This window comes from Labrus mixtus, chromosome 22 (assembly GCF_963584025.1).
Source record: "Labrus mixtus chromosome 22, fLabMix1.1, whole genome shotgun sequence".
In the NCBI taxonomy this organism is placed as follows: Eukaryota; Metazoa; Chordata; class Actinopteri; order Labriformes; family Labridae; genus Labrus; species Labrus mixtus.
The window spans coordinates 12,943,966-12,999,601 of NC_083633.1; the positions used below are offsets into that span (position 1 = coordinate 12,943,966).

General features: G+C 41.3%; 1 protein-coding gene across 1 annotated transcript; it reads left to right on the forward strand.

Moving 5' to 3' along the window:
* Nucleotides 1–316: 316 nt before the first annotated feature.
* On the forward strand, nucleotides 317–52,712 carry tmtc2a (transmembrane O-mannosyltransferase targeting cadherins 2a). Its single transcript, XM_061029710.1, has 12 exons — nucleotides 317–458; nucleotides 21,576–22,191; nucleotides 32,397–33,231; nucleotides 34,376–34,490; nucleotides 35,199–35,284; nucleotides 35,883–36,067; nucleotides 36,253–36,331; nucleotides 38,164–38,285; nucleotides 41,657–41,738; nucleotides 44,364–44,478; nucleotides 46,718–46,781; nucleotides 50,826–52,712. The coding sequence occupies exons 1-12, from the start codon at nucleotides 376–378 to the stop codon at nucleotides 51,021–51,023; spliced, it is 2,580 nt and encodes an 859-aa protein (XP_060885693.1). The 5' UTR covers nucleotides 317–375; the 3' UTR covers nucleotides 51,024–52,712.
* The last annotated feature ends 2,924 nt before the right edge of the window (nucleotides 52,713–55,636 follow it).

The following is a 55,636-nucleotide window of genomic DNA, read 5'->3' on the forward strand; positions in this document are numbered from 1 at the left end:
CCGCTCTGCACTCTCCGGTGCCGAGGCGGAGAGATGGTGCACACTGACTGAGGACACCGCCTGGACTGAAATGCGAACATCTCCGAGCCAGACCCCGGCGATAGCTTCACTTCCCAACACCCCTGACCCGTCTGTTCACACAATGGGTTAGAGGGAACATGGCTAACTTTCACACACTTCGCATGTCACGGGGGAAAGCCCTGCGTTGACTGGAGAAATGTGCTGCCGAGCGGCCGAATTGATAGCACAATAACACCGAGACTTGACAAGAGAGAGGGGAGAGGGGGAAGGCGGGGGAGGGTTGGGGGGGTGGGGGGGGGACCTGATTCCAGTCTTTTCTATCTCAGCTCTTCTCCCATTTCGGGGTTTTGAGAGATGATCACGGAGCTGGTGTGCACCGCCGTGGCTGTGGGTCTCTATCTGAACACTCTGGACGCAGAGTTCTGCTACGATGACAGGTAGGTTTTTACACACTGAGAGCAACATCACCACCACCACCACCATCCGCTCCTCCACTTGTCATCTCTTCACAGAAGCGGAGGGGGGGACGGGTCGCCTGCACGTTTGCATGCTTTTGTTGTCAGTATCCTGTAATAAATCACTGCTTATGTGACTAATGTAGTAAAATGCACAAAGACCGAGAGGAGAAAGAAACCTGACTGTGAAATTGTAGTTACATCACTAAAACATGCATGCAATGGCATAGTCTTACATCTTGAGCTGCATTTATGAAGCTTGCACATTCAGATGTCTTCATTGCTTCACTGTAGACCTTAAAGTTATTCCTTGTAAGAGCTAAAATTGTGTAAAGCTTCCAAAAAACTCTTTCTCCTTTTTTTCTTTCTTTTAAAAAGTATGGCAAGTGTCCACAGTAAATGAGCGTAAAAAGTGAGGTGAAGTTCAACATGTGAATTTAAAAGCGGTCCTGTTCCAACTGCCCGCTGCTCACATGAAGTGCTTCTCTTTGTGTTGATGAAGCGCATGTGCTTGTTGTAACAATGCCCCCCCCCCCCCCCCCCCCCCCCCCCCCCCCGCGCCCATGGGGAATCGAAGCTAATTTGAACAGGGAGTTTTAACAGCTGAGCAAACATGTCAACACGACCATGCTGTGGAGAAGCGTTCGGCGAAACCCCTGTGCTGAACTGATGGACAGAGATGCGCTGTAGAAGGGAGAGAAATGTTGGGACAAATCATGGCTTGACTACAGGAGCATCAGAAACAAAAGGGTTTGTTAAGATTGTGAAGACAAACAAGAAGGCTATAGTGAGATAGATATGAGATACTAAGCTGCAACTAACTCTGTACGTTTCTCTTTCTTATTAACTTTTTTTTTTTTTACCGTGTGAATGTGTCAGTCAGTCTAAAAAAAATTGCCAGAAAGCGAAAGTATGATGTAAAATTCTTTGGGGAATACTTGCCATATATCTGTGCTGTGCTTGTGAGAATAATCGCCCTTCATGTAAATGTTGCTCAACAGCTGGTTCCCTTTTTGAAAAGAGGAGCTGGACAGTTACTCATAGACTTTGTAATACTCTTTATGGGCATAAGTGGTTTTTGCTCCTTCAACCGCTCTGTTAAAACGGATGTTGATATATCTTCCTTTATCAAGTATTAAGTCGCAGGTATGCAAGATATGCGGTGGATTTCTCAAGGTATTAGAAAAGAGACCAGACAGTGAACAGGTCGCCTCCCTTTTTTGTCCACAGTGGTTGTCGTCTGGAATGCATCTCCAGACACCCCTTAAAGGTCAAAGATCCCCCCCCCCCCACTTTACTTTTCAGCACCGTCGCTGACCCCTCTGTGTGAGTAAGACGGAGTGTTTGTGAAGGTTAATAAGAAGAAGGAGGTGGTGGTGGAGAAACATGGAGTGGTGGTAGAAATGAGCTCCGTCTGCCGTATCCAGTTCCATCGCACCTTGCCAAGTATCCCAGTAAAGCGCCCCAACGGCTGTTCATCCATCAGACGTGTCCGAACATGCGACGGTGACTCTGCGAGGTTGTCAAGAAAGCCCCTTTGGTGACATATTACCCGCAGAGCTTTCCTACCTGTTTCAGCCTACGCTCGCACTCCATCCCCTCTGTGAAAGTCCAGTGTCTGCCAATGCTTCGTATCCATCAACGTCAAGATGGTAATTTACGCCCTAGGGGGACAGGCACCAGCGTTCTGGTTCAGCACTCTCAGATGGAGGAGGTTGAATACCAATCAGAGGTCTGACCTTCTCTGGTCGTTCATCAAACGGTGTCTTCTCTTGGGGTTAAGAGTCGTGTGCCTCCCGTTCTCTTCCCTCGGGGGATGAGAAAAAAAAAAGAGTTATGAGCAAAAGGTCAAAGCAAGACAAAGACTGAAGTGGAGGAGCGTTACACTGATCTCTTGGTTTTGAGTTGTCCGATCTTGGAGCAGCATTGGGTCTACACACTAATAGCCTCTGGGAGCGACTGCCAATTTTACTGGGCCAGCGTTTATCCAAAAAAGTGATTACTGACTTTTGGCCCATATCTTTGTTTTCAGTGTGTTGGTCATTGTCAACAGTTCGAATGGCAACTTCAGATGCAGAATGGAAAGGGAGTTTAGAGGTGATGACTATAAAGAGATTGTAATCTTCACATATACACTGTATTACACAAAGTCTTTTTAAACAGATCAGTAAAAAGCCAAATCGTAAATGATAGCTAATATGGTTCCTGCTGATTGGTTACCAGCCCTTGCCTCCTTGGTCTCCTTGTCTTGGACAGATGTCTTGCATAGAGATTATACCCTCAGAAATTCCAGTGGACGATACTACTCGGACTATAAAACAGAAACCAGAAAGCTTTAGACACTAATGGTCCTGTCCATTGTGTGCAGTCTAAATTCATAGAATTATCTATTTATAGAGCTTAAGAGATTTCTGAGAAAGATCAGCTTGTTTGTAGACAAATTCGTTTTCAATGTGAGCTGAGACGATAGTATCTGAGCCCTCACATCATAATCAAATTCTTGTTGCTTGTCACATGCAGTTCTTGATGTCAAAGATGAGATGGCGAGGCTCTTCTATGTGCAGACACTTCAACTGACTTGGATATCCCAGCTTGTTTCTGCTTTCTCAATCACGTCAAGTGTTTTTCCTGGGCACAGCTCTGAGCCCAGCCAAGCGCTCTTTTGGCCAATGGTTTCTCCCAATGAAAAGACTCTGCGTGTGAAATGACTAAGTTTAATGGGGAGCAGGGAGAGGACTTGAGCCTGGCCATATTTGATTCGAAAGGAAAAATATTGAGGCGTGATCTACTGTCTTTGGAGGCTTTTCTCTGGTTCAGCCAAGGGTATTCACTGCGCTGATGTGTTCACGTCTGTACTGACAGTTGGATTGATTGCTTGAGATTTCGCAGTCATCGTTTTGAAAATACATTGACCATCACCTCTGAGATCTACTTTGAATACCCATCATCAAGGCTTTTGGCAGTTTAAAAAAAATGAGGCTCTGCATGATGCAGGCATTTAAAGGAAATTGTTTTCAACATCACAGACAAATTGACTATTAATGGATGCATTTACAAGGAAGACTGGAGATGTAATTCAATAGACACCAGGCACTGCAAATGAAATGCATCCTAAGTGGATTCTAGCATTTTCAGCCCTGCCTTCCAAAACATCTGTGACACCAATCAAGTCAGACACCCTATACGCAAATGAGAAATGCATTATGGTCCCTCTGGGGATTTCAGTAGAAATATCTTCCAACTTGTTTCGGTGGAGCTGAAGTGTTGATCTCCTGCACCCCTAAGGTATCTTGTCATTCTGTGGGAAACACTGTGATTGAATGGCAGAATTGACCTTGTACTTCATTTACGACTTTGGACAAATGGACAAAACCTAAGTCTATAGCTTGTTTCAACATTAATATCGTTGGGTGAACATCGGTTGGCACATTAGAAACACATATCTAATTGTGTTCCAACAAAAGCATGTCATCGCTGAATCATCTCTGTTTTTCATAAAAGCTCTTAATTGCTATCTCATATGGGGTTGCCCCCCCCCCCCCCCCCCCAAGGCTCACTGTTTGGTTGTGGCCCACCATGTTGGCAGGAATCCCTGTGCCTCCTCTTGAATAATTATTCAAAACATGTGCCCTAGTTGTGTTGGGGCTATTTAAGTAACAGTATGTGCTTGGAGCAGATAAATATTGGGGGGGAAGAAGTAGGCCAATGAGATGAGTAAGCGACCCCTCTGTGACTGAGTTGTGTGTTGAATATGTGATAGAAGTGAGGGGAAAAGCTGTTGTCCGTCAGGAGAAATTAACACTGTTAAGTGCTAAGGAAATGTCACCGCCTTAGGTAGAGAGTTAAGTGAACAATGTGCTGAGTAAAACTAGTGTTTATGGATAGTCACTTCGGCTGGTTTAGTGGCAAAAGGCATTAAATCACGATTTTGCTCAAAAAGGATAACTATTTTACTCATTGGCCACAGAAAGAGTTATGCGTTTGATGTCTTGTTTTTGCAGCCAGTAGTCTCCTCAGTTTTGGTGGTGGAGGGCTGGGACTATCAGTCAAACAATAGGAAGGCGGGAGCAAAGAGTCTCATCTTGATTACTTGCAGACTTTATTCCTGAAAGCACTTAGTGGTCAACTCTGCAGATGTCGCGGCTTTTAAACTGCTTTAAAGCCACAAATTAAGTCATGATCCCAGTATGGTGAATTGAATTGAATTTCTCTTAGGGTTTATAATGGTTTCTGACTCCGCGTTTAAGCAAAGAAATGGCAGAAGATGTGCTGAAAAACCGAGGATGAAATGTTAAAGCCTATCTTCTTGTGCTGGGATGAGCTCCAGTTTTTAAACAATCCTTACTGGGGCAGGAAAAAAAAACCGTCTCCTGGCAAACAGAGAGCTGGCATGGCTTCTTCCTCGTTATGAAAGGTTACTGAAGCACGCACAAAGCTGCTTCATTTAAAAAAAAGAAAAAAAAAAGAACATTTTATGAAATGGATTGTTAAAATAAACACAATATCCTTTCTGCAAGTTCCAAGGTTTTCCATCTCCACTTCAGTAATGCAGAAGGTTGGGTTGGGTCTTCATTTGATTTCAGGCCTTATATTGTGTATCCTCTAGTGAAGTAAAAGGCAAAGTTTGGAGTAGGCTAGTATATTTTTCGCATTTGCCCCCTTGTCCCATGAAGCCCTAGTGATGTACTATAGGTTGCTGCTAACCCTTGGCTGGCCCTAATGCTTCGCAGGCCGCAGTCAACCCGTCCTATCTGCCAAGACGAGATGGCCAAACCTCAGTCCCATGACCCTCCCTGCACACACCCCATATGTGGATCCCAAAACACTGTGTATCCATGGACGACTAGGGCCTACATGTTTATCAAGATAGACATGCTAAGGCCGAAGATTAGTCATGTTATACCAACGCAAGATTCGGAAGGATGATAACCTCAAACCACCGACAAAACATAGAGAGAAAACCGCTTTCTTATCCGGCTAACATGAGCATCGTCAACACGCTCTCTGCTAACTGAAACCCTTCACAATTGTGCAAGCAGCATGGGGTTGAATTTCATCCTTATTGCACTAAACTCACTTTGTAAGCAAAGCTCTTTTATCGTGGCGTTGCATTACTCTTGGATGCTGGCATCTACTTCCTTCCTTCAAACCACCAGAAGGACTTCTGACACTACAGATCGCAGTTGGGGTGAAATTCAAAACCAAACCAAAGCTTTGGAATCGCACATATTGCAAGCAGTTACCCTTTCTTCCCTTTGTAATCAATAGCCATTTAGTATCGTGTTTCAGGGACTGTGGATTTTTTTTTTTTTCTACCCCCGGCCAAGAACAGCTGTCAGAACAGAAAATCAAACGTGTTTTTCTGCTGCACATGACAAAGAGCTCGTATTTCACTACAGCTTGTAACAGTTCCGACTTTGAAAACACTCCGAAGTTAGAGCTGACTTTCATCGGGTCGCTCTTCAGAAGCTGAAGGGCTTGTTTGTTTCTATTTTCAGGGTGTTTGTGTTTTTCACATGCATCGACAGATGTCAGTATAGCTAAAAGAGGATGGAGCCAGTGTTGCAAGATCCGTGGTTTTCCAACTAACTTGGACATTTGGGGATAATTTTGTGCCTTTTTGGTTATCTCGAAAAGAAAGTGAGGCTATATTTATTTAATTAATAATTAATTAATACTCTTGGTACTGTGGTTACGATTAACATGGAATTGAGGCAACCATCAAAACCGAATGTAATTTCAGGTTATTACAGTAATAAACTTCTGCTATCCAACCTAGCTGTGTCTGCTGTTAAAATCACAACAGCATGTCACTTTTTCCTCCAGCCATGTGCCTCAAGCGAAGTTGGAAAAAAAAAAAAGAGCCCTTGAAGATGAAGAAAAACTGTAAAATGATGTTGTTGTTTGACCTTGAACATGAAGGGGTAAATCGCTCTACGCCATGTTTTGAAGCTCCTGTTCATCTCAGCATGGCACACCGAGACTCTGCTGTGCCCTGATTATAACATTAAGTGCCTGGCACCTCACAAAATCAATACGAGATTCATTAGCAGGGCAACCTTGGCGCTGAACCCTAAAGCTGAGCATCACACACACACACACACACTCTGCCCATTTTTAACGCCTGGCTGCTCCAGCTAACTCTCGTAAAATATACTAATATGCATACAACTCTCTGGGTCAGAACAGGGCCTAATATAGAGCCCCCGATCTGTGTGTGTCTTTGTGTGTGTGTGTGGGAGAGAAATCCATTTGTGCTTCTCACCTCATAAAAACCTGAGATGAGGAGATTGAGGGAGTCGGTGTGAGGGTTTGAAGGATTTACAGTTCAGCAGAGATCAGATGACACAGGCTGCTACTTTTAACTCGGTTACAGTGTTTGATATTAAGATGAAGAAGAAGTGAAGTTATTGTACTGTAAGTTTTATCACTAGAGAGTGTTAGAGCTGGTATTTTAAATGTCTTTGCAGTAGGACCATTAGCAGGTTTTTAAAGGAAAAAAAATCCCAAAATAGAACTTCACATGAAAGCAATGTGAGGGATTTTAGATTCCACTGCTGTAATTTATGATCCTTTCGATATTAGTGCAGTGATTAAATATGTTTTTAATTCCTGTATAGAATACATTTTTGTCATCTGTCCAAGTTGGTTTCACACTTTCTTTATTTATAAATGTTACCATTTCATTCCCATCCACATGATTTACTCTGCAGAGAGAGATAGCCTTTCTCCTTTTCCTGTTTCCTCCCGATAAGCGCTTAAAAGTGGAAACCACACTCCACAACACAGATAGAGGAAGTGTGGAGGTCTCAGTAGAGCTGTGCTGTTTGGCAGCACTTTACTGTGACACAATGGGGGGCTATTTGGAGGAGTGATGACATAAGTAGATGGTTAGAAATAGACGGTATTGGTGACAGTGTGTTTTGTTTTTTTAAAGAGCAGGTTTCAAAAGAAGGGCAGTTTGACTTTTTCATTTCCTGTTTTATGGTATATAGCCGCCGTTTTGAGTTTTGTGGTGCGCCAGTTCCTGCCCAATCGAAACACCAATTCATTCAGGATTGGCTCGGCTGGAGGGTAATTATTCTGTGTTTAGAGCCGTAAAGCACATCATCCTTCAAGTTAACTATCCTGCTTAATTTCCCAGGCAGGGTCAGGAAACATTTAAGTCAATTTTCCCATGTTGATGAATGCCCGTGTAAGTATTGCTCAATAGTCCGCTCACCCATCTCAAGAAGGGGACAACTGAGCCCCCTCTCTATTTCTGCACTGGGATCAGGAGCTGGTTTTCAGGTACTCTGAGCTAACTGGAGATAAGGGGAATCACTGCGAAAGTAAACATGGCAGCTCTGTCCACAAGCGAGTCGACCTTGATAAATGGGAGAAATCTGCATTTAATAATGGCTGTTTTCCCGCTCCAGTCAGCTTGAGATAAACCAGCCACTGTATTTATCTTTCTACTGAATAAAATGTGTTTCTCAGAGTCATTTTGATACTCATGGATCAGCGGCTGCATGCATACATATAGTGCTTTCATGATGAGATATGGCAACACTGTAATTTATTTTTGATGCATTTTCGGGGGAGGACCACACTTTTTTTCTCCTTCATACTTTACCCTTTCAATTTGTGATTTCAGTCTTTTAATCTGGTGGACTGGACTGAAGGTCACTGAATTATTCATGTTTTGCTTTTTGATAAGAACATGGCCAGTTTGTATGAGCCCTCTGATGTATTTTTTCTTTCATTTTGAGTCGAAAAACCCAGCAGGCGGCTTCAATTCTGTCAATACTTTGATTTGTCGGCTTCTGCCTGAAAGATATTCAGCTTCCAGGGCAATCAGTCATTCTTTTTAATGTGAGCTTGAGTTAAGGAAAATAACCAAAGGCTACCCTGTTAAAGATTTGTGTCTCTGCTCTATGGAAACAGATAGCAGACAGATTGGAGGTCACCATTGAGTGTAGCGGTAGCATCTCATTCACTGAGCTACCTGCATTTCATTGAAAAATCCAGAGTTCTTTCTCCCCCCCCCAAGGCTTGTTCATTACAGTGATACCACATCCAGTCAATTCATTATAGAAGTGGCAAACAACAGCAATTTCATCTGAACTCCATTTGTTTTTCCCAGGTATGACCGGCAGCATTTATCTGATAGTATAAACACAAGTTACAAGTGTTTCTTTCACTCAGTGTTTAACACAGATATGGAGAGACCTGACCTGACCTTATATTTTCTTACTTTGTATAACCGTTTGGGCAGCTTTAGAAATGTTATAGTACTAGTTTGATATTTTTGGGGAAAATGTTATGGTTGTAGATTGTTCATTGAAAGGAGAGATACAACTATCATTCTTGTGGAGCAAATCTGAAGCTAACAGCATTTAGCCAATTTAGCTCAATGCAAAGATTGGAAACGGGCTAACAGCTAGCATGGCTGTTTCTGAAGATGAAGAAATGTACCTACCACCACCCCGAAATCTTACCTAGTACTATTTTGTACCTAAACAAAAACAGAAATATCTAGAAATCAACCAATAGTTCAGTTTCTTCAAACAAAGGGTATCACTTGCTATTTTTAGTTTGAGATGTTATTTTAAATGGATTTTGCTACCTCCAGAACAAGCTTGGCTAACTGTTTCCTTTCTGTGCTAAGCTAGGCTAATTTGCAAACTTTAAAGTCAAAGCCAAACCTTGTGTGAGTCCTGGTTAACTGTAAAAATTACGAGGGTGTGTTCAGATTCCCTACTCGATACTTCTATAAAAATGCTGGATAACAAAATGAAACTTGGCTGGACTCACTTGTAAACCAGTCCTACACTTAAATTTCAAGAAATTATAGCATGACATCATGTCTGCTGGTCCCTCCAGTCCCGTTTAGAGGAGAATATGGTACTTTTATTATGTTATATGATGCGTTTGATGGTTTCATAATGGTGTTTCCTGCAGCATTTTAAAATGAGCCATATATTTTGGAACTCCTGCTGAAAGTTTGTCAAACTTGGATAACATTCAACCTCAACATTTTATCATAATACTGGATTCTGTTGGTCTTAAGTTAAATCAATCAGTCTTTATTTGTATAGTTACAATTCATAACAAATGTTATCTGAAGGACCTTTACAAAGAGAGCAAAGCTAGACCGTACTCTTTGTTATATTATTATTTAGTTCAAAAGCTTTAAAGATTTGCTCTTATTGGATCCATTGGTAAAATTAGCTGTGATAAGATGTTTCAGAATTGGTCGAAAACACGACTTGTGCGTCTTAGAATGACTTTATTTAAGTTAAGCGTTGTCCCAAGTTAAGGGTCAAATGGTTGGGGTTTGCACTTTAGCGATGACTCTATTTGTTCCAATGTGAGAGTCGAGTTCAGGCAAATGGTTTCAATGTACCAGCCGTGTTCAACAGATCACAGATCAGAATTTGAAAAGATCTTAGATAATTAGCACCGATCCTTGAAAAGAAGACAGATTTGGTTTGGGTAGGCCTCTCTGGTACCCCTCTATGGCTGCCGTTTCTCTCGAGCTAATGCTGGAATGTGACAATCGGTCACGGCAGAAGAAAGGAAGGCCCCTTCTGGATTGGATACAGTTCTGTACGGTCTGTTAGCGCAGCATACTTGGCTGTTACAAATGCTGCATGTGAATCTGACCACTGAAAGCTGTCAAAGCAGAAAGTGGGCCTCGCTTCTCCAGCACTGCAGTTTTTTAAAAATTTCTACAACTCATACCAATTCTCTCCCTACATGAAAGCAGAAATCCTCTACATTCTCTAAATAGCGGCATTTTTTAATTTGCGATCGGATTACAAACCAATTCTGGTGGAGCATTAAAGTGTTTTTTTGTCTAATCAGAGACAGAAGGCTTTTGAGCAGAAACAGAATGCTGCTTTGTTTCTCCAGCTGCTCCCTTGGCAGCGCCGCAACGCTCAGATCCTCCTCTGGCTCCACGATTTGTCATCGGCAATTAAAGTCGTCTTCATTACAATCTCGGCAGCAGATCGTAAATGATGCGGTTTCTCAAAGGAGCTCTGAAGTTTGAACAAAAGTTTGGTCTTCATGGATCATGCCCGTACCACAAAATATGGAATCTTAATCCATGTTGGAGCAAACGTACTCTTTACTTTATCCCTGTCTTCTAGTTAAAATCTGTCGATGCAAATTACACAGCTGGACAAAGGGGACGAGTGAGCCCAGAACATCACGCCCAATCAACTTTCATCTATTCCCATAGGGAGGTATCAATGCCAGATAATGTATTTGTCTTCAGTGTTCTAATGTAGAAGGGGGATTTCCATAATGATGAGTTAAGGTGGCTCTCGGTTCACGTTTTTGTAGGTCACTGTGCTAACACCTGCAGCTCTTTTTGGAAGTAGGCCAGCGGAATTGATTGAAGAGGCAGGGAGAGCAGTGAATTAAGGGGGGGGGAAAGGGAAAAAGGAAAAATGAGTTGTACCTGGTGCTCAAAATAACACCAGGTCACGTGCTTGTGATAGTGAAATAGGCATGCCACTGGGGTTGTCATAATACCCTTGGCAGACTATTCTGTATTACAGGAACACGACTGCTTTTCAAGGAAGTGTATCAAATATTCAGTTTGAAGATATTAACCGACAGCACAAGAAGCATAACATGAAACTATGTCTGAAATCACTCATTTTCAACTACATGCCACTCGTTGTACTGTTAACCATTTTAGTATTTTAATTCTGATTGTGTAAATTTGTATAGCAAAATTGTCGTCATTCTTATATTTATATTGAGTAACATTCAATGGAAGATGAACTGGCTACACTAACAACACATTTTGAATTCAAACAGATAAAACAGAATATATCACGTTTGTCTCTTCTCTTCAACTGGTAGCTCTAATTTTGAATGGAAAAATACCAGTTCTTCTATGTAAGGATTACGTACAGCAGTGAAACAGCAATGTCTGTCTAGCATTGTGGATGATTACCCCAGCCTGCAAACGCTAGTGTAGTGTGTTTTGTTTGGAAAAATCCTGGAAAAGCACTTACATTTATAATCAAGCACCACATTTATCACTGTGTATGCAGGCGACTCAGTGAGGGCCACCCTAATTACCCGTCCACGGGTCAGACACCCTAATCAACTGTCAACACCAAACTGGATGCAGGATTTTGGACGGACTGATTGGCTGCTCGTTTGTTTTCGTGTAACATGCCAGAGGTGATTTTTCGCTTGGCCACCATTGGCGCAATGGATGGATAAATGGATGGCTAGAGGGTGTTAAAGTTGGCAACCATTTCACTGATAAGAGCTGAGTTTGTACGGCAGCCAAGGATTTTAGAAACCCCATAAAACTCTCAGCATGCATTGCTTCTGGACATTGGCTCATATAAATGTGTTTTTCCCTGTGAATGCTCAGACACAGAACCATGCTGTAGGCATATTTATTGGCTTTGACTTTTTACAATACCTATGAATATCAAATTAAGAGCTCCTGACTTAATGTATAACAGAGAAACGAAACTAAATGTAAGAGTCTTTTTTTTTTTCCCAGACAGGTCCTGGTGGTCTGTTGGGTTTTTATTGAGGTGTGAAATTTTAATTTGCTGTTGAACTGAACTGTACACTCGCTAAACCTCTTTCTCAAGTGTTTAACTGTTTGATTGCATTCGCACATTTTGCTTTTATTAAAGTAGAACTGCGCTATGCGGCAGGTCTGCTTGGAAACTTGTCAGCCAAAAATGTTTCTACAAGCTGCTGCTCTGCAAACTGTGGGAGTTACAATACATCGTGTGTGTCTGTAGTTAAAGCTGTTTTGTCATGTTACTGTATAAAATCTCCAATCACACAGCTTTTTTTTTTCAGTGTAAGTTTTGATCCACTTGATCCCAACCCTGTCTTTCACTTCACAGTGTCTGCCCAGAGGGAAAGTAAAGCATTAGTTTTATTAGCTATCGATTTCCAATAGCCTTCCCTCCTGGTGAAGCAGAGGATTCATCACAGCAGTTTATTGACATCATCACTCAGGGGAACGCTGCGGTGGGCTTGGATTTCTTTTTAGCTGAGGCGGCAGTGGTGGCATTGTTGTCAGATCACCTCTGTTTTGTGCGACCAGCTAATGGGAAGTGATCAATCAGTCACTTAGATGGAGATAAATGCTCGGCAATCAATCGGCTGAAAAATAGAGGAAGGGTTCAATAATTAGGTTGATCTCTTTTTCTTTTTTTTTACAAATAGAAGTATAATAAAATTGGATCAATTGTAATTACTCTTGTGAAGTGCAAATTCATGTTTATCCGAGTTAAAATTAGGACAGCTACCACTCTCATGTCTTTTGATATTGTATAAAGTAAGGAAGGAACACAATTAGCTTAGCTTCGCCTACAGACGGGTATGTTGTTGAAAGAGTCAATTTAATCTTGCACTTGATGAAATTTGGGATTTACACCCAAAGTATTAGAAATAATCTTTGCACTGCCTCAGTCCTGAGAAAACTGAAAAAGATAAAATTGCTGAACTCGGTTTTTGCTTTTTATTTGATGACTGGCAAATGTGGTGGCTATTCTGGCAATCCGCAGAAGTTGAGTTATGTTGTATTTCTCGGCCTGTGTAAGAAGCATTCATGATTTCTACATCTTTTGAGTTGAATCAGCCATTTAATTTTTTTTTTTTTTTTTCAAAATAATCATTTCAGATCGCAGCTTTGTGAGTGTTTAAAATGCTCTCCATTTACCAATTGGTTTGCTTTCAGGCTGCCAAACTCGACGGGCTTTCAGTTGATTCTTTTCAGATGTAATACCTTGAAGTCATCAATAAGTTGCACAGACTACATTCACCTTAATAATAAGAATGAGTCGACCATGGGTTCTTTTGGACTAAACTGTGCTGCTAATCAGGAAACCGGCTTCATGGGGGACATGAAAGAGAGTCCTTGGCCTGACAAAAGAGGGACGGCCAACTTCCTGTTGCGTAGCTCAGACTGTTTCAGCCTCTTTGAAGCCCACAGCCCCCGGAAGAAATCTGTTTCTCCTGATTGGTTGCTTGGACAGGGTGAGGATGTAGGGGAGACTTTATCTTAATCAGGTATGAGTTGAACATTGGGGCAGCCTTATGACGAAACTGAAACAGCTGGACTTCAGTGATGGCTAGTAATTACGTTTCCAATAAATACTTATATTTCATTGTCCTGCTTAATAACAGCACAGATAGCAGCTATGCCCTTAACCCCAGTGTGTGTTCATGCAAGAGGGAATACTGCATGTGTGTGTAGATGTCCATGTTAAGGACTTTTTGTAGAATAAGCAATGTAAATGGATGGGGTCACTTCAGGTCATTTTGTTAGTTTATTCATTAGAATTTGGACATCCCAGTTTTTTTTGTTTTTTTTTAAATGGTGCAATTATGTTGTTTGGCATTGTAGGAAGGTCAGCCCTCACAATCATACCCTCAAAGTAAACCAGCAAGTTCTAACCCTAACAACACATTGGTCAGTGGCCTAACTGAGGGGGAAAAAAAATGCCATTGTTGGTTCTTGTCTATCATCTTTCCTGGATGGTGTCCTTTAACGTTTTTGTTTGGATGCAGTGTTGAATTCAGGTGATGAAGTACTATAAAGAGCCTTAACATCAACTGAGATGGTGGTTGGGGGCAACAAGAAGTCAAATCATTTTCAGCCAGCTGGCCTGCCTTTTCCAGTGCTAAACAGATTTCATGCTTAAAACTTAGACTAAAACTTTAAACTCCATCCTCTGCTGTGTTTGTGAAAGCACAGCAAACTTCTTTAAAAAGTTGATTGTGTTCTCTTGTAAAGTTTAAAATAGTAATTTCTCAGAAAACAATCCTTTAAAAAAAATAAGTCTTTTGTCTGTTCTTTTCTTTGAGCCAAACGTCTGGCTGGTTGTTCTGCACCCTTGGGAACATTGCAGTGAGCTGCAGGATGGGCTATTTTTAATCAATGAAAAGATAGATGCAGTGAAGTGAGCAGGAGAGAACAGCAATGTAGGTTAGTGCCTTGAATACAAAGTGAGCCAGTGGGTAATTTCAGTAACAGACAAATAAAAAAAAAATAAAAAAAAGATGAAATGTTAAGATTTTTTCGGTGCACTTTTATCACCGTTCACACGTTTAGAACGACGGAAAAGAAACATCTTAAAATCTGCCAATGAGCGTCAGATTTCTCACTAGGAAAAGCGAAGAGCCTCTTCATGCCCACTCGTAAATCATTTCACAACTCAGCCACTGGCAGTATGTCAGAATTTTTATGAATGCTATCTGGACTTTTCTTTCTCTTTTTTTGCATTTTCCCCTGTGCCAGCTTGGCGTGGGACGGAGTGTGGGAAAGTAGCGGTGCCACTTCTGGTCTGGGGTATTGTTCTACCAGCGGTGTCACTGACGTAGGATGTTTGGACACACCCTCGAGGCTTACTTCCTGACCTTTCAACCTACAGATACAGAAACTAAACAGATAGGAGTTGATAAAAAAAAAGGGAACTATTGTATTAAATAACGTCTTTAAACGCAGCCGTCTAATGATTTAAGCAGGGAAAGTATTTTTGAGAGATTTCTAGAGTTTTCCTTCACCTTTATTGTACGGCCTCCTCTTTCATCATCATCATCCCCTCCCTGAATTTGCCTTGCCTCGTGCTGTGGCCACATACTGACAGGATTATAACAAGCTGATAATCAGCCAAATGAATGAATCACTTGGGCCCAGCCAGCCAGCCAGCGAGCGTAATGGCTTCACGCATGATCGTTCAACCTTGCACTGTGATGGATGGGTCGGGTACCTTGCAGATTAAAGAAAAAAAAAAAAAAAAAGATCATCTCCACGTGTTCTCCCGCCTCATGTGGTTCAGCACAATATGCCCGCCCGGCTGGAGTGACCATTGAGGTGAAATTTATGGGATTTTAATCGTCAACCAGCTGCGGTGTTAGCCATAAAAAAAGTGCTTTCCTGCCAACTTCACACACTGCTTCATGAAGGTTACATACGGTGGCGTCGGACATTTGCAGTCCCGAGTGTGGAGCCACGATCGCACACACACGTTTTAATGAGATTACCTCTTAACCCCCGACCTCCATGCATGTCTCAGAAACTCACTTTCTAATCCTGTTAGTGTTGGATTAACACAAAGGTGATCTGGACCCCGATACACACACATACACACTCTCTCTCTCTCTCTCTCTCTCCGCCTCTCTTTAATGAACTGACACAGTATTCCACTAATAATGCAGGTGTGACACACTCTTAATGATTGTGAGATCAATAATTGGCCGTCGATGCAATGAGAGGCTTGATTCCGTATGCTAAAGCTTAAGAGGCGGGATTACTATTATGGTGAAATCAATACATTTGATTTTTGTTAGTAAATTATTTAGCATTTCTTCGTGTATAAATCAGGAGAAGCCATTCAGAGAATAATTTATGTTACATGTTTAGAGATTGGAATGAATAATCAAGGAAGAACACTGAAAAATGACTTTATGTCAGTCTATAGTATCTTGAATTTTTGAATTAATTAAAAAAAGAAAGAATCAGAAGTCAAAGAAAATGTGCAGAGTTGACAAAGACAACGTCTTATTTTGCAGAAACTAGAATAAAAGAGAAACAGAGGGGATGACATGTATCTTTGTCTTTGATTATATCTGTTGTAAGAATGGGAAACACGTTGATCCAAGCCTCATTTGACTTGTTTATAAAGGTGTAAGCTCTGTAATCAAGACATGCTCCACCTGAGCCTCTGGGCTGCGGTGATATGGATTTGTATTGTCCCTTCAGAATGGATGTCCCCCCCCCCCCCCTTTCTATAGTCTTAATCATCCGTGTTCCTGGTTTTCCCCGCACAAAGCCGGCAGCATCAGCGGCGTGTTTACTTCAGCGGTGCACCAGCTCAAGATTAGCTTTGTGTGAATAGGCCTGTCTGCCGCATTGCTCTGTCTTTGTGCTTAATTAGTACTCGGATTGCTCAGTCAGGAGATGGAAATGTAATAGATTTGGTCCAGACGAGGGGTATTAAAAACGGCTTGGTGCTAAAGCAGACCATTGGAGATGAGTTATTGCGGGAAAGTAGACGGATAAAAAAAGGATAAAGGGAAAGAAATGAAGAAAAGTTGCCATGACAAAGTTCAGCGAGGAAGATGGAAGGAGGATACTGAGAGAATCATGATGTTCCATTAAAAATAAAATAAGAGAAAACGACTCATGAGCAATTTGAAAGTTGTAAAAAATATACAGAATCAGACAAATAATTATCACTTTGCTGCTTCACCATTGATCAGCAGCTGGATAAAAATGGATAGTGAACATGTGGAGGAACATGGGGCCATATTTAAATGGAAAACAAGCAACACATTGGTTATTCCATTAGCTACCATCAGATGACCGCTAACGTTAGCATTTAACTACTTCTTAGCCATTGCCCCCCTGATAGTGATACACAATTCAGAGGAAAGGCATTCAATCCTGGCTGCAACTGCAAGGTTAACTGAAGAATTAGCTAGCCAAGTATGTAGGATATTTCTCAAATGTATCTATGGCTAAAAGCCTGCTAACAGAGAAAAACTGTCACTTCTAAAAGCATCATATTGTTCTCTGTGTAGAAGCATGAATCACTTCCTTTAGGTGATGTAAGCTAAGAAACTAGCTGACTTTTCTCACATATTTGTGTTACACGTTCTAATTTGAGCAAGGAAGTAGTTGAATGCTAATCTGTGCAGTGGAAGCTAATCAGTTAACAATATGGGTTTTATCTTGACATTGCGTTACATCGTTCTGGTTTTAGACATCCAGGCTTGTTTCAGTTACTGAGAAATTACAAAGCAGTGTTTTTTTAAGGTTTATTTTTGGGCTCGTGTGTCTTTATTTTTTTTTAGAGACAGGACATTGGATAGAGTCTGAAATAGGGGAGAGATGATTGGCAAATGACAAGCAGGCCGAAATCTGAACCCAGGTCGTCAGCTTGGAGGACCACAGTCTTTGTTCATGGGGCATGACTAGCTGTGCACTAACCACTGGGCTACCAGCGCCTCAAAGCAGAGTTTCTAATTGGTCAGATTTGCGAGGTTAAAAAGCTTTGCAAAGCTCAGCAGCAGTGTGACTTGAAAACAGCATCTGAGCCTCCATTTCTAAATGTGACATCAGTGGAAAAGGTCACCGTCTTATTATGGTCCAAACAAAACAGGGAATGATCTTCATGACATTTTGACCAGTCGAGTATACATGAGCAGTTTTGTTTTCAAAACCTTCGGCTAATTCATCTCATTAAAGCCGTCAGGGAGCAGGAGGATACACTCTGCTCGAAAAGGTTGTAATTGAGCCGCTCCTGATTATGTTAAGTGATGGTAGTTTATACTGTAGAGTGGAGCATGCTGGAGGAGAGCCCAAATATTTAAAAACAGACTTGAGTGCATCGCAGCTAATATCGATGCTCACGTAATAGTACACACACAAACATTTCAAGTCAGTTTATTCAACGAGTCTGCAGAGCGGGGGAGGGGTTTATGTTACGGAGTGAAGTGTGTGGTGTGTTTGTGCAGAAAGTTGTCAACTGAAATCTGTAAACTGAACTTTGAAAGGACGCATTGAAGGAAAACGACTCTTTTAAGAGGGGGCAGAGGGTGTATCTGAGAGGAAACGTTAGAGTCTCTTAGTGGCCCCTCTTCCTCCTGAGAGATATTAGGGGACAACAATCAGGTCAGGGGGGGATTGAAAGGGAAACTGCAGCTGGAGTATTTAGTAAATAACTATTTTCTGGGCCTTTATCTATATTAGATAGTACAGGAAATGTGGGGATGAGAGAAAGGGGGGGGGGGTACAGTTTATTTCACTTGTCCTGAAAATAGAAAAGTGAAAATAAATAATGAAGAGATGTCCTGACAGAATTGGGTGGGCAAACAATGGATACACATCTGCCTGTCAGTTCTGCTCCACCTTTGAAGTGTTGTGAGGATGCAACATTTTCTATTTCTGCTTCCATTCACTCCTCTCTCCTCCTCTTCTTCTTCTTCTTCTTCTTCTTATTCTTCGTCGACCAGCTCTCCTTCCTTTGTGTCTAATATACTAACACATAATGGCTTAAAAGTCACATTTACATATTAATCAGTGCGCAGGAATTGTTTGGTAAGTCCCTCATATTTTTGCCGCCCCTGAAAGAGGCCCACAATATGCATTTTTAAGCAGGCGCAGCCCATGAAGCACATCAGCGGTGGTGAGATCACTGTTTGGGAGGTGGTGGAGTGCCGCATTTGCATATTGAAAAGACACAAACCCAAACACAGACAGACAGCCAATTCTCTGTCCTCTTAACAGCAGTGGACAGGTGAAAGAAGACCTCACCCTTTTTTTTTTTTACAAAGAAAAACCACCCTTCCTAATGTCTCTTTTCAAACCCCCTGATTGAAATACCTCTGATTTCACCTCCCCTCCCCACAAAATACGAAAACTGAAAAGAACCAAACCCCCCCCATCCCCCCCCCCCCCGCCCGCCTGCCTGCCCACCCGCCCGCCTGCCCCACATACGGCGGCTGAATACAAAAGACCCCCTTCTGTAAGAGCAATCACTACAGGAGAGCACTCTATCTGCACGGTTGCAGCGACAGGTCTCAATGAAGCCATCACATGTGCACACACTCACAAACACAAAGACGGACACCTTAACATGCTTTTGGCTCTTCCAGGCACAAACACACACACACACACACACACACACACACACACACACACACACACACACACACACACACACACACACCAGTTTTATATTCAGACCCTCATCCCAAATGCATTCTTTTCATCCTCTGGTGCCGGGCATGGAGCACGGGAGGGAGATGAGTGGTTGGCGCTGATTTGAATATTTCAATTATTTATCACCAGAGAGAGTTGCGATCCGAGGCATGCTGAGGGACACGAGGGAGCCGGGTGAGGGTGAGGGTGAGGGTGAGGGTGAGGGTGAGGGTGAATCCAGCCATGTTTAGATTTCATAGAGAGCTGTTGTTGCCTGAAGGGATGGGGAAAGTGGAGAAAACATGGCTGCCTTTGTAGTTTTTTTTTTGGTGGATGTTTTTGAGTCTTTTATGTGTGTTTTGGCAGAATCAGTGTTGTAATGTGAGAAAGCTGAATCCTCTTTACGACTCATTTAAAGCTGCTGTAAAACTTTCAGCGTTGATCATCATTCCATTTAAATACTGGTTCTGTGAAGTGTTTTATAAATATCAGCTCACTGTGGAGCTACAGGGAATAAAGTGTGTGTGTGTGTGTGTGTGTGTGTGTGTGTGTGTGTGTGTGTGTGTGTGTGTGTGTGTGTGTGTGTGTGTGTGTGTGTGTGTGTGTGTGTGTGTGTGTGTGTGTGTGTGTGTGTGTGTGTGTGTGTGTGTGTGTGTGTGTGTGTGTGTGTGTGTGTGTGTGTGGGGGGGGGGGGGTGTAAACTGAATGATGTAATGCACTGGCTCCTCTGAAATATCGGACAGGAGAGAATTCCGCTTTGGCTTGCCGGACTCGCAGCCTGAGAATCACACACTTGCCTTTCCCTGATGGAGAACAATCCTGGGAAATGAAGGCATTTACTATAGCTCACGCGATGACAGGGCTGTAGGCTCGGAGGAAAAAACAATTAAAGTGGGATTAAGGCATTAAACAATTCTCGCCCCGACACCAGATTGAATGCACTTTCAGTTTGTGCTTTTTTTTTTTTTTTTTTTCTTTCCTCATTTTCCGTCTTTCCCTGCCTGCTCGCCGCCTACAGTACAGACTGGCAACTCCATCTTCCTCTTTCCTTCTGCCTCTCCCTCCCGCCCTCTTCTTTATGCACTGAGCACTAAGTTACAATCTCCAGACAAAGGAAGTCCCCGGCCGGCCCCCTGTCGCTGTCCTTTTCCCTCTCTGGTGCTCCATGCACACGCATGGAAACACCTCTTGTTGTAAACGAGCCGGGAGAAGAAAGATGGCCATGAAGGTGGTGTGATTCAATATTTGAAAAGAAAAGTTAATGTTGCTAATATAAGAAAATATTTTTAGATAACATGAAAGGTAATATTTGTTGAAGTTGTGGTAGTGCTTAAAATAAAGATAAGGTGTTATAAATCTATAAGTCTGGATGTCTTATAGCTTTTGTCTACCAAACTCATCTAGGTTCAAACTGAACTCCAGATCCAGATCCAATCTTCTCTGTCATCTTTCTCCCTCTTATACCTGAGCCAGCACCCCATCTCGACAACGTTTGTTAAGTTATTCCTATCCATGCCAGCTTTGTCATTGATCAAAACTCAGATTGTTTTTTTTAAATAATCTTTCGTCTTGTTGGGGGGGGAGATTCTCCCTCTCTGCTCTGAGTTGTCGGAGCAGTCAGCCGTTCATCACTCTTAATCCCTGTGGCGAGCCTCATTTGTTGCAGTCGGTGAGCGAACATGAATGCAGCTCGTGTCCTCTGTAATGATCGGCTAATTATGAGAATCCACAGCAGCCTCGGGGGCTGTGAAACCACACCTGTGTGTGTGTGTGTGTGTGTGCAGGTACCTGCCATATGTGCATGTCGTGTGTGTGAGTGAAAGAGAAACAATATCCACCTGGCTGCATATTTTTAATGAGTCCCTCTGTGGCGTGTGTACTTACAGATGCTTTCTTTCATGATATAGAATATATTTTGATTTACATATCTTATGATACATACCGTATCACTTTGGTATTAAAGGGCTTACTCTTTGCTTGCTACACAAGCTTTATTATACAACTTCTAGTTTATTGATTTGGCCCCCAACTTTTGTGTTCAGTTCCAGTACACTCACACGGCTTTCATCTGCATTATTTTCATCCAACTGGAAAAGGAATACCTCTTCAAATAAACACTAATGCTTTTCCTTCCACCCATGTACCTCAATATGTTTCAGTCCTTTTGCTGACTCGACATAAAATGTGCACTTTTCATGTTGATACCTTTGTCTTGATTTCTCCCTGGCTTTCTTCTACACATCTATGCAAGTCGACTTCCTGGTCAAAGCCCAGCACAGGAACTTCGGTGCATGCTCAAAACACATAGCCCAGTGTTGGTCCCATTGAGGTGTCTACGACATAGAAGATACAAAATAAAATGTGTGCCAGCATCATGATTAATAACAATTTCTTTCTTCTGCCCCTTGTAGTCGAGCCATCAAGACCAACCAGGACCTCCTTCCCGAGACTCCGTGGACCAACATCCTTTATGACGACTTCTGGGGCACCCTGCTCACCCACAGCGGCAGCCACAAGTCCTTTCGCCCGCTCTGCACCCTCTCCTTCCGCCTCAACTACGCCCTGCATGGCCTGCGTCCCTGGGGCTACCACCTCCTGAACATCGTCCTGCACGCCCTCGTCACCCTCCTCTTCACGGCCTTCAGTCGCCCTCTACTGGGCGGAGGACTTTGGAGCCTTTTTGCCGGGCTCCTCTTCGCGTCCCACCCGGTTCACACTGAAGCGGTCGCCGGCGTGGTCGGAAGGGCAGACGTCGGCGCAGCTTTGTTTTTCTTGCTGTCTCTCCTCTGCTACATGAGACATTGCGGACTCCGTGGGGATTCACGTGGGCCCTTTCAGAGCCAAAAATGCGGCGGCTGCTCGGCCACCCTCTGCTGGGGCTGGATGCTGAGCAGCCTTTGGTGTGCAGCTGCCAGCATGCTGTGGAAGGAGCAGGGGGTGACGGTGCTGGCTGTGTCGGCCGTGTACGACCTCTTCGTGTTCCAGAGGCTGCGGTTTCGCCAGGTGCTTCTCCTGCTCCTTGGAAAGGTAAATGAATGCAGGGAGGGAGTTCCCCCTGGCTCTTAAATCAGCACCTCTACATTTCCAGTTTTCTCTTCCTTCCCTCCTGCCAGCTGTTACCGTTTTCCTGTGTGGTGGATTTAGTTTTTTTTCTTTCTGTGTGCAAAGTGTGTGTTTGCGTTTCATTAAGAGTGTAATTAGGAAAGCTGTTTTGCCGTGTGGTGCATGAAAACAAAGCCATTCTCATTTGTCTTCCGCTATACAGGAAGAAGCAATATGCAGAGGGGAAGTTTTCCATTTCCTCACGCCTGCAACTTCTTTGCTGCCGTAAATAGATGCACATTAATGCAAGGAAATTTAGATCAGGAACTCAGGCCTCATTATGCGTCAAGCGGCCGCGCAGGAAAAGCTATTTTTGGGATGGGTTGGTTCTTTTTTTAATGATTTGAAGTGACGAAAGGTATGTGGGAAGTAACAATAACACACCCTGGTTAATGATTTCATCCATTGATGGGTTAGACTGTCGGACACACACACGCTATGCTTCCTCTGACGATCCTCATTTCCCCTACAAACTCGACCTTGACGCTGTGACTCACCAGCGATTGACTTGAAAGACCTCCTCTCGCAGGCACTCCACATTCGATTAAAGAATACGGCTCCTTAGCCAACGTGACGGTTCCTCGTAAAGAGCATAACCAGCGTGATAAAAAGTCCCCTTGGGTTTAGCGAGCAAGGGCAGCCCGGCTCTCGATGATTCATGTGTGCCTTTTTTTTTTTTTTAAAGTGTTTTCATTCTCGAGGAAACATTTATAAACACTTCAGTTTTTGTTGCAGTGTAACCTTGTGTACCACATCCTATGGAACTCTCTGTTGTATGCATCCTTTTACAAGCTCGTGTGCGTGACTGTCCTATTTACACAGCCACTCTCCGGATGAAAAACATGCTGTACCGTCGAGTTAGTGAGGCTTTAGCGTTCCTGTGGGGCTGCTTCTGCCGTACTCATTTCTGGCAGGATGATAACCCCACGACTGTTATTAGAGGGCCTGCGGTGAGCGGCCCACAGAGATCAGAGAGGGCAGGAGCAGGGAGTTATGATGTTTTTCCTTCCCTCTGCCTAGCAGGAGTGACTCAACTGAGCAGCTTTAACCTACTACTAAACATTTAAAGGACGCAAAACCTAACCGATTACTGTTTGAAAGCTGAGGAAATCATGTCAGAGAAGCTTCACAACAGGGAAAAGGATGCAACTCGTTTTGAGATGATTAGTTAAAAAAGAAAGAGAGAATAATGACATCATATTTCAAACAGCTACTCACTCAGTCTTTTAAAATACATGTTTTTCTCTCATATTTTACCATTATTGCTTCAGGATGAAAAGATATATTTTGAACATCCTGTCTGAGAATAATACATCCTGCCTCTTCAAGGTAGATGAAACTGCATTAGGTTTAAATGTTTCTCTCTGTGCTCTCATTGGACTCCATGTTTGATATGGTTGTCGCCAATCAGCCAATGTGGACGTCAACGTTTTAGTCATATTTACCACATTATTAAATGCATCACCTTTCAGAAGCCGTAGTAACAAATATTTGATGGGAAGTCAGTGTTATTAAATCATCATAGGATGTAGAACTACAAAAAAGAAAACGGGACTCTTTTTCCTCTCTTTAGTGAATCTGTTTTCCAACCGAATATTTTAGAACCATCCAGCTATGACGACAAGAGCGTTGTGATGAGAGATCTTTGGCGAGCAGATACAGGAGCAATGAAATGGTTATTAGGGCTTAAGAGGTCTATCGTAAATGTGTATGACTTTGGAATTTTTTTATTATTAGCTAAAAATGTTAATGGTTTGACAATCCAATCGTACAAGACCAACCAATAAGAAGGTCTGTAGGCGTCGCCTTTCCGTTAAAACCTCCCGCTGTTCAAACAAAGATAAAATTGAAAGAACCTTAGGAATTAAACCAAAACCTAAAAGACACTAAGCCCTGCTTGTTCCATTCTGTTGCATTGCGGTGAGAAAGATTTCATCACCCTCAGAGACTGTCATTATGAAAAATCACACTTCACTGTGTATTTATCACAGCGGAGAGCAGCAGGGATCTCACCAGCAGCCTCCACCTCTCTGCCCAGACACAATAGTCCCGTGCCAGTCCATCAGATCCTGGTGCCAGCCCCCCCCCCCCCCTCCCTTGCTGCCACCGGCACATCTGGCTCATTTATCACTCTGCCTCTGCCCTCCTCTGCTGCCACAGTCACGGTTATCTTGGCAGGGAGCTCGTTACGCAGTGGGGGCCAGCCACGGGGGCAATTGTTCCCTCGATTACGAGCCAGACGTCTGCGGACGCATTGGGAACACAAAAGTGGAGAGAGGGATATCGAGGGAGAATTAGAGGAGGAACAGGAAAATATGCTCTCACTTCCTGACCTTTATCGGCCCTATGTCTTTGTCACCTGAGAATGGACAACTTGGCTTCTTCTTGCTCCCACTTGTACTTCAGTTAAATCATTTTGAGTAAGAACTTTTGTAATCTAGAATGACTTTTGGTAAGGTTATGAAGAACACATAAAACACTAACCACAGTTGCAACGTCTTTTGCAATACTCATCTACTCCAGTATGCGTTGCTATTATTTTAGAAAGCTCCTGTGGTATCAGGCATTTTAGGTTGCAACCGAAACTGTTAAAGCTTGCACAATGCTAGATGGACTGTAACTCTTGCAGAACAAAGCACAGAGATTGGTACCCCTCTCACATCAAATCACTTGACCGTTTCCTCCCAGCAGCCACAAGCAATAAGAGAATGTAAATCAGCTGCAGAGAGGCAGATGTGCTTTGGCCAGCGTTCCATTTCTCATCCTATTACCTCCCTAATCAGCCCGAGACGAGGTTTCAGACGAGACGAGGTGGGACGACGGGAGAGTTAGAGAGTGATGGATGGAGACAAAGGAAGGTGTGGTTTGAACACTGCAGCAGCAGAATGATGCCAAGACCATAACAACACGATGGTTCTGTTCTATCCACTCTCCGTTCGTCTGTAGCTGAAAGTGGGTTGATGAATGACGCTCCAGGCATTAGATGGAGCCCAGGGAAATATGAAGTCTTCTTTTTTTGGGGGGTGGGGGGGGGGGGGTGTAGGCGGGTAAAGTCAGTGTGAAGCAGGGAGGATTTACTTCATTAAAAGGTGTTTGTTTTTAATGCTGGGCAATGATGTAGAGCATTTATTGCCTGAACAAACTGTGAGTGATTACACCTTCCAGACGAAGTCCTGCATTAAGCTCCAAATCAAAAGGTGTGAAATTGATACAGTTACTTGAATAGAACAAAATGCTGGATTAGGTGGAAGGAGTTTTTCCTCGCTCACTAATCCTCTCTATTTGACACCATTTGGATTTGGTGTGCACCTGGAATCCAAAAAAAAAGATAAGAGGTTGACTATAGCAGGATTTGATATTGGTCTTTCAAATTTGAATGTAAAGGACTCCTCCAAACTAATAAAGGTTTGAATGTTGAGCCAGTTATCCTGTAGCAGAAGTGCTTGGCTGTAAATTGACATCCTCTTTTGCAGATTCTGCTGCATGCTCTTTAATGAGCATCCAGTCACGTCTTTACCAGAAGGCAAATACGAATACATCTTCAGACTTTCTAGCCTTTAACATTGATCCTAAAGCTTTCTTTCTAAAACCATCCTTCGCTCAACAGAATTGTTGTAAATTGCAGAATTCCACTCAATGAATGCCATCTGTTGGGGAGTTCATGACATTTTTATTTTCATTTGCATAACCGACAAGAGTTTAATTAGAGGAACGTCAAAGGATCTTGTAGAGCAGATTCTCCAGTCCTTGTGTTTGAAATCAGGAGACAAAAAACAACACATTTCAAAGTGCTAATAGTGGTATAATGGGACAGCAAAAAATGGGAAATTACCACAGATTAAAGAAAAAAAGGAGGGAATTGAGGAAGCCCGAAGCTAACATGCATCTGTACATTTCATTGATAATTAGAAATGTCCAGTAGATTTCATTAGATCTTGACTTGTATGACTCCAGAGTTGCAAATAAATTGGTTTAACTTGCCTCATGAGTGTAGGTCAGGGTTATTATTTCCACTACTGTATGGGCTACAGGAAGACAGCAAATGATTTGAATGTCATGTTTGGAGAACAGCGATGGATAGCGACGAGATTTGTGATGTTGCTAACAGTGACTCATTTGTTGCTAAATCCCATCTTAATCTTCCATGTGATTCAATCCAGTTTCAAAGCATTAGAAGTAACGTGTGAATGAACCCTTTAACCACTCTTACATGTGAATTAAGAGCTAATCTGTTCATACATTTGGTTCTTATATGAGGCCCACTGTGGTTTGCATTAAAACTGTAAATAATGATCAACAAAGCTAAATCAAGAGAGCTAAGTATCCCTATGTTGCACTGAACCGCCTTTTCACACTGATGTCCCTACATTACCCCCAACAGGAAGCTCTTTTATTGTGAAGTCAACTCCACTGGCACACTGCTCTGATCCGCTGTTTTGGTGGACACCACGCGAGGCTTCAACCTGTGACCCATCTTATAACAGGTTTTAGTGCCAGCAGTAGCAAGTCTTTCATGGAGAGATCCGCGGGGTAATTAGGTCACTCTATCAAAGTCAGACCCTCTCAATGCCAGCCATGCCGCTGCTCATGTCTGATGACTTGGGTGAGTCGCGCCAAGTCAGCAGTATCCAGAACACATTAGAGCTGGAAAGAGGAACTGGACGAATGCCTCATTGTAGCTTTCATCACCATTTAGCATGTCTTGGGTAGTGAATCATTATGAGTGCTGCCTGCTAGATGTGTGTCTTTTCATAATTTTATACCCCATCCATCCATCCATTATCTATGCAGCTTTTCCTATCGGGGTCGTGGGGGGCTTGGCCCACCCCATTGGGCAAGAGACTGGTCGCCAGTCAATCACAGGGTTGACAAACAACCAGTCACACTCACATGCACACCTTTGGGCAATTTAGAGTCACCAGTTCACAAGCATGTCTGCTGTATGTGAGGGATTCCAACCAGGAACCTCATGACTGTGAGGCAACAGCGCTAACCACTGCACCACTGTGCTGCCCATCTTTACAACCTTGTAACTTGGAGAAAACTTTACTGAAAGTTTTCCCAAAAATAATTTGAAAAATAAACTAAGACGAGCAATTAGAGCTTTGTGGTTTAAGGGTTTAACTTTGGAACTTTTCTAAAACTTTGCTGAAAGGTTTTCACCAGACATTATTTATACTATAGCGGGGAAATGTACCTAATGGTTAGCTTGTTTACTTAATTAAATAACTTTCTTAACATTGTTCAAAAGATGTGCAATAATGGAAACAGTTTTACTAAATTGTATTTGGAGGATAACAAGAAAACCTTATAAAAGAATATTCACAAGCAATAGGGGGGAAAAAAAATCTCTGAATGATCCGCCAAGTGTTCTAGAAAAGTTACGGGCCGTTTAGATTGGATGCGACTTTAACAAGAAAAGTCGGGAAGATTGATCCCCCGCTGTCCTGCGTCATTTCACAGCTGCTTCAAACGGAGCACGCATGAAGTCAGCCGTATCCCGCGGATTCTTCAGACATGTTTTAAACACTCTGCATGCTACAGTGTCAACATGAAAACCGCACACTTCTGGGATTAATAAAATGAAAGCTAGTAATGAGTGGCACTGTTAAAAGATGAAGGCTTGGGAGCTTAATACTGTATGTTTATGTGCGCAAAGTAGGAGACGGAGAGAATGAGAGAAGGGTAAATTCAAGTGGATAATAAAGTGAAAGAGAATAAAAAAGTAAGTGAGGGAAAGCCGCAGAAATTGACGCAGAGTTTCCAAATGAGGATCCAGACTGGAGGAAGATATGTGGAAGAGCGTTAGGTTCAAAGGCTTGGAGAGAGCGGGATGTTCGGTTTGACAGCTGGCGGGGGATTATGCCAGCCGTCCTCCACGGATACTCACGGATCTCATAAAGGCCAATTAATCAAAGCCAGAACCAGTTCCCAGGATTTGAAGTTAGACAGCAGGAAGACTGAAAACTGTGAGATTAGAGGCAAGATTTGTACCGACCATTTTGATTTTTGATGGTGCAGTTTATAATTAAAAATAATTATTACAGAAATCCAAAACAAGCGTCCTTTGCAGCCAACAGCAAAGATAAGGTTTGCCGGCAAGTTGCAAAGAAGTAGATATTTATGCTGTGAGCTATCATAGCCAATTTATGCTAACTTCTGCGTTTATTTCAACAGCATCAGTAAAGCTTAATAATGGTTAAAGCAGCACAAGACACATAGCTTTCCCAAAAGATGGATTTAGGCATAAATCCTTCTAAGTGCCTAATTTTGACTTCCAATAAATAAGACAGTCCGCCCTTATTTGGGTAGCCATTTTAGCTAACTGGAAATCTTGGGCAGTTTGAACTTTGAATTTGTTTTGATTGACTTTTGTGTTAGCATTAGCCACAAATACAGAATGGGATAAAGACCAGTGAATAATACCTCCATTTTCCCCCAGTTCTCTGTCTTAAGCTAATATTTCATCTTGGTACTACAAGGGGTTAGCATTGAGGAGAAGAAGCTCAAACTTATTTGTTACCAATGTTTAATCTTCCCCTCTAGATTATAGAAATAACCCAGCTGTATGAATTGACAGTATTTTTCTTTATTTTTAAAAGGTCATATTTAGGCTGAAAAGACCGTTAGCAGTAGCAGTTAGCTTGACAAACACAGGTGCAACTCATAACCTTAACGAGGTCTGTCCTGGTGTTGTTGAGCTAACTCACTGACTCACATCGTTATTGTGATTAGTAACACCTGCACTCAAATTTTGATGTTTTATTATGGTTTTTTTTGTAGGCTTCAAGCTAGCTTTTCCTGCACAAATTGCTAGCTCTAAGTCCTGTATACAGAAGGTCAGAATAGTGCGCGGCCAATATTCACCCGGTAAAAGAATATTAGCTAGAATCATAAGGAAATTCATAAATCAACAGCTACTTAGATAGGTTAAATGACTCTGGAGCAATTAGGGGATGGGGTGATAGAGTTGTTTAGAGGCTGATGTTTGGGTTATTGAAGATCTATTTTCCACCGACACAGATGACTCCACTGAAAGGATCAGGGAAGCTTTCGCCAGAGTTTTAAAATTGATAAAAATCAGCAGTCCTTTCTATTCAAGCCGGCTCCAATAACCGATTGCCTCCGTAATCACACCTATTGTGTCAAGCTAGCATGTAAAATGCAGTTATTAGCAGCTGATTTGGTAATTTGAAGTAATGTATCCCTGTCACCCAGCCTCTGGTTTGCAGTTTGAGTTGTGTGGATGTGATTGATCGGGAACTCAATCAAGGAACGATTTAGAAATAGACAAGGCAGCGAGGGGTAAAATGAAGCCTAAAAAAACCCCACAAATGACTGTCTTGCTGGAAATTGGCTTATCTTCTGATACCAAGCAGAATTGGATTTCTCAGACAGCTTGCTCCCCTGACAGCCTGTATACTCTCATCCATCAATACGCACACTCCCCTTTTTGTGTAAAAGGCACTCTGTCTTATCCTATGTGTACAACCTTCTAGCAACCTAATCAATATCCAATTTTTTTTCCCCTTTTTCACTTCCTCACAGTTTCTTTGAGTGCTCTGAAACTCTATGAACTAACCCTTTTCGATCTTATCATTGACAAGTGACCTCCGGTACACAACTCTGCCTACACTTCCTAACTCAGCTAACCTCTGCAGGAATCACACTTTTCCATTTAATATAACTCGAGAAATCAACAACTGAACTGAAGCCATTGGGTCAGGCAAGTCAATCCTAAACCTCTTATCTTAATCCCAACATGGGTTTGCTATGGATAACTGGTGTTTTCCATCATATGGTTCCTGAAAGTGCACTCATGAGTTTACTCAAGCATGCTCATTTGAACAGAGGGGGCATTTCTCCTGAGAGTTTATTAATAACACAAATGAGTGTGTTTGTGCTCTGTGAAAGCTTTTATCTCCTCATCGCGCAATTCATTCAGAGCCGATTATACAGAGGGTTGAAATAATTGCTACAGTAGAGTAAACTCACTTAAGAGATAAAAAGAAACACTGGATTAACACTTTGAGTTATAGCTGCTCTGCTGGTGATTATCGCTTAAATCAAACCCGTTACTCATAATGCAACTACTAGATCACCAATGTATAAACGTTTTGTCCTGCGAAATGATACTACGCCATTTGCGGTATGTAAACATGCACTGTAGCTAGCACACATGTAATTGTTGTAGTCCCTCCTGGACAGGTTCATATAAAGTCCATAAGGGTTCAGAAAGGGGGAAAAAGGGCTCTGAATACAGGAAGTTAGCAGAATCTATGTGGTCATCATCACTTATGATGTGATGTTTGATATATTGGATGAACTTTAGCTCAAGACTCACCAGGATGTATTTTTTTAAATTTAAAAAATTAGCTCCATTATTAATAAACAATAAGATTGTTAGATATCTTTGCATCCACAGTTTCCAGATGAAAAACACATAGTGGATAGTGGAAAACAGACATTATATTTCTAGGCCGCATAAACACATTAAAATTAAATAGCACAGCTCAGACAAAGGAGACACCAGACAGAGCGTTTTGAACCAGCAAAAGAACTTTAAGCTGGTCAAAAACTGTGTACAGGTTGACACTTTTTCTGTTCTCTACATACTATAGTACTGCTCATGTTGTATACAAGTCTCCATGATTGACAGAATATACACAATGATAAAAGCAAATGGCATTTTAGACAGGGAGGACGAGCAAAGCTTGCCACAAATCATGATATCTATTAAGACGAATATGTGATACATTTTTGTAAATCTTGCAATTTAAAAGCAATTTCCTTCAAAATTCTTCTGGCACCTTTAAATGTATCTTTTAATGTTACTTAACATGCTGGTAATCAAAGGCCATGAGGGTCTACAACTGTATCATGTTTGTGAACAGAATACTTTAAAACATCTGGACTGAACTCACTGAAGTTTTGACCTTTGGCCTAATGGAGTAACACAAAGTCCCAGTCTCTGCTTTTGAATCTAATTTAAGCATCTAATTCAAGACTGATCTCAAAAGAGTAACCTAAATATCTTCTTCTTTTAAGTGTGTGTAAATACAGCCATTAGCAGTTTAAGACGATTTAAAAGTTCATCAAAGGGACCATTCAGTTGAGTGACCGGTTGGCGTGAGACAGTTCACCTTAAGGTGTTGCGTGACAGAGGACCTAATGGTGATCACGCAGCAGAATTAAGGCTCTTATATGATGTAAACAGCATCTACACACCAAACACAATGAGGCCTAAGCTGATTACCAGTCACACTCGCTGCAATCCTGACAGGCAACAAGGAAAGACTTAGAAGAAGAAAAAAAGCCTCTCATGCTTCAAATTTACTTCAAAGTTGACCTCTGCAAGGGCATGAATGAATGAGGGAGGAGTGGGTTCCTAATATGTGGAGAATTATAGAAACAACCACATCTATGTGGAAGAACATCGATTTTCTTCAACTTCTTGACTGAACAAAATGTTCCTGACACTCAAAATAAAAGCCTCTTTCACCAGTCAGAGTCTGGCCTACTCTATTAAAAATGATTATTTTTTTCATATAAACACACACAGTTCCATATCAAAAGTGACATGCGTAACGACGCGCAGCTGTTCAAACCCAAGTGTGTCTTTCAACATTTTGAATATGTCATATCAGACTTTTGTCATGTAAACAGAGCTGTGTTGTTTCTGGCTGTGGTGCATATTCATTCTAAAAAACTATGCCAGTGTTACAAAGAAGCGTATAATTGTGCATGAGTGCGGTCCAGACCCTGCGCAGCTATCAAAAACATTCCAGGGTTTCTTTTTTTTGTATAGTTTCTTTCTATATAACAGTCGGATATTTCAATTGATCAAAATTGTATTAAATCAAACTCTAAAATGTCATCTTAATTGGACTTGAATGTCAGTCTGTATAGCTTGTTGTCCACAGAGACCACCAATACTATTACTATTACTGCTCTGATTCAGACTTTAAATAACGTGACAGATATTAAAATAGACTTCTAAAATGAAAACAAACTCAGGTGCTCTGGAACACAGACAAAATATTGCGGCTTAGCCTGAGCCTGAAATGTTGTTTTAGGTGTTTTTCTTTAATACAAGTCTTTTTTTTTTTTTTTTTACTCCTCTCTTCCAGAAAAAGAACATCAGTGTTCTGCTGAGTCTCGGTGTTCTTGTTTCCTGGGGAGTGCTTCTGCTCTCAGCTCGCCTCTACTGGATGGGAAACAAGCCCCCCAACTTCTCCAACTCTGACAACCCTGCGGCTGACTCGCCCCATTTTCTCACTCGGACTCTAACGTTCCTTCACCTACCAGCCGCCAACGCCTGGCTCCTGCTCTGCCCGGACAAGCTCAGCTTCGACTGGTCCATGGACGCTGTGCCCTTGGTGAGGTCTCTGGCCGACTGGAGGAACCTTCACACTGTTGCCTTTTACGGTGGATTTATCCTCCTGGCTCTGATTGGCCTTCGTAGCTCCAATTCCAAAGCCAAGGAGACCAACGGGAAGGCCTATGTCGCAAATGGGAAATCAATCACCAATGGGAATGGTTATCATGCCCCTGACACAAACCATAACACAGACCAGGGGCCGCCAAAGACCACCATTAACGGGTCAGCTGGACTCCACCACTACCCTCCAAACACATCCCTCCCCCCGACAGAAAACCTTATACTATTTTCTTTAGCTATCATGTTCTTGCCTTTCATCCCCGCCACAAACCTGTTCTTCTATGTAGGATTTGTAATAGCAGAGAGGGTACTCTACATTCCCAGTATAGGCTTCTGTTTACTGGTTGCTACTGGTGCAAGAGCCCTGTACATCCGACTAAGGACTAGAGGCTCTAAGGTCTTACTGTTGTGTTTCTGTGCGGGACTGGTGCTCCTTAACGGACTCCGAACTGTTCAAAGAAACAGAGACTGGAGCAATGAGGAGAATCTCTACAAGTCTGGGATTAGTGTGAATCCCGCTAAAGGTAAGAGAAAGTCTGAGTAATCCTCATGGATATGAAAAAAACTAAAACCTCATTAAACTTACCAAATATCCAAGGAAAAAAATTGTCAAAGCAACAAAAGCATCACCTTTATTAAAAAAAAACATTCAGAATTGCTATTGATGAAGCCTGCCTAGCCCATCATGACTAGCAAATGGTGGCTAATGTTAGCTTCCTTTAGCATGCTGGCTACTGCTGTTCAATTGGCTAACTTGTGACTTTTCTTTACTTTTTACTATACCTTTCCCTTATGTGTTAGCATTTAGCATTATCCTGTTCCATGATGGCATTCACAAAAAATATCCAGCTATTGCTAACTGCTAGTTTTGATGAGTAAATGCTGTTATCAAGATAATAACAGCACAGCATCAGATAATGTTATCAGGATAATTTCCTAGCTCTGTGTTACAGGTTGCAAACCATATTATTGGGATACATTTGTTACAAAGAGCTTTCATTTCAAAGGCGTTTTTCAGCTAATGTTGCTATGAAGACGTTTGCTGGATGCTAACGTTTGCTGCTGTCTACAGTACCAAATGAGTTACTGTCCTGCTTTAAGTTAAACGAGGCCTGTCCCTACAGATTGTCACTTTTAAAGTCTTCTAAGTAGCTGATCAATAAGAAGCCAGTGAGTCTAACAGATTTTCTAAATATTTACAAAAAAAAAAATTGGATACCAAAAAAAATGAGTGTAAAATATTTACGACCGCAGTTTGGAAAATACAATACAGTGAATACAATTTCCTACAATTCCCATTCCTACTTAAAACACATATCTGTAGGATTCTCTGTAACTTACTGTAGCCAGCCTTGTTCATGATCTTGAAATGAGAGTGGGAAGTTATACTAGAAAGTAACAGAAACTGACATCACTGCTCAGGGAACGGCTGTTAACAGCAGAGAGAGAACTAGGATGTGACTGCTCCTTTATCTGCTCCTACGTGCCAGACAGAAGTATCCCTTCATACAATTATTATCAGTTTAACTGTACAAAAGAGTATGTCTTTTTTCTTATTCAATTACAGTAAGTACTTGCAGTTTGTTTGGCAAATAGACACAAACTGTATTTAAATGAATGCAAACTTTGTGTTTTTTCCGACTTTTGACTGACACGTGTCTTTTGTAGCCTGGGGAAACTTGGGGAATGTGCTGAAGAACCAAGGGAAGATGGCGGAGGCGGAGACGGCGTACAGAAACGCTCTGCACCACCGAGGGAACATGGCTGACATGCTGTATAACCTGTGAGTGCTTAAGATCTCCTGTTTGCAGAGTCTTGACACGAACGAGTTCTGATTCCTCCCATCCATCACTTGAGATAGCAGCGGCAGAGCGCGAAAGGCAGACAAGAAAAAAAGGGGGGGGGGGGAGATGACAGGCAGGAATGAACAAAATGAAAATAGTTCAAATAGAGGAGGAAAGACAGAGAAGAACTTTGTGAGTCCCTTTTGGCACTTTGTACCTCGTGCTTCGGGTTTGTGCGACCTATGGGAGAACGCAAAGCTGCTTCCAATCCTGCAACACAAGGTGTCAAAGGTGCCAAAGCCTCACAGCAGACCCATGTCTCTCGCTCTCATGCTGACTTTGTTTTTCTCCTCGCCTCCCTCTCATGTTACAGATGTCAGGAAGCTGGCAGAGCAACATAGGGAGAAGGGAGACCAAATGATGGTGCATTGAAACACTGCTGTTAGGATTTGATGGATGGTTGGGTACACTGGGGTTACGAGTTTGTGTATTGGATAAAGGATAGGGAAGCTGCTTTTGGTTTTGTGCAGTTTCATCCACAGATTTCCCCCATAGTGCAATCACCAGTTTGACATGCTGTAATTTCTGTTAAAGCTTCTTTTACCTCCACAGATTTGAGAGATTCAAAACAAATCCTCGTCTGGAGTTTGCGGTTTATAAAAAAAAAATGTCTCACTTTCAGGCTTTTTTCTTTTTTTGTCTTTCAGTGGCTTGCTGCTGCAGGAGAATGAACGTTTCTCCGAAGCGCTGCATTATTACAAACTGGCAATCGGGAGTCGGCCAACACTGGCATGTAAGTCAACTTTAAAGATTCTCCATTTGTGGCTCTCATATTAACACTGAAGTGTATCTGGGGAAGATTTATCAGTGATTAGATGTTCTCACACGATACTCAAATTTTGGCGTCAGCCTTTGTTTGGTTGAATGAGATCGGAGCCAAAGTAAAGGTCTGTTATTGGATCACATCGTCGTTTTAATGCTGCATCAGATGTTCTCCTGCAACGTGGTCGTTTTCAGGACCATTTTCAGGCTATTACAGATTGACAGTATAATGATGAGATTCAATCTCACACTCGAGTGCTTGCATATAAGATGAGGGTCCTTTTTTTTTTTTACAGTACCAAGGACAATCTATGAAAGGGGACAGACTGCTTTTTTTTAGCTTGATAAGTTGAATTCTCCCTTCTCCTCATCTCTTTAAAGCTTAATTTATGTCTATTTCTTAAGCACTTTTAAATGCTAATTTATCTTTGACCTTTTCCAGTCTCCTTTTTCTATTGTATTGGATAAGCGTCTTCTCTGAGCATCCGTTTTTATTCCTCTCAAATGAACTGTTTTGTTGAATGGCAGGGTCCGTTTGAATAAATGTCCGCTCCTCTTCCTCATTACAGCGGCTTACTTGAACACAGGAATAATCCTGATGAACCAGGGCAGCCTGGACGAGGCCAAGCGCACTTTTCTCACTTGTGCCGACATTCCTGATGAGAATCTGAAGGACCCGCACGCCCACAAGAGCTCCGTCACCAGCTGCCTGTACAACCTGGGGAAACTGCTCCACGAGCAGGGACAGCAGGAGGTTAGACAATCTCAACCTTTTATCCTCAATGTTGGGTAAAAGCCCTCCACAATTTAGAACTGTGCGGTTACTAATGCTTGTTGTGCACAAAAGTAACGAGTCCCTCATCGATTACAGGGTCTGCTTTGTGCTGACGCAGCACAAAAAATTGACTCGCTAAATCACTTTTGTTCCCTCTGCTACAGGAGGCACTGTCTATTTATAAGGAAGCGGTGCAGAAAATGCCCAAACAGTTTGCACCACACAGCCTTTTCAACATGATGGGTGAGTAACATTGAGAGCCCATACATCTGAATCTTTTGGAGTGCAGTCACTGAAACTGTGGGACTGAATATTCAACTCTTTGGCAGCGCCAAAGTGTTTAAATGTAATTGGTGTTCTGTTAAGGTTAAATAACCATTCAATGCATGTCCTTTCATTTGCAGAAAGTTTGAAATGTCACAATATTGTAATGATGTTAAAGAATGTAGTCCTGGGACTAGTTTGGCTCAATCTTCAGGGATTCATTCAACGGGTGTGTTTTTCTTTCTATCTGACTTTTGAATTGAATTTAACAAATTGTCATTCTCTCGCTGCCAAAAGCAACCTTCTGCAGTCCTGAACCACCTGTTCCTTTCCAACACTGCAGCTCATACATTTGTGCACAGACTCTGAGAAGGATTGCAGCTAATCCATGTAATAAATCACATCCCTCTCTTTGTTATTCTAACACTAATTACATTATTGGACTTGCATAGTTAAGATTCGCAGGGCCAAGTCTGCAAAAGTCCTCAGCTGGTTGAATGAAATTGGACTTGTGTTTTGTGTTTTGTCAGGTGGAGGGAGGGGGAGGGGGGGGTGTAGGAGGGCAGTGTTTGTGTCAGTGTGATGGCCAGGGGATTCTGATGTCATTTTCTTTACCCCAGGAGCCGACAGCAGGTCCTCAGATCAAACAAAGTCTCACACAGTTTTCAACAAAACATTTTTTCTTTTGAAGAAAACTTTCAATTCAAAGTGTGCAGTGCAGTTTGAGGAACGTTAACCCTTTATGTGAATGAGAGGCGGCGTTCCAGGAAATAGTTTTCCTGAGACACCACCAAGGACAAAAAACAAGCAAATATGAAAGCAATTTTTCATAAAGCATATTTAATTAAATCTTTATCTATTTACCTGAGAAAAAAAATCTGCTCAAGGTGACAGGTAGCCTGGGATAATCGACAAATATTGCTGAAACAGTTTGTTTGTATGCTGTGACAGCCTCAGTCTCCCTCCTCTGCTACCATCTGCTCCTTTAAAGCAGGAGGGCTGTTGTCTAAGCTCCCATGACAAAACTTTATTACATAAATTATTCTGGATTTGGAAGAAAAAAAACTTGAAGTAAACTTAAAGTGAAAAAACTTCAGCCCTGTCAGTGTCTTACATGCTAATAATTAAATAAAATATAATAGAATATTAAAATATAAACAGTGTTAAAAAGGTCACACATTGGGCAAAATACACTTGTTTAATGATGTTCAAAAACTAATATGTGTCCCTAGTCTGTCTACAAACCCCCTTAATTATGAGAAAAGTCCATCCTCTCCGTCTTTTGCCTGCTCCACTTTTCAGAACATGTTTGCGCAAACAGGCTGTGTGGAGTTCTTTTCCATTCATGACATCACAAAGGGCAGTAACCCCTCCCCCAGGTGGGTGACACTCCCACGGCTAGTCTGAGCCTGCCTTCTCACTGTTAACAATATGGCATGGTGCAAGAAAGCCCAAGAGACATCCCCTTCCAGTGTGGGGCGTGGTCAGACACAGCTCATTCACATTTAAAGGTACAGACACACTGCCTGTTCTGAGCAGGGCTGAAATAGAGGGGTTTATAGGTATGATCAAATACAGGATCAGAGTGGATTTATACCAAGAAACTTCACAGAGATGTTTTGGGGAGCTCTGAGATTTATTTAAAGTTGTTGAAAAGGAGGATGATATGTGACCTTTAATTGATTTTTTTACTGTGTCTGTGTTCCCTTGGTTTCCCTGTTTTTTGGTCGCCCACAGACCCTTAGAAAATGTTTTTGAAATACTTAAATAATACCCTATAAAAACAAACCTGGACTCGTGATCTGTTTCAGGAGAGGCTTACATGAGGCTGAACAGGCTGGAGGAGGCCGCTCACTGGTACAGAGAGTCCCTCAGGGCCAAACCCGACCACATCCCTGCACACCTTACCTACGGAAAACTCCTGTCCATCATCGTAAGTACTGCCACTGAGAGAGAGGGAGAGAGAAGAAAGCAAACACATTATCTCAGTGGCGATTGAAGTGGTTAACTAGCAGGCAGAGTGTAATTAAAGGGGACCTGAAGTGCCGGAGTGCAGAGATGAATAATGCATGTGGAGTGACTTACGGGACATCAGAGCGAGACGAACTCATCCTATTGATTCCTCTGCAGAGCCGGAAGAGCTGTGATAATCGTTATGAGTTGCGAGGGTCGGACTCTGAAGGGTGCATGCCAAACGAACTCTTTTCCTCTGTTCAGCAGTCAAGAAGACGAACATTTGAAGCATTCACCGTTATAGATTTGACCTCTAGAAGTGGTCGTTTGGATGAAAAGAGAGGACATCTGAGCGGGAATGTTTCCAAAAGTCGCTTTGTTACGACTTTGGATCGACCCTGATCTATACAGAAGCTTTGAAAAATATGCCTAGTGTCTGAAGGTTGCAGGCATGGGGAGTCTGTGGAGCGTGGATGAGGTTTTTTCCCTCTGCGATGGGATGAGTTCCAGATTATCGTTAAGTTGTCCGTCCCTCGCTGTGTTAGAAGAAGTCAAGGGCACACTAGTTTGCCCCACTTTTTATGTTTTTCCTGGAAAAAAAAAAAAAACACACACACATCCTGTCCACTTTTTTTTTCTATAAGGACAAAAATGTGACAACAGATGTGTTCACAGCTGAGTCCAGTTCAGATTCAGGGGTGGAACTCTGCGCTCTTTTTCACCCTCTTTTCAAGATCTTTGACCGCCCCTCCCTTCCACGGCCCTTCGGGGAGTGAAGACAACCCGCGGAGCCTTACGATCTTGCAGCTGCTTCCCTTAACAGTGACGATCATTTCCTTTCTTTGTTAGAAAAGATTTGATGATAAACGTAGATTAAAACGTTCAAGCAAAAGTTCAGTTAAGAGTTGCACAGTGTGGCGGGACATCTGCTGAGCCCCCTCAGGCTCCAGATCCTCACAGAGAGCTCCCCCCCCCTTTTTTTTTTTTAGTACTACAGGGCTTTAGGAAGAGGAGATTGGATGGACCCTGGACAATAGGCCAGTGGACAGGCTTATAATGCAATTACTCTCCTTCCTTATTGAATCACTCCATCAGCTTCATTTTTGGAAGTCCTAACCAAGTCAATCGACAATGCAGACGCACGGAGGAAAGGTCAAACGCATGTCTTGTACTTTGGTTCACCCCAACATAAGCTGTTTTCTTCTTTGTTAGAACTCAAGCAAAACCCAGTCCTCTTCCTAGAGACCTCTGCTGTTGGTCAGAGGTCTCTAACTGGAGTCAGAGTGGTGGGGTGAGGTCTCTAACTGGAGTCAGAGTGGAGGGGTGAGGTCTCTAACTGGAGTCAGAGGGGTGGGGTGAGGTCTCTAACTGGAGTCAGAGGGTTGGGGTGAGGTCTCTAACTGGAGTCAGAGTGGAGGGGTGAGGTCTCTAACTGGAGTCAGAGGGTTGGGGTGAGGTCTCTAACTGGAGTCAGAGTGGTGGTGTGAGGTCTCTAACTGGAGTCAGAGGGGTGGGGTGAGGTCTCTAACTGGAGTCAGAGGGGTGGTGTGTGTGTGTGAGGCGAAGTGACCACTAAGCTTATACATGAGTTTGAACTCAGCCATGCATTTAGCAGCATGTTCTCTCCTTAGGTTGTCAAGTACTGCAGCTCAGCAGTGGCCCTGGGAGTCAAAAATTTGATGCAATAGATACATCATTAGTGTCACTTCTTGAAGCTGTCCTTTGTTATTTCTAACTTGACATCAAAACTCTGTGCATAAATGACTTAAATGCTTTTATTTTGAAGCTTAGTGGCTGTTAGCACGCTCTTGCATTTGTTGGGTTGGGATTTAGAGCCTGCTGCGTTTAGCACTGATGCTAACCACTGTCTGTTATTGTGGAAGACCAACAAATGACGCTCAAACGGAGAATATTTTATTGTAAAAGTGTATAAGATCCAAATGTAGAGGGACATAGGCTGCAATAAGTAGGATGTAAAAAAAAATCGATTTTTAAAAATGATCTTTTAACAAAGACCGGAGGCCTTCCATTAATCTGCTGAATGATGACGTTCATTAGCCTGACTGGACTGAACCGCTCTGATGGATGACTGGAGAAAAGGTTTGATTGAATGTAAAGAGAAAAGGAGCCAACGAAAATGTGAAATAAGCCATATAGGCCTCATATTTGATCATTCATTCGGAGCGATTGCGGGCAAGGGAAAATAAAGCTAATGACGCAAAACTAATATGCCCAGTCCTCTCGTTTCTTGTCTAACGGCAATATGGAAGCAATCAGTGCTGAGGCATGAGGCAAAAAGAGGTGCAGAAGTCGAGGCCTCGTGCTCACAGAAGCAATATCTTTCCCAGTTTGGTTTCAGATGCACACACACACACACACACACACACACGCACACATCTTTTAGAGGTTTTTCTTTAAAGGTTCAGCACAAAAGATGGGGCACTGTGTTCTTTATGAGCGTCCGTTTCCTGCTGGAACTTAACAGCAGGGTGACAGCAGCTCAACTGGTGCATGAGAGAGCACGGGAAGAAGTAGAAGCAGAGTGAATACAAGAAATGTTTGTAGTCCTGTGTGTTCAAACCCGTCTTTAGGGCGCCTGATAGCCTAGCGCCCCATGCACGGAGGCTATAGTCCTCAGCACAGTGGCCATGGGTTCGAAATCCGACCTCGGCCCTTTGCTGCATGTCGTCCCCCACTCTCTCCTCCCGGCATTTCCAAGCACTCCTCAGCTGTCCTATCTTATAAAGGCTAAAAAGCTCAAATATCACTTTAAATGTGTCTGTGAACACGTGCGTGGGGAGGATGAGCAAGAAAGTATCAATTTTGTACGTTCTAATTGCACAAAATGTTTTTCAGCTCAAGTGATAGTTTTTTAAACCACTCAGCTTCCGTCTCGTTCAGAAATGTGTATTTATTTTTCTTCAGACTGAATGTCCTTTGTTTTTTATAATGACACATAATTGTAGTGTGCTTTTTGTTCACATTATTTCACAGTATGTTTTGGTTGGTTTAATTCTAGTTTGTAGATGATGATGGACACTCGATGTTTTGGATGATAAGGGAGGTAACTGTTCTATTATGCTATTTAAACACCCAATCATTGGAGAGGAAGTGCTTATTTTTGCCACTGACAGCCTTTGATCCCCACCTTTTTGTTTTTGAAGGCAGGGTTGCAGATTGAGACTTACTTATTGTTCTTACTCTTTAACAAAAAGTTCAATAACATAAGGGATATATTCCTAAATGTAAGGTGTCCCCACACAAAAAAGTGTGAATATCCAATGTATCAAAATATAAAAGATGACTGACTGGAAAACAGTAATAAATTCTTTCCTTTCTTTTTTCTTTCAGGGGCAGAAGACGGAAGCAGAGAAGTTTTATCTGAGAGCAATTCAGCTAGACCCGACAAAAGGAAACTGCTACATGCACTACGGTAAGAAGACATGTAAAAGTTTAATATGATAAAAAATAATCGACGATTTTGCCCTCTTTGTGATTAACGAAGCTTTGAAAATAACATTTAAAGTCCAAACCTTTGCTCTAGTCTTTTACTCTGATTATGGAGTTCTTAAGGGATCTTAAGACTTTTATTTTGAAGAGTCAAACTATAAAGCGTAAACGGTCACACGCAGAGCTGTTGAATAATTTGGGGCGGCAGCAGCTCAGCCTGTAGGGACTTGTGTTGGGAGCTAGAGGGTCAAGTCCGGCTCAAGTCCCGGCGAGGACCACAGTATGGAAGTTGGTCTGGTGCCAGGTCACTTCCTGAGTACTGCCGAGGTGCCCTTGAGCAAGGCATCGAACCCCCAACAGCTGTTGCCTGCTCACTCTGACATCTCTCTATTAGTGCATGTCCACAGGTCCTGTTTCTGCAGAGTGTAAAACCAGAATTTCGCCTTGGGGATTAATAAAGTATGGAACAAAATAAAATCCAGGGTCGTATCAAAAATAGGAAGTAAAAAGTACCACATACTGTTTTCTGAAAAATAACTCCAGGTGTTTAAGTAATCCCTGCAATCACATGTCCTACTTTGTGTGAATGCAGCAGAGTGTTGTTTGAGGTTTTTGTAGATGATGCAAACAGAAACACACATACAAACAGTCCTGTTTGCTGTGTTTATCTGAGTAAAGTGGCAGGATCAGAGAACACTGTTTGCTATTCGTTACAGAGAGTGATGAAACATGATACTGTGTTCTGCCTGCGCTGCTGCTAATGCCGTGTTTCATATCGGGTTCTGAGTAACAGGCTCCCTGCTGTTCCATGTTGCTATCTTTAGGATATGAAGTCTGCACTGTCTTCCTGAGAGCCTGGTCCCTTTTCTCCTCTCCCTTATCTCCATCCCTTCCTACTGGTGCTTTCTCTGTGCTCTATATCTCCGGCTTTAGGTCTCATCTGGTCCCTTTGAGAGGGGCTGCGGTGATGTTTTTGGACCAAGCTGTTTCCCCCTTACACTCTTTACGCTCTCTTTTTGCATATCTGGCTATATTCTTTTCCTCAATGTTATCTTGTAGCTTCTTGCTAAAGGTTATGTTTATTTAGGCTAGCTCCCTCTTTTTATCACAAATCTGGCTGCTTAGTGATCACACTGCTTTCACTGGATGAGCTCCAGGTGTAAGTGTGCAACGAGTGATGATATCTGGCTACTTTACAACACAACGGATGCACACACAAAGACACACATACGAGGAAGTGAGGACACAGAGAGTGAGCTCCCCCCTTTTCCTGCTATTGTCCACAGGCAGCGATTTTAAGCAAACTGTCCCTCATGTTATCTGGTTCGTTATTGTCTGATAGTTATGCTTAAAGTACAATAAATACCAACAGAAGCCTCTCCACATTCCCCTCCTCTTCCTTCATGTATTTACATCTGTAGCCCGGCCCCCGGCTGTTAATCCATAGCCGCAGAGCCGACACTTGTGGGTGCTGCACCAGGTGGCCAGACTCCCACAGGAAAACCTACAAAATGCCTCCTCTGTGTTCTCAAACGTTGCAGAGAAAAAAAAACAACGATCCTTTCTCTATTTTCTGTCTTGTTTTTTTTTTTTTTTTTTTTTTGCTGTCTCTGCTCCCTTGTTGGATTCCCCACGAAGCTTTTTCTCTTTAACTGCCTCCATCCACCTTCCGTTATTTCCACACCGGTCTCCAGTGTGCCTTAACATGTTGCTAGTAATACTACAAATAATTTTATGGACGAGAGCTTACAAACCAAACAGGACAAAACCCTCAAATTAAGAGCAAACGACAAAAGACAGCGTGCTAAAGCCATGCTAGCTACAGCCATGCTAGCATCGCTGCAAGTCTGTTGTGGAAAGACATCATGCTCACAATGACATAGCATGTGTATACTCTAACCATCTTACTGTAGTTTTTAGCATGCTAACATTTGCTAACACAGAGAGGACTCATTTGTACAAGAACAAAACAGTCAAATTGCCGGCACACAGCCATGTTGTCTAAAGCTATCGCGCTAACCTGCGTATGCTGATTTGAATATGAATGCTGTCTACCAAAACAGCATGCTAGCATTTTCTGATCATCATGGAAGTATAAAAGGATTGTAATGAAGCTTGTTGGTTAACAGTTGCTTGATAGTCCATATTTCAGTCAATCAATAAGTTCAACCTCATAGCTGCCCAACAATCAAAACATGAGATGTGGATCTTGTTCAGTGAAATCTCTGACCCAAAGGTAGTGATACAGGAAGCATAAGGGGATGATGTAATGCACTGGTTTTCGTCCTCTTGGATATTTTTAATAATCCATAATCCACATCCAATCATTATCCACCTTAGAGCTGTTCAACTTTTATACGAAACCAAAACTCTTTCTGAGGCTAGAGGAAACAATCAGGAACCCCGCAAAGACGATATGATTCACCTTCTTGGGACCATGAAAACCTGCACATAATTTCATCATAATCCATCCAGTAGAAGTTGATATATTTTAACATGTACCCAAAGATGGTGCAAGACCGAGAAAGAAATATATCTAGGGCTAAAAAAAGAACTGAACAGAACTTTATTTCCCTTTAGAAATAAGTCTACTTTCCTCTGTTTCCAGGTCAGTTCCTGCTGGAGCAGTCTCGTCTGGGCGAGGCCGCAGAGATGGCAGAGCGAGCGGCCGAGCTGGACCGCTCAGAGTTCGATGTGGTCTTCAGCGCGGCTCACATGCTCAGGTTGGCTAAACTGCTGACATAAAACAACAAAAACTGCGTCAATGTGGACTTTTCCCTACTTGACAAAGCACACAGTACAGAAAATGAATAGAACGTATATGTTAAGAAATGGTGTGGTTTTTGATAATCCTGTATTTACAGGGTGTGCTGCTGTGCTTCTTTGCAGAATGTGGGTTTATTTAGTACTGCTGCCATGTTATAAGTGCCTTTAAAATGTAAATCATACCAATGTTGTAGAATAGTAAATGTCCTCCTGAAAGAAATAACTGTCGTGAAAGCTATTATATATTTCATATAAACAGCAGAACAGTTTCAGTTTATCACGTCGTTTCTTCGGTCCAAAATCATTTAGGGAGAATTTTCCCCTTAATGTTTGGCAGTCGCTGCACAAACAGCGTATTTAAAAAGGAAGCCAAATGTCCTCTACTCTCAGCAACTTCAAGAAATATTGGAGCGATGTGCCTTCATTCCTTTTTGCTCTACATTTCTGGAAAAGTCATTAGCTGCTCCCAAGCATGCATCTCAATGCCACACCACAGAGGGTTTGTAAAAAAAAAAAGTTGAAAGTCTCTGGGTTTGGCTGGAGTTTCTGGTTTTTGAAATCTGAATGACAGATTTTCTACTCGGGTTATTTTCAGCTGAGACCTCGTGTGACGTGAAACCAAGGTGATTGGGATTTAAGGTTTGATTAGCATGATTTGAAGCGTAAGCTGATCTACTGATAATAAAGGTGATAGGCAAATCTCGACTTTTTCTTATTTACAGATATTGACTCAGATTATCATAATGACTCCACAATAATCCAGCCTGATGGAAGGGTTTCCTTTTAATCCACTGCTGCAAACCTTTCTCATGATTCAGATCAAGTGTAGATCATAAGGCGTGGAAAAGTAAGGATTCAATCTGTAAAAGTTTCAGATTTACGACAAATATTGATTTACACTTCTGGATTTCCTTAAAGCCCGACTTCCTGAATCTTTTATCATCTCTTTCTTTATTTACTTTTCAACACTGTCCAAGCTAACTAAGAAGTGCTGCTTGTAATCTTTAGGCACATTTGACTTCAGTTGCAGTCTTATAAACATGAACTACCGGGTCAGGGAAGAGGTTTCCTTCACTTTATTAGCTTTGGCACGGAAAGTCCAGTTTCCGTATTCATTGAGTGGAATAGTAAATAAGAAGATAAAGTCGTGCAGCCTCATCGAATTTTGTCTTGTTTTTTCAATCAACAAAAAGTTATGTGAGAAATCATCCGCTGGCATTTACCTGTTACATATGGACTTGATATTTTATTCAGTAGACTGCGAAGAATAATAATAAGTACATTTATGCATTATTTCAGTGGGAACATCTTTGACTGCAGGAACAGAGTAACTCATTCTGTCATGAAAGATGTTGTTTAATTCAAAGATTATTCTAAATTGCCCAAAAGGATATGAAAACGTCATCAAGAGAGAACAAATTTGGATGTGAAATGACAACATTTTACCTAGATAAAGTTGACTGAAGATTTAAGTGGACAAGCGGATGATCAGACCAACAGAGGGAGACAAATAGGAACAGAGCTACATGCAATGCTATTTGCAAAACATACCTGGGACCTGGACGGACTTCGGGGGTGCCTGGAGAAATTAGAAAAGGAGGGGGCGGGGGGAGACAGCTCTCTCCAATGTTTTGAATTTGGACTGCAGTACCTATTTTAAACGCTAGGTGTCACAGTTACATATTGCTCCTTTAAGGCTATTGTGAAGTCTTTGCTGTCCTTCCTGTTAAACATGGAAACAAAACTTTCAATCCTTACTACATTTTGTTTTTATAGACTCTTCAAAGAACACAGGTATTAAGAAAGTAAATAATAAAAGAAAAATAAATAATGTAACAATGCCTCACCTTAACATACAGTATGAGACACAATGGTGAGTGAGAAAAGTACCACCAGTGTAAAACCAGAGCGTCGTGATACACAGAGCCAAGAGGCTTTAAATGAATACAAAGTAATATGAGCTTGATTTTTACCTATTAAACCTTAACATCCAATAAAATAAACTATTTCAGTCAGCATTTTACACTTGTTATAAACGACTAACTTAATTAAAGTGATTCATATATGATTAGCTTTGGAATAAAGAATGAATAGAGTTATAATAGCTCTTTGTATTAGTACGGTCTTATTAATATCCTACAATAATAAACTTTCTTATGTCTCATTTTTCCTCTTCTTCCTCTCTGTTTCCTCCAGGCAGGCCAATCTAAACGAGGCAGCAGAGCGTCAGTATGTGCGTGCGGCCAGCCTCAGGCCAGACGTAAGTACCTGGACTGGTGGGCCTGTTAACACTTATCATTTGAAATGCACACACATGCCTGCACAGTAAATTCAATTTACAGCATGCCGCGCATATTACCCATCATTCTGACACTGTGTTATAGTGCTGTTGTTCCTGGCAAACAGCGATGCAGCTGAATATAAAAATGGAAACTTTGTCCTGTTCATGGCTGGGAACTGGAGCCTCGATGTGCTTATGAAAACACAAAAATCCCATCAAGGGAAGACTTCAGTGCTTACATATGATCATCATGGTATGGTTCAACAGATATAAGCCTTGTGGGATATTATGTCTCTGAATGACGGCACATGCAGTGAGGAAGTTGGGAGCTATTTTACCCTGTTTGTGCCTTGTATGAATCAGTCACTTCAAAGGAAAAAGGAGCGTGCTGTAGTCCTGGTGAGGTAACTTAGAGTCATTGGGGCCCCTGTGTTTTTGGACAAGACCTAGAAGGAGCTTCCTGCAGTCATTTGTCATGCTCGGCTGCTAAGTGATCGTCCGCTTAGTGACTTATGCTACCAGTCAGGAGAGAGGGTCAGACTTTCATCCTCATGCCCTTCACTCTAACAGCTGTTATTGCCACGCCTTTAATAGGGTTTTGTCTGATGTATCCCCACGACCCTGAACTCAAGTACTCCTTCATAAACAGCACTTGTCATGCGCCAACAGTTTTCATTAAATCGATATAAAACAAGAGATGATTTAAAACTCTTCAGGAACAAAATGTTGTCATAAGAACAATTTACTCGCTACAACTGAAGAAACAGAAGCAGGAGAACTTTACCAAAAGTGAGGAAATAGAATAGAATAGAATAGAATTACTTTATTGATCCCAAACTGGGAAATTGTGGCGTTACAGCAGCAGGTTATCCAACACACAATATGAGTAAAAAATACTTAAAGCACTATAGATTATTTTCGGTATATATTACACAAATTATTTTTTTTAAATGTAGGTAATTCAATCATTTGATGATGATTTATCTGTGACTATCAGTTTATTCTTTTAGCTAACTTTTACAACCCTCTATTTGATAAATGTTGTGATATGCTATGCTGCTAGCTACTATCCATTAAGCTAGCAGCAGATTTACACCACTTGCCTGTAATTTTAGCTTAATTTAAACAGTTAGCTGAAAAGTTAATAACATTTCAACCACTTAATTACAATTATCTTTTATCTATGACTGTTAGGGAATTATTTTGCTGCTGAATACTTTAGCTAACTATTTCATGAGAAATGTTGCTGCCTGCTATTTTGCGTGCTAGTCAATCATCTGGTAAACTAGCAGCAGTTAAGACATATTTAAACGGAACACATATTCAATAAGTTTGTTTATTTCAAGCAATATTATCGCTATCTGTATATTTGTATATCTCTACTGTTAAATAAGTTAACTGCTGTAGCCTAACCATTTGTTTAGAACATGCTAGGCTAGCTATTATCTGTTTTTGAGCCGTTCCTTTCAACCCGTTGTTTTTTCTCTTTATCCCAACTATTTATCCACTGCTCTCAATCTTAGCTCACTAAAAGAAAAACTGTACTGCATCCATTACATAATTATCCTAACCATCTCTCTCCATTTAAGTACTTAGTTAGCTATTCAATGATTTATCCATTGCGCTAAGCTAATGTGGTTCTCTGCTGTTTTCTGTCCACACACTTTTAATCACGAGACATAGTGTTCATTTTCTTTAGTTCTACATTTTTTCTTCTGCTGAGCTAATCAACAGTTTTACCATGTAGGCCTACCTCCTGGAAACTGCAGAACAACCCCTGAGGGAACAAATGCTAACAGGGAATCTCTGCTTTCAACTGAAGCATCTGCACCTTCTTAGATAAAAACAGTAAAATCATAAAGGAGAGAAATGCTGGCTGTCATTTATAATTTGGAAGCAAGGTGTTTGATTGTCTAAAATTAAGTTGCCTCAAAGTCACAATATTTTCAATTCACAGCCGTCATGTGCTCATTCAGAAACACGGAGGGATGTTATTTGTGCGTCTTGTCTTTGACATTTTCATTGCACACGTCTGCGATGTGAATGACAATCTCACAAATATCAATAATCCAGAAGCTTTCAGGTCATGAATGATTCAGCGCTAGCTCTGTGTGCTGAGAAAGAAAATGATTTTGTGCCTCCTGAGAAATATGCAAGAAGTTTTTTTTGTTTTGTGTTACGCAGGTGCTAAAAAACTTGATTTACACAACTCAGTATTGATTTGGATGTATTCTCCGCCGAATGGGCGCTGTGCGTGGAAATCTGTAGTTGTATGAGTTGCTTAGCTGCACAATATGCTACAAATGAAATGAGGACGATACAATGAGCTCATGTTGGAGTTGTAATCACAAAGTAAATGATGTTACTGTTTGCAGAGCAGTCAAACAAACTCACATTGTTTAAAAAAGTCAAAATTCTCAAAATAGGTTTTCATGCAGCACACGGCATATGACATAATTTTTCCAACAGTGTAACATTTGCAATAAAAAGATGTAATCATAGATTTTGAGTTTCTCATTGAAGGACAATGTAGGTAGAGAATGTTATAAGTTTAACACAAATCCTACACAATTCGAAATTAATCATTAAAAAAACCAATGTATTAGTTAAAACAGACCATTGTATATAGGTATGTGTTTGTATCTGTATTTAAACTTTTGTCAAAACATGATAATGTTTCACTTTGGCTCAGAGAAGCTAAAGATCTACAGTATGGCAGATATCCTTAAAATATTGTTTAATTCACTTGATAACGGTGGAGAGTTTACAACTGTTCATCATTGTGAGTGTAACAGTTTCAAACATGATTCTTCCAACCAAGAAAAGGTTGAAAACCAATGTAATGAATAGCTTTTAGTTGTTTAGAGAGACAAAGGGAGTCTCATTAATCATGAAGGCAGAATAAGTGTTTGGAGCGTTTTTAAATTAATCTTCTTTATACATTCAGTTGTTGCTCTGGGTGACAACAAAAACAAACCTACCAGAAAAGGGGCATGGCGTACGCTTACTCTTTAAAACTGAATTGATTGGTTTAATTCAGCATCTTCCAGGCATGAACTTGGTACATAAGATCCCTCCCCCCAAAGCCCTGTCTTTTCACCGCTCAAGAAGAGTGGAATGTAAACAAGTGAAATATAGAGGCGTTGAAAAGAGACGAGCAGTTGTGTTTTGGGAGAGAGGAAAAATCTGTGAAGCGGTTGCCAAGTTGCGAACCATATGTCATCCAGTGAAGACGCAGGTCTGGGAGCAAAGCCAGATTTGGGGGGTGAGGTGCTGTCGACTTTTAGGTGGAGATTTGGGCGTGTTTGTTACTTACAGCTTGCTGAGAGTCACGTCTATGATCTGGATTTTGTAGATTGGGGGGCCGGATGGTTTCACTTTGCCTCTTCAAAAGATGCTATTTTATTGAAAAGGACTCCAGAAACACATCTCTAAGTGGGTTTTTTTGTTCATTCATATCATGTAAAGACTTAACACACGTCCACACACAAGCTGTGGCTACCTATTTGCATACCGTGGCATTATCAAAGGACACGTTTGTCTTCACCAGTGCCTGCTACTTTGATGTGAGATTGCATTAGGGCTCATTTCATTCATATTTGATCCTTTTAGCCTTAAGCAAATTTCACTAAAGCTATTACCTTAATCCACTGTCCATATAAGATAGCTGGCAGCTCCTAAATCGAGCCTATGACTGATATAACTCTGCAATGTAGATTCCAATATCCAACAATAAGTTAGTTATTTTAAGATTATTTGAATGCTAACTCTTCTCTTAAAGATAAAACAGAATATATTTATTCTAACAGGAGAATTTAGAAGAGTTTATTATGGTTTGGGGTGCTGGTTTAGCTCTTCTGCCTCTTGGTGTATTTCATCCCCACTCTCTTCTTATTATCTCCTGATTCTGTCAAGTAAAGTTTCCTGTAAACACTTGAACGCCTCACAACTATAACTCTGATACTATACACCTCACTCTCTCTTTTTCTGCTCTCTTCTCTCCCTGTCTTTGCCCATTCCCAGTACCCTGCAGCTCTGATGAACCTCGGCGCTATCCTCCACCTGAACGGGAAACTTCCGGAAGCAGAGGCAAACTACCTGCGTGCTCTCCAGCTCAAACCTGATGATGTCATCACCCAGTCCAACCTGCGCAAGCTGTGGAACATCATGGAGAGGCAGGGACTCCGGATCAGACAGGGGGTACAGAACAACAACCCTTAAGAATGAAAGACATCATGAGAGACTCTTCTATTCGAAAATGACCCACCGTCCTCAACAGAAGAAAAAAAAAAAAAGCAGGACTGGATGTGAAAGAGCTGGAAGATTAAAGCTCGCTCCACGAGACCAGAAAGACAAATGCTAAAAACGTTTTGGCTTGTGTTGCTTGTGGAAGATAGTTTGAAGCTTGGCATGTTTGGGGTTCAAGGGTGCAAGAGTTGTGCCACATAACATGTCACCACAAGTGATGTACGGTGACTTGAAAGACTGAGACTAATGCCAGCTGCATTTTGGGGGTTTATGAAGTTAGACTAGTTGTGAAATGATGCACTGAAATCAATGGAAAATAACTGCAGCGTCCAAAAGAACAAAAAACCTTAAAGGAAAAAAAGGCTCCAACAAATCAGATATTTATTAGTTTCTCTAAATTAAAACTGAGGTATGTTTTGAAGCACTTAATTTAAATTTGGATGTAGCAAAAGATTTAGAATAATCAGTACTAAAGGATGAATGACGTATTTTCTTTCATGATTTCAGCTGTTTTAAAGGAACTCCACCAATTTTTTACATCAATGTCTGTTGACAGGTTTTTGAGAGGGTACTATGCATATGCATACGTGGGGAAAAAAAAGATTTACAGACTTTTAAAGTCTCTCTGGTTGAATCCTATTTTAGCTTGGAGTTCAAAAAATTATGTTTGAAAAAAATTGTGGATTTTAGAGGAATAAAAACGTTGCTTTCGAGTCCTAAGTAGCCCCTTGAGTTCAGTCAAAACACAGCAGATGTCCTGACAGTGCGAAGCAGCATAGCAGCATATAGAAATAAATATAAAGTCTCTGGTTCTGCAGCATTGGTTTGCACCTTTTTTCAATGATGTAAAAGGATAGCTATGCTAAAATAAGTACACTACTCCTGAAAAAAAAAACTGAAATTCAAACCTTGATTAAGTAGCATCAGGATGTTCTCACCTTTCATCTTTTTCTCTTCACACAATAAAGGCATCAGATAAAAAGCATGCCAGCCTTTAGACATCTCCAGGTACTGCCTTTTAATAAAATGCTGTACAGAAAACAGGTTAACGCATATAAATACTGCATTCCCATTCTGTTGTTTAAGTCACTGATGAATGTTTGCACCTGGTGCATTTTGAATACTTGTGACTGTAAAAATGATCACAGATCCTGAGAGAAAAACTCGTCTGCGGTGCCAAAGCTTGAACTGAGTCTTTACGCCTCTCGTGCCAAGCAAGAACTGTTCTCACTTATGTGTTGTGTTCCTTGTGTCAGATGAAGATGTTTCACTTCATGTGGTCAAACTTAATTTATTAATACATGTTATTTTATGTGGAACAGCCAAACACTGTGCTGCCACTGTCACAGTAGCCCATCCTTACTGATGTTTTTTCACGTAGACAGGCTCCGGAAAGGAAACACGACAGTTACATTTAATGTTCGTTTGTTTTTTTATCCGTATTATTTTCTCTCTGCTCAGGGACATCTGATTTTGATTCCTGTCACATAACGGGACTGTGACACAGAGAGCGCTTCTTAATATGATGTTACATGTTTGTTTTTTTTTGACGACTGTGATGTTTGGTTAAATTATAGAAGACGTGTAGCTGAAAATGTGCCGTGTTTTTGTAAAGGAAAGTGAACCTTTTTGAGTAATAAAAAACATGACTTTTGCTCTCAACAGTGTGATATCACTTTGGGAAATGTTACTTCTCAACAATATGACTTTAGCAAAACTTCCAAGTACAAAATGGAAATGGCAGGATGCTAATTGAAACCCTTGAAACAAGAAACAAGCAAGGCGGGGAAATATGACAGAAAAGGAATGGAGTCTGTTACAATCAAATTCCCACACGAGTAAATTTCTCTATGAATAAGTAAAATTCACAAACGATTATACTCGTTTGATTGATTTATGAAAGCTGTAAGGTAATGTTTTCATTCATTAGATAATATGTCTCTGTAAATTGTCCTTTAAATAGGTTCAGTTTGTGAGGAATAGTCTCATCGATTGATTTAATAATGTATGTATTTTCTCTTTTCTAGTGCCGGTCAAATGTGTATTTTGATTTGTGTTTTTGCCGTCATATATGTGGATGTTTGAGAGACACTTCTAATTAGACTAAATGTCCCACACCTGAGCACAGTAGGCGGAGCATTGTCTACTTAAGATCATGGTGGGGAAATAGTTTGAGAACACTTTGGACAAATGTTCAGAGGTACTGAACCGTTGTAATGTCTTCCTAATATATTGGTGATTCCTTTTTTCCCTTCAAAGCGATAGTTTGATGTCCTACCCACCTACTTAATGAAATAGTTGGATGTTCAGACACCTCCTTTAAAACTTCCAAATCAGATTAAGAAAAAAATTGCAAATTATCACATTAGCATGCTCAGTAACAAGCTAACAGACAATACTGAAAATGCTTTTTTTTAAGGGATGAACAGGCTGCCCTGTTTCACTGAAACTACTTTGAAAAGACGATGAGAGAGAGATGATGAGAGATGATGAAATCGATTTCCTGAAACACGTTCACAAATATTTGTTGGGAATGTTTAAAATGTTAATTTAAAAATGGTGCAACTAATTTCTCTACAGTGCTAATATCTTCTCTCAGTTTCGTTGAAAACAAATAGCATGATACTCTCTCTCTCTCTCTCTGTCTCTCAGTAACACAACGCACATACACACACACATATACACACATTCTCCCTGAGAGAAACCGCTAATTAGACCGAGCCTTCTCACAAACTCATCATGCTGCCATCACCGCATCTAGCAGACATCAAAGAGGGTCCAATCACATGCCAGACTTTTAGCGCACCGAGCTGTAAATATTTCACGAGATAGCATTGACTTACAGGAACTCACAGCCCCAATCTGAAACATTTCAAACATTCAGTAGTGTAAATCTGCACGGGCATATTTTGTTATGTAATAATTATAATAACAGTGAATCAAGAATGTGTTTGTCATGCATAAAATTAACCTTATTTTTTTCAAACACCATCTGCTACGCTCAGCCTGCCTTACCTCCAGGGCCAATTATGTTATTCAAACTCCAACTACATTCATACTAATAGAACTAGCAAACAGCCACATACACATGTGACTCAATAGAATATTTAGGCAGAATAAATATTTAGATAAATGAAATAAAAAAAATTATTTTTTCTCTTAAAGTTGCAAATTGAATAATAATGATTCCTTGCATTTCAATTGGTTTGGTCCCTAATTAGGGTCTGAACACTTATAATACATAAACACAGAATTAATTAGATACTTAGTGTTTCTATGTGAGTTATGGAAATTTGGTTACATGATGCATTTTCTGAGTCTCTGTCAAATATTCAAGTCAAATTTTTATGGCCTGTAACATGACACCCTCGTATGGTGTTCAGTGAAGTAAGTGGAAGTGTTCAACTTTTACATTTGATCACATTACATATGCATGCGTATTCAATCAATCAACAGTCAATATTAACATCAGCTCATTATACATTTTCATCTTTCAAAAAGTTTTTTAGTTTATGTTTATTTTTCCACTTATTTGAGTATTATTTGGTCAATATAAAAACACTTGTTTTGTTGGGCTGTGCATTGATGTTCTGCACATCTCAGTTCGCAGGGAACTCTGGGCAACTCAAATGGGAAAGTCTGTAGAAATTGACTACAGACGGGAAAGTCCAGTCAACATCAATAAGGTAGAACTTTGATGGCCTTCCTTCCTGTCCTTCTGTGTCCTCCTGTCCTCCTGTGAGGCTGCACATACCACCATGGGAGGTGTCATACGGCAAAATAATCCTCCAGACTCTCCGTTCCAGTAACAAGTGTAAATCTGTCTCATTAAGCACATGGATATCTTGGAAAACACTCAGTGTGTTTATGTTTCAAGACAGCCTTTCACCCTTTATTCCCATTGACATGAACACTACAAATGAGCGTATTAGTTTAATCACAGCTGAATAACTTTTTCCTTCAGTGAAGCTGAAATAAAGTGGACAATCTGCCTTTGTCCTTCAGAGGATCAAAGTCTTTCACACATGATGGCGACATGTGTGTTCTGGTGTTCCATATCCGGCACACATGACTTCTGACAGAAGAATTAACACCTGGGCCTCCGGTTAAAGTCAACCAATAAAACTAAAACAATGGGGGAGGAAATTAGGCAGGCCCATGACACTTGAAAGATTTCCCCACCAACACTCAAGTCGATACTACGCCTGCAGGGTAAGGATGCTGAAGTGGAAGCACATGGCTGGTGGTTATGTGCATGTGTCTGTTTTTTTTGTTGTTTTTTTTTTAAAGAAGATGCAAAGGCATTCAAAATGGTTTAACTGAACCTTAAAAAACACATGAAGTTGATGAAACTTAGAATAATTTTGTTGTAAGGAGAAGAGGGGAAAAAAAGTGTAACGTTATTTGATCAATAGTTGTCTCGTTTACTGTGAGAAAATATATATTGTTTCCTCAAAAGGGAACAAAAATATACACATTTCAATGTAATCTTTTATTCGAACAATAGTTGTCAGGTACCTGAAACGTTTAATTCACTTTGAACTTGACACAGAGACAATTGAAAGTATCTTGGAGGAAATATGTTT

Excerpts from the sequence above, each read along its gene's own strand:
- tmtc2a (XM_061029710.1), top strand. The coding sequence starts at position 376 with ATGATCACGGAGCTGGTGTGCACCGCCGTGGCTGTGGGTCTCTATCTG. Across the intron at positions 38,286-41,656 it reads GAAAACTCCTGTCCATCATC|GGGCAGAAGACGGAAGCAGA; the intron begins GTAAGTACTGCC and ends TTTTTCTTTCAG. Across the intron at positions 46,782-50,825 it reads CGGCCAGCCTCAGGCCAGAC|TACCCTGCAGCTCTGATGAA; the intron begins GTAAGTACCTGG and ends GCCCATTCCCAG.